Genomic DNA, 72,089 nt, shown 5'->3' with positions numbered 1-72,089 from the left:
CATGGCCTCCTCAGACCCCGTGTCTCCAGGCAGGCCTCCCTTGAGGCAGGCCGCCCCCCTGCAATAAACATAATACCACGACATACACACGTCATTCATTCACAAACACACCCCTGTTTCTAATACTTTATAAACCACTTGATATGTCTCATGATATCAACAATGTCTGACGCTGTGGGTGTATCAGCAGGGTTGTCCGTGATGTGGTCCACCCCACTCAAACCCTGAGAGTCTTTTACTTTCCCTTCCTCCTCACCTGATGAAGACGAGAAGTCCAACTTCTTTCCACGAGGTCGACGAGTGAAAGTCCTTCTCTCCTTGTGTAGATAGGGTCGGCCTCGGGAGGAAGCCACCGCGACCCTTTGGGAATTAATTCGCGGGGACTCCCCCCGCGACAAACAAGTGCGGCAAGAGGAAAAGCCAAACGGCACAAAAACCCCTTTGGAGTGTAGGTATCCGACGGTGCGGAACGAGAGGAATATCCAAGCCAGCAGGAATGCAGATACCGGGCAAACTGACGGTATGGAGAGGCAATCAAGGTAGAGCAGGGGGGGGGGAGGCCAGAGAGGGCAACTACAACAAGTAGGGAAAGATGGAAGAAGGGAGGAGTGCAACCGTGCCCGAGTCCAAGAAGGAGCACCGGTAAGAGATAGAAAGGACAACAAGAGGAATATAGGATAGGAGCGGAACTCCGCTAAGCGAGTGTACTGTGGAGCGCAAGCAACGAAGAAGAATTCAGAAGTTGCAACGCGCCGAACCGCCAAGCTCGAACAGAGAAATACACACAGCGGCGGCCATGTTGGAAAGGACTAGAACGTAAACAGCGCTAGTGAGCACAACGTGGCGGCACAGTCTGACGACCGCCATGTTTCCACCTCTTCCATAACCGCCAGAACCCAGCGGTTGTGACAGTATGCCCCCCTCGAAGTCGGGTTCCCCCCGGCTTGCCAGGATGTAATCTGTGAAACTTACGTAGCAGGAGGGGAGCATGTACATGAATCCTAGGTTCCCAGGTATCTTCCGAGGAAGGATACCCCTTCCAATGAATAAGATATTCAAGGCGTCCTCTGCGATAACGTGAATCCCGGATATGGGAGACCTCGTATTCTTCAGCGGTGGGAGCAGGTAAATTTGGGAGACCGGGGGTATTCTGTTTCCTGTTCCCTGATTTGAAGGGACGTAATTGAGAGGCATGAAAGGTCAGATGTATGCGACTAAGATTGTTAGGCAGTTTGAGGCGATAGGCCACTGGATTGATCCTGGATAGAACATTGAAGGGACCAATAAATCGGGGGGATAGTTTAGAAGGGCGTACCCAGCGGGGTAAAAACTTAGTGGATAGCATGACTTTAGATCCTCTTTTCCACTCCGGTACAGGTCTCCGGTGTTTATCCGCTTGTAGTTTGTTACGGGTATTGGCCTTTAGAAGACTTTGATTGGCGGTGTTATGGGCTTCCTTTAATCCAGATAAAGAGTTTTCCAAGGATGGTATGGGAGTCTCAGACCAGAAAGTAGGTACTATGGATTTAGGATGGTACCCATACGTACAAAAGAAAGGGCTGATTCCCAGTGCGCTGTGTACTGAATTGTTATAAGAAAACTCAGCTGTTGGTAAGAGGGAGACCCAGTTGTCCTGTTGTTGGTTGATGAAACACCTCAAATACTGCTCAAGAGTACCGTTTAGCCTTTCTGTCTGCCCGTTGGTCTGTGGGTGAAACCCAGAAGATAGAGCCCTTTCGATACCTAGTAGTCTGCACAAGGCTGTCCAGAACTTTGAGGTGTATTGGCTCCCACGGTCAGACACGATCTTATTGGGAAGACCATGTAATCTGAAGACATCTCTCATGAAGATTTCCGCCATAAGGGAGGCCGAAGGTATTCTGGGTAGGGGGGAAAAATGAGCCAACTTCGAGAAGGAGTCCACAGTTACCATAATACAGGTACAGCCCTGGGAATTAGGTAGGTCTACGATGAAATCTGTAGATATGTGCTTCCAGGGTCCTGGAGGAATCGGGTCTTGTTAAAGCAGGCCAAGGGGACTTTGTGTGGAATGCTTGTTTTGCATACAGATAAGACAGGTCTGGATGTATGCCTGAGTGTCGGCTCGCATACCGGGCCAGTAAAAAGATCTCTGCAGTAATTCCAGGGTCCCTCGTAATCCTCTATGCCCGGCTACCCTTGAGTCGTGGCACCACTGGAGAGCTTGTATTCTGAGGTCCTGTGAAGGAAGGATAAGCCTTCCTCGTGAGAAGTATAGACCGTCCTTCAGATCCACCGGAGTCCCCCCCACTTGCATGAGTGTTTCTTCAGGGGAAAGGGAACTTTCTCTCACTTTTTCCAGGAAAGACGATACGGCGGAAATGATCTTGATATGGGGAAACATGAGTTATTTCTCGTATCCCAGAGAGGCCTCATCTCTGCGAGATAATGCGTCAGCAACTTGATTTTGGGTTCCGGGTATGTATGTTATGAGAAAATGGAATTGTGCAAAGAAATGTGCCCATCGGGCTTGTCTGGTTTTATAGCACTCTTGTTGGCGTAGGATCTGTAGGTTCTTGTGATCAGTCCGTATCAGGAACGGGTGTACGCTTCCTTGGAGAAGATGTCTCCATTCAAGACAAGCCAGTTTCATGGCTAAAAGTTCTTTTTCTATTACGGAGTAGTTCTGTTGGCTAGGGTTGAGGGTTTTAGAGTAATAGGTGATGGGATGTTCTCGACCTTGTCTCGTTTGTAGAAGAACGGCGCCAACTGCACCCGCCGAGGCGTCAGTCTCCAGAATAAAGGGGAGCAGTTGGTCCGGCTGTCTCAGTATAGGGGCTGAACAGAACCTTTTTTTTAGGCAGATGAAACTCTCTTCGGCTTCCCTGGACCATTGAAATGGTCTGGAGGCTTTCTTCAGTAAGGAGGTGATGGGCAGGGTGAGTCGGGAGAATTCGGGACTAAACTTCCGGTAAAAGTTGGCCAGACCCAAAAATCTTTGGATCTCTTTAACCGATGAAGGGGAGGGCCAGTCTAGTATAGCTTCGACCTTCTTGGGATCCATGGCGATTCCCTCGCTGGACAAGATGAAGCCCAAATAGGAGACAGAGGACTTAGCGAAAGCACACTTTTCCGGCTTGACTAGTAGATGGTGATGTTGCAGCCTGCGTAATACTTCTTTCACATGACGGGTATGTTCTTCGGGTTGACGGGAGTAAACCAGAATATCGTCTAAATAGACAACGGTGTTTTGACCCAAGAGATCTGAAAATATACGATCCATAAACCTTTGAAAGATTGAGGGAGCGTTAACCAAACCGAACGGCATTACTTGATATTCGAACAGTCCATAGGGAGTGCGGAAAGCCGTCTTCCATTCGTCACCAGTTCTTATGCGGAGCAAATGATAGGCATTCCGTAGGTCGAGTTTGGAAAACACTACCGAACCTTGGACTGCCTCCAGGATCTCAGCGATGATGGGCATAGGGTACCGGTCCTTGATGGTAAGTTTGTTGAGCCCTCGGTAATCGATACAAGGTCTTAGGTCTTTGGAGTCCCTCTTTGGAATGAAGAATAAAGATGCTCCTGCTGGTGATCTGGACGGTCGGATAAGCCCATTGGCTAAGTTGTCATCTAAGTAACGTCTAAGGTCTAAGGACTTCTTTTTCCGACATTGAAAGGGGATACATCCTACAAAACGGAACCAGAGCCTGAGGGACTAAGTCTATCCTACAGTCCTCCGGTCTGTGAGGAGGAAGTTCCATAGGTTGTTGGTCTTGGAACACTGTGGCGTACTCCTGGAAACTGTTAGGGATACAGTGGATCGTGCTCCTCTCTGGGGCACACCCCGTCTTGACACTTTCGAACAAGGGTCCTGGAAGACACTTCTCCTGGCAGAAGGCCGAATGAAAACTTAGGAGATTTGCCGACCAATCGATGGTAGGGTTGTGTCGTCGGAGCCATCCAATCCCCAAGATGACTGGGAAATGAGCTGCTCGGATTATGTCGAAGTACAGTACTTCAGTGTGTTGTTGAATGGATACTCGTACTTCCTCTGTGGTATGGGTGATGAGGCCGGAGCACAGAGGGGTACCGTCTACACCCTCTACCTTCTGGTCTACCTTCTTGGCTATTCTACGAAGGCCTATCTTGTCGGCCCATAGGGTGTCCAGGAAGTTACCGGCTGCTCCACAATCCAGCAGGGCCAGGGTCTCTATTTCCTTTCCTCTGAACTGAAGCTGGACGGATAACACCATAAGACGTTGGTCCTCCGAGGGTTGAGCAGAAGTAATGGAAAGTGTTACATAGGAAATGAGAAAAGCCCCTCGGTAGTCCGTCCTACCAACTACCGAGGGCGTTCGTTTCCCGAACGTCTGGGAGGTACATCTGGGCAGTCTCTCAAGAGATGAGTGGAGGAGCCACAGTATAGACACAGGTTGCCTTCTCTTCTCCTTTTCTTTTCTTCAGCAGTCAAGGGCGATCTGGTTGTTCCTATCTGCATAGGTTCTTCCCGGGTGGATGGACGAGCAGCAGGTGAGGAGGTCGATGGGTGAGTCTCGGGGTAGGAACTGACGTTACGGTTCTTTCTCTTTTCGTTTCTCCTTTCAGACAAGCGGAAGTCTATTCGTACCACTGCTTTTATGAGATCTGAGAAAGAATCAGGGCGAGGGATTCTAGCGAGCTCGTCCTTTAGCTCTTCGCGCAAACCTCTCCTGAAGATGGTATATTGAGCCTCTTCTTGCCAGCCGGCTTCAGCAGCTAGTCTTTTGAAGGATGAAATGTAAGTGAGTAGGTCAGAGCCACCCTGACGTACATCCAACAGGTCTTCACTAGCCTGGTGAGCGCTTTCAGTGCGAAGAAATGCCTGCTTGAGAAGATCTTTGAATGCTACGTAGTCCTGTAATACTGGGTCGGACCGGGACACCAGAGGGGTAGCCCAAGCTAGGGCATTTCCAGTCATGTGAGTGATCATAAACCCCACTTTGGCATGATCAGAGGAAAAAGTGTTCGGTCTGAATGTAAAATGAATATTGCAAGCCTCCAAGAATTCTTTGACTTTTTTCTCAGATCCGTCAAATTTTCCCGACACCAAAGGCAAAGGCGGTAAATCAGGGACTTGCTGTTCTCTGGCGGTGACTCTCTGTTGGAGAGCGGTATTTGCCGTTTGAAGGGCTTGAACTTCCAGGTTTAAGTTTTGTACTGCCGCGACCAATTCTTGAAGTTGCTGGGGAGTTGCCATGTCTGTATTTGGGCGTTGCAAGCTATCAACAATGTCTGACGCTGTGGGTGTATCAGCAGGGTTGTCCGTGATGTGGTCCACCCCACTCAAACCCTGAGAGTCTTTTACTTTCCCTTCCTCCTCACCTGATGAAGACGAGAAGTCCAACTTCTTTCCACGAGGTCGACGAGTGAAAGTCCTTCTCTCCTTGTGTAGATAGGGTCGGCCTCGGGAGGAAGCCACCGCGACCCTTTGGGAATGAATTCGCGGGGACACCCCCCCGCGACAAACAAGTGCGGCAAGGGGAAAAGCCAAACGGCACAAAAACCCCTTTGGAGTGTAGGTATCCGACGGTGCGGAACGAGAGGAATATCCAAGCCAGCAGGAATGCAGATACCGGGCAAACTGACGGTATGGAGAGGCAATCAAGGTAGAGCAGGGGGGGGGGGGGCAGAGAGGGCAACTACAACAAGTAGGGAAAGATGGAAGAAGGGAGGAGTGCAACCGTGCCCGAGTCCAAGAAGGAGCACCGGTAAGAGATAGAAAGGACAACAAGAGGAATATAGGATAGGAGCGGAACTCCACTAAGCGAGTGTACTGTGGAGCGCAAGCAACGAAGAAGAATTCAGAAGTTGCAACGCGCCGAACCGCCGAGCTCGAACAGAGAAATACACACAGCGGCGGCCATGTTGGAAAGGACTAGAACGTAAACAGCGCTAGTGAGCACAACGTGGCGGCACAGTCTGACGACCGCCATGTTTCCACCTCTTCCATAACCGCCAGAACCCAGCGGTTGTGACACATGAGAACATCTTTCTGCTTTGCAAGTGAACTCCTGAACCTTCTACCTGAGAGGCACTGAGATCTATGCTAATCTGCTCGTCGCTGTGCTATCTGTGACCGCTTCGAGCAAACTCGTCAGTGTGCTACCTGTGGCCATCTACCTGTTCTCCTGCAACATACTGCTCGGCCTGCTGAATCCAACTGTTTGTTGGTCAAGGTAAGGCCATGTATCCTAGTCATATTTCGGTCATTTTTACATTTCAATCTATTTGCTATTACAGTACCCAATTGAGCTATGGTCATTGGTCTCATTGCTATTGACTTGAGTTTCAATTGTTAGGCTATCAATAGATCTATTTATTTTCATCTGTGTCAATTGTCATCGAATTGCATCCTTCGGGGGTCCAGTCTATAATGTAAGCATGGTTCCTTTTCGTGCAAGACAAAACAGAAATTTCTGTAATTTATGCAAATACTAAGCCGCACATGATGAACTGGTATAGTTCCGGCGACCAAAACAAACCTTGCATTGAGCATGGTATGGTTCATTTACTTTTTTAGGACATTTTTATTCATCAAGGTTTTATAATAATCTTCATATTTACTTTTCAGAATTTTCAACAATGCCTGCCTGTTCGATTAGCGGTTGCCCTTCGACGACCCATGCTAAATCTGAAGGTACTACAATGCATGTATTCCCGAAAACTGTTGCTCGAATAAGAGAATGGGTCAGCTGACATTGCGGATATCCACTGGATGAGTCCAACAAGTCTTTGAGGACAAGAGGGGTGATAGATACCGCATCTGCAGCCGGCACTTTCCCTCGAACATGTACACCACATCTTGGGTAACAAAGAAGAACAAACGGCGATCGACACGAAATTTGCTTGCAAACGCTATTCCCACTCTATTCATCCACAATCCGCCACTGGTGAGTCAAGTGTCCATTTTTAGCTTTAGGCCTTGCGGTAGTATGTAGGTAGCCGAATGGATTCATTGATATTTTAGGTGTTGTTTCCAATTTGTAATACTTTCGATATTGATATGAGTGTATAGCTTTTTGAATAATGATATTTATCAATATATTATTTTTAGATTTCATAACCCACAAACGAAATCTATATCGAAATCTATATATGGGCACAGGGAACTGTACTATATTGCGCATTACTCAAGTATTCTGTCTCCTTACATGGCAAATTTAAATATTATGTCATTTCATTACCAAACAATAATTTACCTTTACAACTTCTTGACTATCCCTTGAATCTGAAGCAAGAACATTCTACTTCCATCACATGCTCGCAGTTATCAACCACTTCTAGCGCGTATCAGGTAATCATACTTGGCTATTCCGCTACAGACTTGTTTTATGCATGTCAAGTATTAGTTTGTATGTATCGTGTGATTATTTTACTAATTGTTTGGTTAGTGCTTTCCAATTGATATACACCTTAATTGTCGTCCCCTGGTGTTCGTTTTCAGTTATAATTAGTGTTATCCATACTAATGCAAGTACTGCCTTTCAGGGAGATGCTGAAGCGTCCACCACATTGACAACAGCCCTAGATGTTCTTCAGCAGCCTGAGGTATGGATACTGACAGCTCAACTGACCGTGATCATCAGGACTGGAACACTTGTCGTTTGATTGTTCTACACCATGTTTCATTTGTGGTTAGCCATTGATATGTACCTGTGCGGTCGACCCCAAGCGTGTGTTGTGTTTTCAATATTGTAATCCTTACTAATGCAAATACTATGTTTCAGGCAGTTGTTGAATCGTCAACCCACACACTTGATGCGGAGCCTGACATTCAAGTAATTCCGGTGGAAGCGGGACCATGCGGATACAAATCGGCGCAACAGCTTTCGGAAGTGCGCACCACATTGACAACTTCCCTAGATATTCTTCAGCAGCATGAGGTATGGATACTGACAGCTCCATCGAGCGTGATCATATAACGTGATTCCATTTGCTATACTTTCTTCCCTATTAACGCAAGTACTGTGTTTCAGGGAGATGATGGAGCTTCCACTACAATCACAAAATCCCATTTAGATGATGCAGATGTAAAGAAATTGGAGAAATAAGTCGATTAAATCTGATCATTTTTCAATATTCCTTGATTCTTTTAGACAATGCAACATTTGTGGTTATCTCTTTATATGTACCTGTGCCATCAACCCCGTGTGTGTTATGTTTACGATATTGAAAACCATACTAACGCAAGTACTGTGTTTCAGGGAGTTGCTGATGCCTCCTCTTCAATACAATCATTCGTGGCAGTCCATGTAGAGCCAGAGGTATGGATACTGACATCTCCATCGAACTAGGTTATCAGAGCTCGAATACTTGTCGTTTGATTGTTCCACACAATGTTTAAATCGTGTTTGGCTATTGAGATGTACATGTGTGTTCATCCTCACGTGCGTTTTACGCTAACAATACTTTGATACACAGTAATGAAAATACTATGTTTCAGGGAGTCGATGGAGCCTCATTCCGTGCTGTCTATGCGGATACAGAAAATATAGTTGTTGCAGCGCAAGAGGAAGGGGAGACATGCGGATACGTATCGGAGCAACAGCGTGCAGATGTTGAAGGTCGAGTCAAAAAAGTTGCAAAGAAAAGAAAGCAAAATAAGGTTAGTTACAAACAGTTCATAACTTTAGAAATGTTTTTGTGCTGGGGACTATTTTATGTCTTTTTCCAGTCAATTGTACTATACTTTATCTTGTGTTTAAACTGAACATCCCTTTTCCAATCTGTTCTCTAGTTACCCGTGGGTCTACGAACTATACATACACAGACAGTGAAGCGAATGAGAGATGTTGCTTGCCAGACAATTTACACTATGGAGGAACTATTAATTCAGACGCGGCATGTTGAGACTCGGGATGCTCATGTCCAATGGCCAGAACATGAAATGAATGTGTCCGGAGAATCCAGCAAAGTTTTATTGGACCATTGCTACAGTACGACCGCACCGCCGCAACAACATGATACTGGATGTATTGAAGATAGCTCTGAAGTAGTCGCAGATCAATTCACACAATCTACACCTGCCAAAAAATTGCCACCAAAAAAGCTGTCGACATTGTTGTGTTCTCCCATCAATGTTGAGGTAGCAGATGTTGAAATGACAGAGAATGAACAAGCAGCAGCATTCACCGACGTATCAGAACTTGATAGCAGCAATATTTCTTTCAAATGTGGTGATATGTCCTCAACGTCACAGGCCGAAACAACTTTGACGCAGGATGACAGTCTAATGAATGAGGGCAAATACATAGTATTCGATAGTTGTTTGATGGATATTATAAGTATGCTGAAATGTGGGCCTTCCGTCAGAGGGACAGTATGTGGGAAGCCATTGATTCATGTGACTCGTCAAAAACAAGACAGTACCGTCACAACACATGCCGCCTGTAGATTACATCATACGTTCTCATGGTCTGCACAACCGATGCTGGGGAAACTGCCAGCAGGCAATCTACTGTGTGCAGCTGCATCACTTTTTAGTGGCTGTAGTTTTAGAAAGTTAGAGTCTTTCTTTCAGTTTGTGAGTCTCCATTTCATTTAAAAAACGCAGTACTACAAATGCCAACATGATTATCTGTTTCCGGCCATTAGTGATGCTTGGAAAATTGAACAATTGTCTCTAGCAAGTACATTCGAAGGCAGACGATTCAGGCTAGCTGGCGAAGGACAGTGCGACAGCCCTGGATTTTCTGCCAAGTACTGCACCTACCACTTTCAGGACATGGATAGTAAGAAGATTGTGAGTTTGGTGGTCGTGCAGGTAACACAATGTACATCCTCAGTGGCCATCAAGAAACTAGGATTTATAAAATCAGTGGAATATCTACAATCGAGGGGAATGCACATCGACCTCTTAGCCACGGACAGACATGTTTCAATTGCCAAGACAATGAGAGAGCAGTTCCCACATATTAAACATCAATTTGATGTATGGCATCTTGCTAAATCAATCAATAAGAATATCTCGGCTGCAGGGAAAAAAAAAAGGTTCGGAAAGTATTTCAGAGTGGTCCCAGTCTATCAGCAACCATCTTTGGTGGAGCTCCAAAACTTGTGAAGGGTCAGTGGAAATACTACGTGAAAAATGGTGGTCACTGATGCACCACTGTACCAACGTGCACCGCTGGTCAGAAAACCTATATTTCCACCAATGTGAACATGGCCCTTTATCCCCAGTGGAGGCACGGAAGAAGAAGTGGTTGAATCCATCTTCACCGACACACAAAGCCATTGAGAAGATTGTTTTCGATAAAACTCTATCTAGAGATTTGAGAGGACTGACAGAATTCTGTCACACAGGAGGTTTGGAGGTGTTCCACAATATGTGCCTAAAGTACAGGCCAAAGCGCTTGCATTTCAGCATACAGGGCATGAGACATAGGACTCTACTTGCCGTCTTGGCCCATAACGAGAATCTCGGCCGTGAAAAATCTAGGACTAAGGGTAATGTAAGGATGCCTCGCTACACTAAGGCCTTTTCAAAAAGAAGTAAGCAATGGGTGATCAAACCAGTCTATGAGGAAATGGAGTTCGACTTTGTCAAAAGCCTTATTGTTACTGTATTAGAGAAGCACAGATATGGAATTTTGAATGTTTCTGTGCAGAGCACTGATCCATTGCCACCCAACATTGCCACTGTGCCATGTCCATCCAAAGGAGAGCTGGTTGTGAAGTACAAATCCCGGTTTAAATAATTGTAATACGATTGTCTTTTTGTAAATACATTTTATTGTACAGTGTGCATACAAAGTACGCTAACCCTAACCCCTACCTTCACCATCCTGGGTGCCAAACTACCTGGGTGTCATCTTTGAATTCTCTCTCTATTCACCTCATATTGCTGACCTTGTCTATATGTGTATGTATATATTTTTGTTGATGTAACTAATTTTTGCAATCTCTTATAAATGCTGGGCACTGTTAACCGAGGGGAGGCTTGCGTATTGCAAATAATAAAACAAACAAACAATAAATCTCACTTTCAACTCAACTCCTCGGGTACTTTATACTTTCCCTGACCTTCCCCAAAAAATTAAAAGTCTCAATAGTTATGGTTCTTTGGGGCTTCAAAGCTCGCAGACAACGAGGACAAAATTGGGGCCTTAGAACGCGCCAAGCGAGCCGTTGCAGATGGGAGAGAAGCCAGTTCGCATTTGCACATTGAGGCGCACTACATAGATGGATTTGAAACTTCAAGTTCTCACAGATGGCTTTACTAAGGGATGTTGCAAAGAAAGAATGTATGCTAATTTCTAGTGAAGGAAAGCGGCTTTGAATTTCAGCTCGCACCCTGAAGAGGCCCACAACTCGCACTGGCAGTATAAGGTTCTATTGTATTTTGACCTTGAGAGAGAGGGACCATGCAGAAAGAACTTCATTTGAAGGGGGGGTTGCGGGGTGCAATAACGTTTGAGACGATAAGGCAGAAAATTCTTAAACTTGACCGAGTTTCATGTTAGTTCAGTATACGAAAAATCGTTGTCAAGAGCACAGTGGGATTTACGGACTGCATTACGCAGAGACACAATGGAAATTGCAAATATAATGTAAGTAACTCTTTAGACGCTTTTATACCGGAATGAAGAATTAATGAATGGATGCATGAATAAATGAATGAATGAAGAGCTTTGAAAAGGTTTGTGGGATCGTCCTTGTAGCGGGCACATGGGCATGCAGGTCCACATTCCACACGCATGTAGACAAAAAGTCGTTTCTCATTGTGTACCAACCTCGATTTATTTTGTTAGTTTTCGCATTGATTTTAGAGCCGAACATACTCCATTGCACTATCCTTGAAAGCAAATAGTTTCAGCTCGGCCGTTATAAATAAAATGAATAATATTAATAAAGGTCGGCTGGTGAGACTAATTATAAATGTTATGTTTTCAAAATAGGTACATCCTTCCCTTTTGCCCTTGCCACCAGTTTCAGACACCGGCAGACGGTTTCTTCAGCCACCAGCTGCAGCTTAATGTAAACAACTGCACCATTCTGATGATCTTATGGGACGATCGCCAAGGGCCCATATGCCCTTATGCGGTAGTAGCGGCTAGAAGCAACATATCAACCTTTACGCTGGCCTAGTGCCTACTTGATGGAACAGCCTTGCGGTTCAACGTATGACAAAAGTGCTTCTTTGAACGAAAACCAACTCCCCGTGTACCATAAAGGAGCAGCGCGTGACTCACGATAAAATTTTACGGATTTGCAGATAGGGATAAAAGAAAATAAATTACTTTCAGAGTTCATATGGCAATTGCAGAATATTCTATAAACATTTAATGTCAAATAAATGTACTTTACCAAATTTACCGTGTTGCTGTTTGATTTTAAAGTACAGTTTCATATTCCGAATTGTGGCGCGCCGTGTTGTGAGCTGATCTGTGTTGGTTTCCGGGTTCTGTGTGAAGTCGCGTAGAAGACGACTGGGCGCGTTTGCCTACGCAGCACAGTAATGTCACAGAGAGAGGCGGGGAATATGAATGTTTTGATAATGTCAGGCTCAGGGGCGGGGGATATGATTTAGTGCCGCAAAAGTAGGTCAGCCATGGCGATGTGGGAAATGATTGGATTATCACAAAATGGCAGCTCCCTGGTGCCTGTTTTCGCATGCGTTTAATGGACAAAAACTCGGGTAAGGTCCACAGGAAATGTTTCTAAAATCGAGCGACTTAGGCTTAAAAACATTTGGCGCTACTAAAAACTTATTTGTGATGTCATCTTTGATGTCATGGGTGTTATTCTTAGCAGCAAACGGTGGTGGCGCGAGTTATGGTTGCTTAGCTTACCATAACTGGTGAATTTCAAGGTTTTTTCGGTTTTACTTGTAACCATAACGTCCCTTTTACAAAGTTTTTTACTGAATTTGATAGGTTTTTAGTAGCGCAACTTAACCATAACGTCCCTTTAAGAACGTTTTTTTATAGAATTTTATAGGTTTTTATTAGTGCAACTTAACCATAACGTCCCCTTAACAAAGTTTTTTCATTGAATTTCATAGGTTTTATTAGTGCAATTTAACCATAACGTCCCCTTAACAAAGTTTTTTCATTGAATTTCATAGGTTTTTTTTTAGTGCAACTTAACCATAACGTCTACGAACATCTGACTTCATTGCGAAACTTCCGGAAAGTGCCACATGACCATATGCTGGCGCGCAGCATGATGACCTGGTGTCCGAAAACCCGTTCGCACTTCACTATAAGATCCGTGCTTCACGGACAGTTCGGAACTGCATTTTCTACTGATCTAGGAACTTTCAACTTCAAAGTTTCCCTTGCACAGCTCCAACACCTATTCCTATTTATCCACTAACAATCTAGTACACAGTACATACTTTTAGCAAAACTGGTATTTATCTTAAAATGCAATCAGCTAATGCCATCCCTCCTCCCCAAGAGACACAACCACTGCTGTAATTAAGGAGCATAAGAAACACTGCCCCCTACCTTAGAAATAACACATGCGCAACATTTTCCCCTGTCCACCTGACCCTCCATATTAGTGTTTGGTGCCTCTTCCGTCATTTCCCTCCCCACGTTTCGTTCTAAGCTCTCCTGCCAAAATAAAAATGCATCCAAAATCAATAAAAGGAATGTTCCTTTAGGAACCACCTTTCACAGTTAAAAAATAGAACTAAAAAAAAAACTTATAGACTCCATCTTCTTTATATTTCTCAGTAAAGTACATAGACTCAATAAGATTTTCCAACATTTCCATTTGCATTTTGTGTTATGCTAATGGCAATATTGTGGCGTTTATCCTCCGTTCCAGGGATGAAACGGTGGATACCGGCCTGGCAGCCCAAGTTATCAGCCCAAGCGAAGTGATGTTGGATAGAGAGGTCTTTGGACCATTATCCCCCCATTCCAGCCCCCCTGTAATGAGGGATGAAGGCCTTTTGCATCCTAGGTTCCCAAAACGGTTACCCAGGGTGCTGGATTTTTATTCCTACATCGGGACCCCTCTGGCATCCTGGTGTAGGAAGGAAAATCCTTTTCCAAGATGTCCACCATGGAAAGGGAAGGTGGGGTTCCATAGAGGGCCCTTCTTTGCTTTCCATGGCAGCCTGCAGAAGGCAAAAAGAGAACTCTATAACCATATTACCACAAGCACATTTTTCTTCCTTTTAAAATCTATCCCAATTTCGAATAACTTTACCACAAAGCCAGTCCCAGGTGGACATGGCCACTTTAACCCCATGTGTTGTCCCTCGTGGTCATCGCCAGTAGCCAGATTGTCCGGATCATGACCTTATTCCATGACCCGGACAATCTGGCCACTGCCCATGGCCACAGGCTACACCTCAGTCACCAAAGGTATATCGCTATTTTTTGTACCTACATCATGACACTTGTCAAAAAATAAAACACGGGCACATTTGCAAAACCATGCTTTCATGTCCTTCTCAATGCTCCTTACACAAGTTTGCTGGAAATCCACCCATGTTTTATTTTTTCAAAAGTGTCAAATGATGCACATTCAATCGTCATATAACCTGGACCCCACTTGACAAAATCCATTCAAACTTTACGAAAATATTTATATCTAGATCCATAATCTTGTTCCAAACCTTTGTGTAGATTTGTCAACTGGCACCTCATTTATAAGCCTTAACATTATTTTGGGACCCCACCTCTAATTTTGCCCCCTCATGACAGAATCCCACCAAACTTTACATACTCGCTCAGAATCAGTTCAGAAATGTACATGCAAAATGTCATGTAGTTCAATTAAGTGGCGCCAATGTTATAAGCCATCCAAGAACTGCATTTCACCAACCTTGTAATGCTGAGGTGTCTGCAAACTTTTCACGGCTGTTCGCAAACTTTCGCGGCCATATTCCATCCCATCCTCATCACCGCTCACCTCCCCAGAGATTATTTGATAAGTTTGACAACTGTAATGTTGTGTTTTTTAATATGTTTTTACCGCGATGTCCGCAGACACCGGCCGATGTCCCAAGATGGTGGACGTTCCCAAAAATCTGACGGACCTCACGCTTCACGCCAACCAATCAGCGAACACGTTGGGTGTCCACGGACATGACACAAATCAATTAGCCAATCGGTGTCCTGTCCACGGAGCGAAAAGTGTAAGTGTGTCCGCGAAGCGGACATAGATATCACTAATTTGTCATTTAAAAAAAAACTACTGGGCGGATTTACACCAAATTAACAAAAGCACGCTTTCGGTACCAAGCCACCGCTGCTGCCGCACATTTGGTGCAAATCCGTCCAGCGGTTTGGGCTGTAGGCGTGAGCAAAGTTTTTTCCCATTATGTCTATGGGAGAAAAAAAAAATTGGGACCCCCCTATAACTTTGCCCCCCTGGACCAAACCTCACCAAACTGCACTTTCTATGGAATTAGCGACTTAACCGTAACTACATGGCCACTACCATGGCCGTGTAATTTATATGTGCTCGCTTTGGAATTAGCGTCTTAACCATAACTACATGGCCACTACCATGGCCGTGTAATATATATGTGCTCGCTTTGGAAGCAAGACAAGACGGAGCAACACAGGTTCGACCCCCGGGTCCACGCTTAACCAATCATATATCATATATATCATATATTGCGGTCATCCTCCCCCTTTCTTTAATACCGTGAATTGTATAAATGCTGTTCCACAATCGTATCCACCCAGGCTTCTTGTCTTCCAGTTAGGGCTAGTTTCGCCTGCTCAGCTTTTTCCTGGCAATGACCTTAACCTACTTACATAAGGCAGTGATATTTCTCCTATACCATGTGACAGTCCTTGTGGTCATTCAGGATATGGGTTCTGGTGTTTTTCCTTTCAGTTCTCCTAAATCTGACCATTTTACTCCTCTTTCTATGTTTGGATCTGTTGAAGTACCACATGTGCCCTCTCCTCACCTTTTCCATTGTTCTGCCCTTTCTTGATCTGACATCATTATACCCCAACTGATATGGCTGTTATCCCTTTCCACATCATCAACATCTAGTCTGAGTTGGGTACAGTGTTCTGTGCTTGTCCATCATTACGTCATCTGATCTGCCTCTTGTTTCTCTCAGTGGAGATCATTCGATACTCCTTCTGGTCCCATGGCCATATTTTTCCTGCATCTGCCTATATAGGTTCTCAATCCTTCTTCCTATACATTATGCCTCATGCTCATCAGCCCATGTCGGTACTCGAGTTATCTCTTGCAGCTTCTACTGGGCTATTTTGACCTTCTCCCTTTCTCCCATCATTTTCGTTCTTCAACTGGTATTATACATCTATTAACAAGGTGATCTATTTCTCATCCCTTTGTCCTCTACTCCTTCCCTTTCCCTTCTGTTCCTCTTCTTCCTGTGTTCTCATCTACCTCTTTTCTTCCTCTTCCCTTCTTATCTGCTACTTTCTTTCCTTCAACCTTTGCGTTTCTATTTCTTCTCGCTTCTTCTCCCCATCTAGGGCCAGAAACAGGGGGCGTGTCTACCTGTCAAAACTTTGTAGGAGACAAAATGGGGATCCTTCTACTGCTATCCCCTATTCAGCCTAAACACTTATCCATGTTTGCTAATGTTCCTAACCCTTAACACTATCATGTGACATTTAGTCAACTCCTACATCACAGCCTGTTTAATACCAATCTGAGTGAACATAGGGCAGGGACTGTGACAACGAGGACTAGAGCTAGGTGAAGTGTAGATTACCAATACATAATAATGCCATTACCCCTTGTCCGTTTTCCTCATTACAGTTCCAACTTACGCAAGGACCTACCAACCAGTATCCTAGTTATTAAAGAACACGCCACACAAAGTCGTAATTCCATACCACTATTCCAAATTCAGAAAACAAAGGACTCCCACCCAAAAGTTGAAATAGTGAATGAATGTAGCTTTACACAGAGAACGAGTGGCTATACATCAAGTTCAATTGACTCAAAGTTTAAAGACTGGGGTTAGGGTTCCTTTTTGCTGTATCAAAAGTAATACACCAGGATTCTTCATATCTAAAAGGATTTGGCACACCATTATTGAATGGCACAGGCCTTGCCCATTTCCAACGTGTGAGGTTCTATCAGTGCTCTTTTGAGGTGAGAGCACAAATAGCTCCACTTCTTGATAGCAATAATAAAAGGCTCTCCTAATCTTCAGTTAGAAGTTAGGGTGAAGTCTTAAGTGCAGTCTTAAAATCACTTTATCCACCATTAGCTGGAGGATAACAGGGCTCCTAAGAGAGAAAAGCACCAATCCCCCCCCCTTTAATACAACTTCGTTATTTCAACAACAATGGCCTCTTTTGCCGAAGGTACATTCAGAGTGAACTCTGCTAAGGGCTCTGACAAATCACCTGCCTGATACTGGAACCTCTAGTTGGGGGACCAAGTAGGACTTGTGCCTTCCAAAGCTAGCAGATAATAGGCCCAGGGGGAAGATCCCCTTGTCACCTCCGCTTAGTCCCTATCTCAGGGTAGGGGTCATAATGCTGACAGATAAATCCCCACCCCTTTAAGAGAACCAAGGAATGGCAGTGCCACATAACCAGCAGGCCTGCCTGCCCATCAACCCATGAACAGGTGCATAAATCACATGTAATTATGTAGCGTGAAAGAGTGGGACTTGAATTAGGGGAGGAAATACCCACTCAAGATGCACAGACTAACCCATCTTTAGGGGAGAGGACACACAAGATAATCCATGCACGAGCTGCCTCAAATACACATCTGTGTTCCTTTAACCCAGGGAGAGACTGGACGTCAGGGACATGGTGTGGCAGTCCGAGAGGACCACTCAAGGGGAGGGAAAATAAAATCTGAGGTCCCACATCAAGACATGCAAACCATCCCCATGGACAGAGCCCAACATCCAATCCTCACCACAGCTAACAAACCTGAGACACTTTTCTACAGGGAGAGCTAGAAGGCAAAGCGAGCACCCTATACAATCCCACAACCGAGTCTGTCTGTGTCAGTGTTTGGAGTAGGGGCTGGAGAACAGAGAGTGGAGTCCAAAGCTCATTTGGAGAAGGTTGAAGGAGAGAGCAAGAGATTGAACAGGCTTATGGGGGAGTCCAGGCAATGGAGGCATATTAAGGCCCATGAGTCTGTGAGGCCGCGGGAAGACTTGCTGGACTTATGTAATTACACAGGAAGGTGGACACCTAGATGGCTGGGTGACACCATGCCAGGAGGGACCCACTCTGTATGAATACCGGGGAGGTTGGAGAAGAAGCCATGAAGCTGGACACGAGTGTAGCCTGAGGTCTGAAGGGGGAACCCAGGAACCACCAAGAGAGCTACCCAACAAAGATGGAGCAGCTGCTATGGAGTGAGTGAGTGATGACCAAACAGAATGAAAGTAACCAGAAAGAAGGTATCCAGACATGCGGGATGGTGGGAGAACTATAGAGGTGCTTGATAAAGTAAAAAGAACGAGGTTGGCGCCCAGGGTCAGCGTAGGTTCACAGAGGGGCAAACCAACTGATAAAGGCTTAGAAATGGTACTAAGTGACTTTCCCAATTTAATTTACCCAACCACGTATATGATCGATTGAGAAAGACCAATTAAAATCGGTCATTTAGTTTTTCTAAATCGATCATGCACAACATATTCGCCCATCTCCCTAGCCCATAACCAAACCCCCGCCTCCATCCAGGGACGTTATTTCACCAAAATGCCAGGGGTAGCGGAAGTGAAATCACACGACCCTTGATCCGTGAGGATATCACAGGAAGTTATGTCATTTGACCGCACCCCAAAGTGAGATCGCGGGAAGCGATGGAAGACGACCTTTCCCCCGCTGACAAAACAGGAAGTGGCATCACATTGCATTGTACACTACGAAAAATATGGTTACGATATCACTATAATGTGAAGTACATTTCATACAAGAATGAATCGCCATATGTATCATTAAGATCAGTGTGTATAGGCCCATATTACCAAATTACTGTGAATGCAAGCAGACGTCCATGACCAAATGATAATGATGTGTTATTATATAAAAAAAATATACACCCAATATCACCCAACCTGTGTTGGTGCTCATTTATCGACCTCAGAAGGATGAAAGGCTGAGTTGAGGCGTTTAAGAACAGACTAAGGGCCTCATTACACGGACGGCGGTGGACCAAGGTGTTATTAGCACCTTGGTCCATGCCGGTAAAATACCAGCACCGCCTTGGTGGAAAGGGGAATTACCACCCTATTCCAAGGTTGGTGGGGCGGTAATTCCCCCTTCCCCCATTGCCGTTCCCCATTCCCATTTTTGCCCCATAGGGCATAATGGGAATGGGGAAGGTGCTAATTACGGCACCGCAAATTGCGGTACCGTAATTAGCTCCCCGGTCCCTTTGCGGGTTGGTTTTTAACACCTGCAAAAAGCAGCCGTTAAATTCCCCAACCCGCAAAGGGACCTCGTAGTAAGGCGGTAAGGTTTTACCGGTACGGGTAAAATACCGGTAGCGGTAAACCCTTACCGCCGTCCGTGTAATGAGGCCCTAAATCAGTGACTCACCCCCTGAAGTGTGCCTGAAATAAACCTTTAATGAGTCTAGCAATTATTGTATAGAATTCCAGAAAGACACATTATTTGGTATTCCTATTCTTTTTTATTTAAGGTCAGTGCTGAAATTGTTAGACTTGTGGCACTCCTGTTCTTATTTTTCTTCTTTTTTTTAAAGGGTCCTGAACAAGAAAGCCAGCCACTCCAGAAGTAAAAAGCCACATTGTGCTGATCACAGCCCAGGACCTTGTGACCTCTTTTTTACATAGGTTGCAAGGGAGACCTCAGAGGTCGCAGTTGCGACCTCTGGCGACCCTTAAATGTGCCTGACTCCATCCCAGCAACCTCACTTATCTTTCCCTCTGTGATGCTCCGTTTCACTGTGTGTGATGACAGCTGATCCCTGCAACTCACACAAGTGCGCGGTGGGGCTGACAGGTGAGGCAAGGTATGGCGCAAGAATCAGGTGTGTATTTTGAATGTATTTGTGTGTGTCTGTGTGGGAGAGGAGGGGGAGTGTTTGTAGTGGAGAAGGGAGGGTAGAGGTGTGGATTGTGGAGGATGTTAAAGAATGTATTGTGCTGTGACGGGCGGGCCACCGGTGGAGTAAATGGGAGGGTCATTTGGTTAAACTGTCCGTTTGATTAGAAAATTAGAAATCTCTCCAGCTCAGGAGAGGGTGTGAGGACAGATAGTGTATTTCGGCATTTTGAAGGCCACCCATAAAGAGCCAATATAAATTGGTGGAGTGGAAATGTGGCACCCAGTGAAGTGAATAATGTACAGGTGGTACAACACACAAGGTGGGGGTCTCTTTGGAAGCTTTGATGAGGAACCGAAAACTCAACAAGGAAGCCCAGGCCCCGCTACTGATTCCTGGGCTGTCCTGGACCACCATGCATGTGCACATTAAATAATCTTCATGCTGACGCAGGGGTACACTGCACTAGCTGCACGTTGTAAGAACATGTTGTAATTTGAACATATATCCTTCAGCAACCTGTAGAGAGACGTTGGGGCTCCTGAAAACACAAATGTATTAGCCACCACTCTGAGTGGCCAGTAACATTTTAATGAGCATTCCAATGGCATAGGCATTGTTTGGTTCCATAGAGGTGGGTTGCCCCTGAGGGGGCACAGCTGGTGTAAGAAATTCATGGTAATTCACATCATGCGGATATTTTTAATGGAGGACTATTAACATTAGCCACAAATTGGTGTAATTCAGTGGAATCTATTCTGGAATAATTATATTATCATTTATCAATAGTGTCATAGATTCCAGTGGAGGATCCATTCCGATGTCCTATTCGCTATCCCTAGAGTTGGAACTTGGGGGTGAGTAGGCCTTTATGTGTCTATAGATTAGAAAAACACATGTGACATTATTAGTCACCGACTTAAATAAATAGGGATGACACTATGTTGATGGTTTTTATGTATGTTTTTTAGATTGAAAATTGGCCTATACGTTTCCGAAAAAGGGCGGATTTACTATTCTGTGCCCGACGTCCTGAAGAAGGTCTATTGTGACCGAAAAAGGTGTCAACGATTTTGTGAGCCATCTGGAGAAACAAAAAAAACATATAAAATACGACACCTGATACTATGGATTTAGTCATTAACAAATGTTATAACTGAAGGAAACTGTGTGTAACATTATCAGTACACATTGATCTAGAAGCCAAATCGGTTTTATATAGGAATGTATGAATGAATTAGTATGGGACTGTGAATGAATGTTTATGATATGAAAGGTAAAATGATGGAATGAACTAATTGTTTTACATTATACATACAATGACTATGTTAGATGTTTATTGATTACTATGTATACTGTATTGAATAATGTATGTGTCATCCCGTTCCACTGGTTCAACCTTTGCTTTATTGTCATGTACTTTACCTGAAGGACCAGGGACCAAATTTCAGGTATACCCCTTTGAAAAAGGTTCCACTGGGTCAACCTTTGCTTTATTGTCATGCCAGCAACAGTACATAGAAGCATTTTACAACATATTCATGAGGCCTGTGTCCACAACACATGTCAACATTGCCACTGTAAGGCACTTTCATGCGGCTGTGGCAATAATATATGTCAGCAGTGCCACTGTAAATCACTTCATGTAGCTGCAGACATGATATATGAACAGTGTTCCCAGTGCAAATCACTTTGATGTTACACTGGTAATCCATGCCAGTATGGCCACTTTAAATTATTTTAATTAAGCTGCAGCCAATGTATCTGATGATATGGTCAGGATAAAACACTTTCATGAAGCTGTGGCCCCAATGAATGCTGTGTAGATCACTGTAAATCACACAATAAGCTGTGACCAAAATATATGCCAGTGTAGCACCTGTAAACCACTTTCACAAAGCTGTGTCTACAATCAATGCCAGTATGACCACTCACTGTTAATTACTTTCATGAAGCTGTGTCTACAATCAATGCCAGTATGGTGTCTCGGAGTGGGATCTTTGAAACAGTATTTACTTGCTGTATAAGTGCCTAAAAAGAGATAAATAAATACATAAATAAAATAAGTGTGGTCATGATCTATGCTGGCCGTTGGTCACTTTAAATCACTCACAATGTTGCAACCATTGTCTTTAAGATTGTTGTTTTTGTTCTCCCCTGTTCCCCTCCCTTTGGCTGATCGCGCTCTGAAACACTTGTGTACGAGCGCGATAGAAATAAAATATTATTTCATTTAATTTCATTTCAATCACAATACATGCCAGTATGGTCACTGCAAATCTCATCCTTGAATCAGTATCTAAAATCTATGCCAACATAGTCACTCTAAATTAATGTAATAAATGTGGCCACAATGTATGCATGTATGGTTACTATAAATGACTCATTAAGCTGCACACACAATTTATGTCAGTTACAGGCACTGTAAATAACTTTCAGGAAACTGCATCAGCATTCTTTGTTGATATGGACACAATAAATCACTTCAATGAAGCTGCAGGCAAAATTGATAATACACCCCTTTGAAGATGTAGCCCATACAAAATAAGTCTCAATTTTGCACGCTAAATGTGATGCAGAGAAGAGCCTCCAAATCTTTCGAATAAGGCTCAAGAGGCTTTTAATAATAATAATTTGTATTTATATAGCGCTATAAACCCTCAGGCATCTGAGTGCTGTTTATTATTACCCACAGTGTGTGGTGCCCATTTATCAACCTCGGAAGGATGAAAGGATGAGTTTGCCCATGCCGGGATTCAAACCTGCATCGGGGTGTAAAAGCGAGCGCTCTACTCGCTGTGCTATCTGACCAGATTTATTCTGATAGTAGCTCTGTTTGCTAACAATGACTATCTATTGCGCAGTAACCGCACGATTCTCCAGCCTCATCCCTTATATGTCTGTCATTATCGTTAGTGGTTTGTCTTTATGGTACATGGGCGCCCTGATGCCTGCGGGCTACGCCGCGTTATAAGCACAAAACATAAACACAACGCTCTACCCCAGCCAGCACCTCATTCCAGCATGCCCACCACTCACCACTAGAACACTTCCAAGCACACCTCGCATACCGCCTCATTCTGCATTCCATGCACATAGCCACGTGACAGCACCACTCAGAAGCAGCCATAGTGGCATTCATTACGGGCCACATCGAGGCTGGATGTAAGAATACAATTATTATTATTATTATTATTATTATTACCATTGCAGGCTTCCCAGTGCAGCCCGCATCAGTAATGGCGCAGTATGCTGCTTGCCATTTCAGGAGAAGCCAGCGACAGAATTCACTTGCTGTCTTCCAAGCTTTAGTATGAAGAAGCTTTCCCGCCAGCTCCTTCCCAGGAGAAGTCTAAATCAAACGCAACAATCGCTTTCTGTCTGGTCAAGGGATTGTGACGACAATAAATAAAATGACCCTATGTAAAGGGATATATTTAGGCAATAAAATATGACAAAGTCTGTTAAATTGGGCCATTTAAAGCATTGTTGCGGCCTTTGTGTGATGTGCAGCCGGGGGCTGAGTAACTTCGCCCGCTCAGGGAGTCTTCAAATGGGCTGTTAAAGCTGGGTCCTGGAGCTCTGCGATTCCACCTCGGCAGCTCGGAGCTCTGCAGCGGCCAATGTTCTGCTACAGCGGATGTCTTCTGTAGAACGCGCTCATTTTCTGTAACACTACCGCTGCTGAACAAATTAGAACACCATTTTCCCTGATGAAACCAGCAGTTTTTTGTCACAGCCAATGGCGACTGGTCCATTTTAATGGGGGTTTAATAATTCCCTGAATCTGCGCACTGCGCTCTGAGCCATACCATGTCCATCGTTCTCGTCACAGTCTTTAGTTAGTTATATTGGGCAAACATTCACCAAGGCAGACTCTACCTACTACGCTTTCTAAATAGTTTAGGGAGAAAAAAAAAATCACTGCCTCTGTTTAAGTCCTTCCTCTATGTTATTTTTCAACCATGATTGTCACCATGTGACATTACGGAGTATCACACTACCTGACAAAATACTTTCCAGCTTCGACTGATAAATAAGTATACAATGGGCCTCATTACGAGTCCGGCGGTAACCTTGCCTGAAATTCCGGGAGGTAACCACCGGACTCGTATTACCATTCCTCGTCCGTGACTCTCGGAATTACTGGGGCATTATGACCCCCGTGACCCGGGAATTCCGGAGGCGGGACATTGGTAAATCCCCATTCCCATTGAGTTCCATGGGACTCAATGGGAATGGGGAAGTGGAAACACTGGCACCATCTCCTGATGGTGCTGGTGTTTCTATGTCCGCCTGCAGGCGGGCGGTGTTAAACCCGCCAGGTCAGACCTGGCCGAAATGACACCTCCCGCCTGCAGAACTCCAGATCACCCGGTCTGGAAACAACAGTGGCAGCGGGTTTACCGCCACCGTTATTTCCAGACCGGGTGACTCGTAATGAGGCCCAATGTCTCCACTGCCCAAGCTCCACTTGGTGTCATGGAGAGGATCCACCTGCAACAGCGAGGTTGTTCAAACAGGGTTGCACTTTGCATCCAAGCAGTCAGAAACCTGCAACTTTACAAGTTCACCAGTGCCACAGGTGCAATTTGTACAGATGGTTTGGTGAAAAGGTTCCTCGCTTTCCATTCGCCTGGGTGTTTCCATTTCCTCTCTGAGATTTCAGAAGTGGATGAATAAGCATCCAGTCTATCCCACCACTTTCAACTACAAGGAACTGTAATCCGCTCGATTCTCATTGTGTGGAATCTAATGCTATATCTGATGACATTATAGGATCCTATTTTTGAGCCCTGGCTCTTATGTAACCGGAATCAACTGTCCAGACACACTCAGAAGCATATTTTTATTAGGGAATCTGTGCAGTGTGAGGGCACCATTATGAACAGGGTAGAAATATAACTCATCCAAGGCATAAGAAGGTATTGAATTGATAGGTCTAACCAAAGGTCCAGCAAACACTGAATGTCCATTTGGGTTCTCTAGGCTTGATTTCATTGCTTTCCTGGCTTGAGCAAAAGTATTTCACAAAAGTCTTTGGCTTCCAGTAAACTCTAAGTCATCTGCTCGCTTATTTCGTGTTGGTTTCAGGGGTTCCAGAACGCTTCCTATGTTCTGTGTTATAGGTTTTAGATGTTCTTCAACCCATCTTTGGTATTCCAGCTTGGCAGTCGTGATAGGAGAGAGGGGAGGCTGGCTGGAGGAGACAGTGGTGTGGTACTTCCACTGCTGATCTGCACCCTACACTTTGGCACTATGTCCTATCTTGCCCTCCCCACACTTCTGTTTGCTAGTTTTCCTTTACTTGTCTTCTGTTCCTGCTGCATCTCCTGCATTTCTCAAGCCTTTCCTATTAACAATTCCTCTTTCCCCTCCAGGCATGTTTCACATTCATGGTACTGGAGTTCCTTTCCGTCTCCTTCTCTGGACCACCCTCCCCCTTACCTCCTGACTGAAAGTTCAAACATGATCATCAGAATATCCTGTTGTGGCTTTATACCCATCCTCCTCTCTCTAAAGCCAGTCAGTTTTCCACCATACACTTATATTTTATTCTTAACCACCCTTGGTCAATTGCTTCACACGCCTATTGTCTCTATCAAATACCGTATCACTTTCTGTTCTTCTCTTGTGCCCGCTAGTACTTTCAAACTCTCTTTTGTTTTCTCCATCTTTTTCCACCATTTGGACACGTCCCTGCTCAATGAGTTAACAGCTGACTCCTTTTTCCAGCTTCCCTAGCTGTCTCTTTTCCACGTCTCCTTCTTTGGGAACCTTCCTCCTCATAAATAATTCCTTCTGATACGCTCCTATCTGCTCAGTATCTGCTCCCTCTTCTTCACCCCTGTGCACTCCTCTGAGTTCCTCAATAATGGATTCTAATGGCCACCTCTGTACTCACCATTCTTCGATTCATGGGTACCTTCCATTGGTGCAGCTGAGCCTTGAAGTTTTGCTGTTCATTGTTTGCATGTTTTGTGGGTCTATTTCTAAGGAAATGTGGACATGCTTCCATGAAAAGGAGGAAACAAAGCCGAAATAGAAAGAAAACCAAAACACTTTGAAAACCACAATGTTGGTGAGAGGGTGCCCATTCGGAATTCGGGAACAGGGATAAGATCACCAAAAGCACAGTATTTTAACTTGAAGGTAAGTATAAAAAAAGAAAAATGTGTTTCTATGCGCCTATGTTTGAATGTATTCTAAAATGTTTGTGTTCATGGGTGTGTGTGTGTACGATTTTGAAAGTGTGTGCTGTCACCATTGGCATCAAGAACACACCAACTCTCTAGTGAAGGTGTTCTTTAACCCCCAGATGTGTCACTAGTGATCGGTAACCCCTCCTATCAGACCTACTAAGAGCTGACTAACTGAATGTGACAGCCTCCCTCCCTCTAGAAATAGTCTAGGTGGTCACCTCTCCCCAATGTGATGTAATGCAGTGGTTTGTGTGCCTTACGGGTACTCAGGCCTGAATGTGTCCTATCTTTCTGTGCTCTGATGTTTTTCTCCATCGTTCTCCCTTAATATGCTCCTATTCACCTCCTTCCTACTCAAATCACAGTTTCTCCTCTCTCTCCCTGACACTTCCTCTTCCATCCCATGGATGATTTATCTCCACCCTCTGATCTCACTCCCTACTGCTCCCTCTGTTCCACATTACTATGACTCACCCCTGTTCAGCACTACTATTGCTCTCCCTTCTCCACGCTACTTCTCTCCCTCCCAACCCTATCACTACTCTTCCCTTGCCACCCTACTACGCTAACTCCACCCACACCCTACCTCACAGTCACTCCCTTTCACTTCCCCAGTGAACGTTTCCTTCATGCTATACTCTCTCACTGTTAATCTCACTCACTCACTCACTCACTCACTCACTCACTCACTCACTTGGCCCACACACAAACTCAAGCACCACTTTCCCCAACCAACCACGGCATCACTTTGCACCCTCCTTCAATACATCTCTTCCATGCTCCACTGATCAATCCTTCCTAAATCAGAGAATGTAGGGGATCAGAACCAGGGAAGCAACACCAGTGGTGTTTACAGAGGAGGGTATGTGGTAGAGAGAGGGAGAGAGTGTGGTAGAGTAACGGTGTGTGTTGGAGGGGAAGAATGTTAAAGAGAGGTGAGTGAGGTTTAGAGATTGTTAGTGTGGTAGGGAGAGGGGAGTGTGATATCGAGATGGAGAGTGTGATAGAGAGAAAGGGTTGGCGTGGTAGACAGAAAAGGTGGCATAGTGAGCAGAGTGTGGCATTGAGAGGGTCGGGTGGTAAAGAGAGGAGAGTGTGGTAGAGAAAGGTAGAATGTTTAGAGAAGAAGAGTTGTGTAGATAGAAATGGTTGTGATGTCAAGATGGGAAGAGTGGTGTAGGGATGGAGGGAGAGAGGGAGAGTTGTGCAGCGAGAGGGGTGGCAGAGGGTGTTATTTAGAGAGGCGGGACTGGAGGGTGTGATGTAGTGGAAAGGGGAGAGTGGTGTAAGGAGAGGGAGGGGGCGTGCAGTAGCTACCTGAATGGGGCCTGTGACCAAACTATTTGGCAATCTTTGGGATCTTTAAGAAGCAATCTTAATGTTCGCCATCGTACGTAAAATGCTTCTGTGAATCAGGCCCTACGTTTTTCCCTCGGATTAGGGCTTGGTTTCTTCGTCTGCGCGTGTGTCCGTGCGCGTGTGTTTGTGTGCGAATTCCTGTGTGCAGCATTGTTAACTTTGCAATGTCAATAAACTTGGCGATCATCACAGTGGGACACATTTCTATTAACAATACAATCACCTGCAGAAATGCACTTTCTCAAGGTGCTCTTCTTTTCCAGGTCGGATTGGGACACTAGCCTTCCTTTCCCTGTAAGGCTGTGTGAGAGACCAAAGCCAAATGGACCGAGCAATCTTACGTCTACTACAGACAACCTTTCTATTGACCTGTCTCTTGTTGCATCAACAAGGCTCATCAACAAGGCAGACACGCTGGAGGCAGAGTCACCAGTAAAGCTTCCCTTTGTTGGGCCAGATTCCTCAATCCCTAATTGGAAGGGCTCTGTGTATACCCAGCACCCCACCATACAGGCACAGGTTATGCCACCTGCTTCGCATGAAAGGGAACCACAAAATGGACAACAAAATCGCTGAAGTGCTATCAATACAATACATAAAGGCTTCTGTCCAGACAATACAAACCCAGCAAACGCCCTGAAGAAAAGCCGCTCAGTCTAAAAAGACTTGTAAAAGCATGTGATGCTGTGACGTAAGAATAAAGTTCATGATCTGATTCGCCAGGGCCTCGGTGGAAAGAACACACATATTCAAGCCACTACATTACCCAGCCGTAAAGCGCGACATGTTCCATCATAGATCATTGGTGCACATATATATATATATTTTTTTTTAAACTTTATTTTAACATTTTCCGCAAAACCATACACAAACGCACTGAACTGTGTGCGTTCGAAACCGAAACATCCCGGTATCAGCCTCCCACACAACCCACCCCCCACCCCTAAAGGTCGCCTGGCCCGGTACACAACCACTGTGACAGTTCCAAAGTCATTGTAAGTTCCAGAATGCTGCCACCACACCCGGAGCCCACCATCTCCATGGTTAGGAGTCAGAGTTATTAAGCAAATATAGCACGTAGGGTCCCCACATATCTGGGGGTCGAGCATGGAGAGGTAGAGTCTTAATAAACTCACTGTCCACATCCTGACAATACAGTACATCTTTTTGCCAAACCTCTACTGTGGGCAGTGGGCCTCGCCCCCAAGACATAGCGACTCTTCTGCGAGCCAGTACTATCAGGAGAGACGCCAACCTACGAGACGCTGGTTGTAAGTATCTAGTCAGCCCAATAAGGGCCGCTAAGGGCAGTGGTGTCACAGTCTCACCGATTATATCAGCTATTATTTGAAGGACCTTGGTCCAAAAGTGAAAAACCCCCGGGCAGTGGTGCACACGTTGTGAACCAACTCATTATTGGTCTATATGGCCGAAGATATTTGAAATTAACCAATTGTATTTCTGCAGATTCATACCAGAGGATTACCAGTTGTCATGACAACCACATTTTCTCTTGACAAACACCCTTCATTTCTCTCTTACCTGTAGTAACGTTTTTTTTTTTTAATGTATTTATGTATTGGACATTTGTAGGGCGCCTATACACAGGTGTTTCTAGGCGCCACAAGACAAGATGGGGAGGAGTGGACATGGGAATCAAAAAGTAGAACAGAAACGGTTATATTGGCCTTGTGACAATCCTACCGTGCAAGTGCATGACAAGGTGTTAAGTGCAAGAGGGTGGGCGTAGAGGGAGAAGCAAGGGAGTGGGGTACCCCCAAGGGTGGGGGCGGGCAAGTGATGGCCATGCCAAAGGTAGCCAATAGCATCGGGTCCTCCATCCTGATCATGCCTCTTCCTGTATGTAGGATAATTCCCAGGATAATTCTTCAGAATCACTACACAGGGGAACAGTGGAGCAGAGGTAGTGGACATGGAGCTAGTAGAAAGTATGTAAGTAGTAGGGGAGACCAGGTAACTCCCAAAAACAAATTAGAACAATGACTTACTTAATCCAGGAGCAGTGGCAGCCGCTTACATAGGGCGCGGGGATGCCACCCCCATGCCCACCACCGAGAGATGAAGAATAAACAACGTTTTTTCTTTTTGAGTCGGCAAAATGAAATCAATGTTTTATTGCAGAGCTGAAGATTATTTATTTATTTATTAATCTGCAGCTCTGCAGTATGCTGGGCTGCCAGGCATGCTCTGCCCAACCTCTAGAGCAGTGGGGCGCGTCTGGATCTACGTTAATTTTCACCATGTAGAGTGTGTGGAGGTCTTAGCGTATCCCATCCTCCCATTTGGGAGGCTGTCGGGGCGCTGGACGGGTGGCCCTCACTGTTGGTGTTCTGCGCAAACAGCGCAATAGAGGAGACCTCCTGTAGTCCTGTGCTAGCACTGCAGGCCATGCAGCATAGCAACGCGTTGTTTGAATTGTCATTGGCTGTTTAGCAGCCAATGACAATCCGTGTGGGTGGTGTCGGGTCATGGGCAGACGGTGTGCCTTACCTTTTTCTCATTCTTTCCGGTTGCTGGTTTGGTGGTGGACTTAGTAGTCATAGTCCTCGCACTGCAGTTAGCCAGGCCTAGCTGTCCAGAACCAGGCCCATCATGGACGTGTGCTGCTGCAGCCCCAGGTAAGTGAGCGAGTCAGCGACTAAGTTGTGTTTGTTTGGCTTACTTAAGTAAACTCTTAGTCTTCCATGCCCCATTGGCGAAGCAGACTAAGAGTTTCCTTAACTAAAGCTTAATGGTGGTCGCGGGACACTTGGCCTACATCTCTCACTGTGTGAGATGCAGCTCACACAGTGATATAGGCTGAGTGTCCCGCGGCCAGATGCAGTGCAGTTTCATGGTAGATCATGGCCGACACCGACCATAACCAGGGGGCTTGTCACCCAAAGGCTGATCGGGGAGGACCTCGGCATGTAATAGATGGGACAGAGGGAGGTCGGGACAGCAGGAGATGATGTACACCACAGGCAGAGATTTTATATTGTCCAGCTTCTTGTACTGTTTTTTGTTTTGTTCTGATAAATATATGCTTGTGCATTCTCATGACCACATGCTGTGCCTGTGGCCCGCCGCCCGGCCTTCACCATCACCGGATTGCCACTGAAGGCCGGGCGGTGGGCCACGGGCAAGACAGGGAGTCTGTTAGACAGCCCTTGAGGAAGGGGGTGGGAGCCCGGTGTTGAGAGACATCCTGTGAGGAACTTCTCCGGCAGCAAGCTGGGAGAAGCATAGATTAGAGAGGGTGTGGGGGGAACAAAACGACTTCTCTAATGTTTCCGAAATCTTTGCGAGACTTACTGCAATGTTGCATTCAGATTCTCCACGCAATGGGCCGTCTCTGCCCCCCTCTCCCGCTCATCTCCCCCTTACAGTCCCTCTTCATCCACCTCTCTAGTTGTACGGCTAACAGAGTCTCTCTCCCATCTCTTTTCCAATCACAATTGTTCTCCCCTCCCAATAAAGGGTGGGCTCCACACACAGGTGACACACACACAGACAGGTTGGTGGAGCTGAAAGAAGCAGACAGGGGAGGGGACGGAGAGAGTTGAAAGCTGTGGAGAAACTCAGGTGCAGAGAGGGTGGTTGGAAGAGGGGATATGAAGAGGTAGACTCAGGGGAGATGGGCTGACGATCAACAGACCTGTGACAGAAAATCAGGATGGGATATCCTGAGGACGAGCCACACTAAGAGGGGACGGTGCGGTGCCCAGTGACCGGAGAGAGGGGCAGAGGGAGACGTCATAAGAATGTGGTACAGCTCAACAGCTCATTTTGGTAGATAAAGAGGCGGGATCCTGTCACCTCTCCCGATGCTCCAGGGACATACACTATTTTGACAAACTACTGGTTTTTCTCCCATTTTGTTCAATACACTTCGCCAGCATTTCCAGCACATCCCTCCTATTCCCACGTAGCGAAACATTGCTTTGAGGAGGGAGGCGACGCAGATTGGGCATATTGGGTGGAGGGTATACAGTGCCGTGGAGCTGGCAGCCGCTCGCCATCGCCAAAGTCCCCTCTCTGGATCTACCATATGCCGCAGCCTACCGTGCTGGTTCAAAATACATTTGTATGCACATTGGAGGAGCACTGACTGTGCAGTCAGTCAGCCCAGGAGGACACTGTCTCCAGGGGCCAGTCCTGTCCTGACTCGGACTGGGCTGGCCGCTGCCAACTGGGACCCTCAAACAACTCTGCTTCTGCGCCTGCGTTCTGACCTCCAGCACTCCTGATATGCTATTCCATTACTAGCACTGCCTATACACCTCAGTTTGCTGTTCCACACTATGCCACACATCCCTCTCCTGACCTGCAGCACTCCCATACTGGAACCCACATGCAGCCTCGCCAGGACACCACGTACTGCCTACAAGACTCACTGATATGCCAGTACTGTGCCCCACACACAGCCTTGCCAAAATAGTTCAATAATGACCTTCAGCACCCCATGCTCTTCCAATAGTGGGGCGTGTTTAGCTCTGCCAGAGTACCACAAACCAGACACCTAGCATTCTTTAACGTACTCTCAATGTTGCAATGCACCCCATTCCTGACAATAAGCAGCGTCTGCTATTCCATAGAGAGCTCTGCCAATGCACGTCAATACTAAGACACAGGGTCCTCCTGCTGCTGCTGCATCGGGCTCGGCCAGCGGGCCTCAATCCCAGCATATTAGGGTAGACCCAGACCTACTCCTATAGGTCATGCCAATGAGCCTTGCCTCAAACATCCCAGACACAGGGCCGCCAACTCAGCCTTTCATCCTTCCCAGGGCAGTGAATTACAATGATACCCTAATGTAACATTTTGAGAAGTGTGATGATTCAACACGAGGCACTATATAAAATGCGAATCAACACATTGGGCCTCATTCCGAGTTTTGCGGTAAGTATGGGTTTTTACCGGCATGGCGGAAAGACCGAGCCCGGTCTGGTATGACGCCGAAATTTACAGGCCATTCCGACTTCGCGGGCACGAGCTTTCCGCCATGCCGGTAAATCCCCTAGCAGCATACCGCTAAAGGGCCCGTAAAACCCCTTAGCGGCATGAAGCGAGACGGTCATTACAACACCGCCACCGAAGCTCCGCTGTCCGTTATTAGCGGTGACCGTAATTTACGGTATCCGTAAATTACGGTCACCGCTAATTAACGGATACGGAAATTACGTCATCGCACAGGAACGGGAATGAGCGCGGTGGCCATCTTTAAAAACACAATCCACTGCCATCCTCTTAATACAGTACCCGGAGGTATATTTCGACCCTCAAAAAAGCCATCAGTGACCAGTATCATGCCGAAAGTACTGAAGAAAGGTGCCGCCCGCATCAGGAAGGAGTGTTTCACGCAGGACGAGCTCCAGGTCCTGGTGGACACCCTGCACGCAAATGCTGAGACAGTATTCAGCAGCGACATGCGTAGGCCGACCATTGCCACGAAGAAGGAGATCTGGGACTTGGTGGCACAGAGGGTGAGCGCCGTAGGGAACACCCCCCGTACGACGAGGGACTGCAGGAAACGGTGGGATGACCTCCGTCTCAGGGTGCGGGCCATCCTATCGGCCAACCGAACACAGGCCCTGGAGACAGGAGGAGGCCCAGCTTCTCCAATCAAGATGATGCCCTGGGAGCAAACGTGTGCAGACATGATGGGCACTGAAGCCATAGAGGGGGTCGGCGAGATGGAGTGCGGTGCCCCGTCATCCGCAGATGGAGGTGAGTGTCATGAGTGAAGATAGTAAATGCATTCCCAATGTAAGGCACCGCCAAGGGCTGGCCAAGCAGTCACATCACGTATGGGAACCCCCCCCCCATCAAATCATGCCGTCACAAGTAAGACCCAGGCTGATGCCAGGTGCAAGGCTCCAACGCATATTGGCCAGAGCACAGAAAGAGGCAGTCAATGTGAGTGAGCACAGTACTCCACCAACATGAGTGACCCAGACACCTGCATGCATTTACCGTCCAAGCCCAGATCACTGTCCCACTCCCAACCCAAATGTCAACAAAACGCTGCAATCCCATTGTCATACCATAGGCTTGAAGAAATGCTGACCCCCAAATCATAGCTCATGCCATCTCTCTCTTCCCCCCCACAGGCAGCGGCCATGAAAGTGAGGACCAGGAAGCCACATAGCCCTGTACCTCCAGGGGCACAGCCAGGGGACAGCGTAAACCTGCAGGAAGGAAGAAGGCACAGGCAACACCACCTGCACCAGCAACCCCCATGGAGGCTGCACAACCCACACCCACACCCCTACCCATGCCTGCACTGCCGACGGAGACATGCCCCATGGTGCACTCAGAGGAGTCCAGTGTGGCAGGGGAGAATGCTGCCATGTGCCTCCCCGAGGAGCCAGATAGCCCAACATCAGTTCCCGTATCCGACGTGGAGGAGCCCCATGACATCGTGCACAGCCCAGACACCCCATCCTACAGTCAAGTTGCACACAGTGACTCCGGGGAGAGTGACATCCCAGGCCTCACAGACCAAGGAGCACCACCTGCCAGTCCTGGATCCACCTCCCCTGCAGAAAGCCCCGAAAGGGCTGCAGGCTCAACACCACGGCTGCCTAGCACATCTGCCACACCAGCCATGGATGGATTGCACTCCCAGCGCCTCACGGGCCTGATTCAGGACTTCATCCGGGACAACCGTGAATCCAGGTCGGAGTGGCACAATGACCTGCAGGCCCTGGGCGAAGTCATCACTGCCAACACAAACCGGCTCTGTGAGGTGCTGGGCCGGATCGCTGATGCCCTGGAGGCAGCACCCCCAGACCACAGCCCCAGTGGGAGTGCCCACCCTCACAGTGCTCCTCCACGCAGACCAGCCCTGTCCGTCGATCAATGCGCACACTCCGCCGCCAGAACATGGATACCCCTGGCTCTGGAAGCACACAATGACCATACTGCCACACACAAGTGGCCTATGTTGCACTGATGGGACTATTGTGGGGTTGTTGTGCGGGGAGGGGGAGGGGGTGAGGGTGTGTGTGGGAGTTGGGGGGGAGTGGGTGGGGGGTGAGAGTGTGTGTGGGAGTTGGGGGGGAGGGGAAGGGGGGTGAGGGTGTGTGTGAGAGTTGGGGGGAGGGGGAGGAGGGTGAGGGTGGTGGTTTTGTTGTACACGTTCCTACATAAATGTCGAATACACTGGTTGTTCATTCCCAAAAAACAGAGTGGACATTGCTCATTTTGCTTGTGTCTTTTGATGTCGCACATTGCATGGTGTACATGTATCCCCACACCCAGTGCCCAATGTCCTCTCACCCTCACACCCTCAGCTGACTTGTGAGTCAGAAATATTGTCCAATCAATAATTGACGCACTGAACGTCCCTCCTGTGCATCGGCACCGTGCTGCTGTCCTGCCATTCCTTCCTCCTCCCCCTCATCATCATCTGGTGGTAGCAGTTCCACGTCAGGGGGCAGTGGCACATTCCGACGGATGCACATGTTGTGTAGCATTACACATGCCATGGTGATCTTGGACACCTTCTCATGGCTGTAGATGAGTGCCCCACCAGACCGGCTGAGGCAACGAAATCGTGCCTTCAACAGGCCGAAGGTCTGCTCTATCACCACCCGTGTACGGGTATGGGATCTATTGTAGTCCTCCTCGTGCCTGTTCTGTGGGTTGCGGACCGGGGTCATGAGCCACGGCTTTAGAGGGTAGCCAGCATCACCTGCATGGAAGTGGAAAGGAGGTAATTGTGTGTGCATTCATGGTGGAGAATTGTACTAGTCTTACATGGCCGCAGATGATTACTGGGATGAGTGTGCATCCCCCCCCCTTTCCCACCCAGGAGGGGTATGCATCCCCCCCTTTCCCACCCAGGTGGGGTATGCATCCCCCCCTTTCCCACCCAGTGGGGTATGCATCCCCCCCTTTCCCACCCAGGAGGGGTATTCATCCCCCCCTTTCCCACCCAGGTGGGGAATGCATCCCCCCCTTTCTCACCCAGGTGGGGTATGCATCCCCCCCCTTTCCCACCCAGGTGGAGTATGCAGGCGACCTACACCCAATGCACTGCCATGGCCCATTCAGGTTACTCACCAAGCAGCCAGGCACGTCGTCCGGCATGTCACTCCATGTAGCGTGGTAGTGTTGAGTTCCGCAGGACCAAGGAGTCATGAGTTGATCCGGGGTATCGGGCATTGCAATGTGTGATGGCTGTACTGGCTTTACACACCATCTGGACTTTGAGGGAGTGGTATTGCTTGCGGTTGCGATACGGCACCTCCATGGCATGCGGGACCACTAATTCCACGTGGGTGCAGTCGATGGCACCTATGCAATTTGGCATGCCTTCCAGTGCATGGAAGGCAGCTTTTGTGTCATATATCTCCTGGGGAGTACGGGGTAGGGATATGTATTCCCTTGTGTGGGTGAGGAGGGCATCCAGCACTTGTTTGAGTATCCGTGAAAATATGGGCTGTGAAATGCCATGCATGTGCCCCACTGTATGCTGGTAGCTGCCTGTGGCGAGGAAGTGGAGCACAGACACTACCTTCAGTAGAGGGGGGATGGCAGTGCGGATTTCTATGCGGCTCACTGTATCATCATGTATCATGTCCACTATGCTGGTAATGGTGTCCCAGTGAAGCCCGTACAGGGTGTGGATCTGCTCTGGTGTGAGGAGGAAGGCGGTGGCTCTGATGCAGGGGATTGGGGGCTGCCGGCGTGGTAATGGTGGCTGCAGTGGTAGGGCATGCTGGGCCTGTCTCACCCTCCTTCTCCTCCTGTGTATCCTCTGTGGTGGGGGTTGTGGTTGTTGTAGTTGCTGTTGTTGTAGTTGCTGCCTTGTAAGCAGGGCTTCCAGCTCCAGGAATGCTGCTACAATTGGTATCATCTTGGTGTGGGAGGGGGTGTGGTGTGTGGGTGTGCTCCTTTTGTGCTGTGCCAGACTCCATTGCCTCCACCTGTGCTGATTGAGGGCACCTGTTCCTCTTGGAAACACTGCTCAGGGTCCTTAACACCTTCTCAGCGATGCCGGTATTTACTACATGGCAGTAAGGTACTTTGCGGTCTTGTGGAGGCCGTTTTTTCCATGTCCGCTTTACTTGGGATCAGCTCCGGTTGACGCCATGCCGCTAATTACGGCATGGCGTGTCGGGAGCGCGCCACTAAACCGGTATTTACGGCATCGTACTTTACGACACCGTAAATAACGGTCTGGTGGGTCAGAATGGGCTGTAACAGGAAACGATGCCGGTATTCCTTTACCGGCATCATTTTTCCCTTACCACCCAACTCGGAATGAGGCCCATAGTTTTGAGGAGTTTAGTTACGGGTGAACGGCCACTGCAAATGTTTCAAGAGTAGCACGTCACCCAATTCCAGTCACCTAGAAAAACAGCACGCTTTGTGAGTGATGGGATCATGGGAAGATTGTTGGAAGGGTATGCCAGTGATCCCTAAATTCGATTCTAGTTAAAAATAACCAAATTACTGCAGTGCCAAACATATATAATTAATTATAATATATTTGTTTTTCTATAACACGCTTAATACAGAAGAGGTTTCTAAGCTGTGATTTGAACCTGTGTGGCTCCGTGTCGTTTTGCTTCAAGACAAGCAAGTTGCCACTAAGCTAGGAGACCCTTGTCTTCCCTGGCCAAAGGAAAAATGAAGTTTATAGATAGTGGTGTGGTGTCAATTGGGGGATCTTCTGTGGAGTTTGGATTTGATATGATATGGCATTTATAACGCACCTATACACAAGTGTTTGAAGGTGTGATTCTCTGTATTTGGTGTACACCGTACTTTTCTGTTCCTGGGCTGTAGCACATGAGAGAAAGGGGCACCATCACACTTGCACACGTAAGAAAAATCTATCACCGTTAGTATGTAAAACCTAATGCATTTTATGTCAAATTTCCGTGGGTTTGGACAGTGAATTGCACATTTTGGAGGCCATTATCCCATATTTTTTGCAGGGGAGAACCCCACCAGAATCCCCTTTTGGGCGGCGTTGGTGCACTTGCTCTCAATTACCCCAGGAGAAAGGCACAGAACACACAATGTCCATGACTTCATGGGTGGCTGAAGGAGAATGCAGACTGCATATTGGGAAGTTCTGAGGCCCCTTATGAAGACTTCTTGTACACCTCCAAGCCCGCCAAGGGAGTAAATGGGAGGATTAGCTCGTTTTTTATTTGCCTTCTGGGATATGGAGTCCGGTTTTGATAGTGGTAAAATCTTTAACCTGGTTAGAGGGTGTAAAAAGGCACCCCTACGTGTTGGCAGGGTTGACATAAATGATTTGGCTTGGTACACTGCAGTAATTCTATGTTTCTATTATGCTCTAGGCTTTGTCACGCCTGGTAGACTTTACTGGGGAAGTCAAAAAAGACTGACTCTCATGTTCCTAACCCGCTTCCCATTTCTCTGGATCGTCTTTGGATCTCATCTTTTCTTCATTTTCTACAGATGCTACAGTTATGTTCATCTCCTTTATCTTTCAGATCATTTTCTACTTACTTTTTCTACTTGTCTTCCTGCTCCTCTCCTACCAGTCCATACTCATACTACCTCCATGCACTGTGATCTTCTTTGTACTCCTCTACCTTTCTATCTGCTCTTAATTCTTCTCTCCTACCTATTGACTCTTTTCCCTTCTTTCCATTGACCAAGCTGCAACCACTTTTTGGGCTTCTTCTGTCTACTCCTGATGCTTGCGATCCTACTTGTTCTATAAACCAACTTTTCCACCCTCCAACCTTTTATTCTCTCCCTTTGATCATCATTTCGTAAGACCGTAAGACTCTGGAAAAATCTCATTCTGTCACTCTTCTTGTCTCTCTCTCCTCTTTCCATTTTTTTCCTATGACTCTCTACTGCTGGAGGTGAAGAAATATCAGCTATTGTCTTCTTTAACATCAGATATTGTCCCTTCTTGCTTAAAGCACGCCACAATTATTCCAATTCTGAAAAAGCTATTGTTTGATCCATCGCTATTTTAAAAATATTGACCCTATTCTCTTCTTCATTTCTGTTCAAAGGTCCTAAAGTGACTCTAGTCTACACCCTGGTCTCCTATCTTTACTTACACTCTCTTCTCCCTGCTCTGCAGTCTGGTTAACATCCTGCCCACTCCACTGAAACCGCACTTCTCCATATAACCAACAATCTTTCCTGTGTTTGTCAACATATCCTCCTTGGCCTTTCGACAGCTGTTGACACTCTGGACCGCTCTACTCTTCTGTCCTTTCTTGGCCTTTCTGGCTCAGTCCTGCATTGTTTTACTTCATACCTATCCACTCGCTCATTCTCAGTTACATGGGCTGGCTCTACCTCTGATTCATGCCCACTTCAATTTGGTGTCCAGCAGGGCTCCGTTCTTATCTTACATCTCTTTTTTTGTTCCTACCCCCACACGTTCACTGCGCTCCCAACATCTCTGCCTTCTGGCTTACGCTAAACCCCCCTGTGCGCTGTCATGCTTTTTCTTTACTTGCTCTTAAATTCTGGAATTTCCATCATCTTCTGCTTCTTCTTTTCACATATTTCATACTGCATTGAAACCCCGTTTATTTACATTATAATAGTTCACTCTGTCCATTGATTATTTTGTTTTCATTACTTATTTGATTGCACCGTATTTTTTTCAATGTTCAGTGCTTTGGTGAAAGCACTATACAAATTCAATAAAATACAAAAAGAAATATTTGATAGGGGTTTGTTCTCAGTTTATTGTCTAAAGGACCAGCAAATAGGCACATTCATATTTAGAGTTAACTGCCCTGTGCAAGTCAATTACAGACTTTGGGATTTACAATACCGCCTACTACACTTTTTGCGTCTGTTTTGCGTTGGTTGCATCTATGAGTGTTCGGGCTATACAGAAATTCTCCTGAATATATTAGTAGCTGCGTTCCTCTGGCTGAAACACTCTGACCCTCATGAGAACACCAGTCTCAAATGTGAGTTGAGTGAAGTGTGCAGGGTTTAGTCATACCTGAACTCCTGGACATATTGTAAAGTCAATTTACCAGTGTTTGAAGAAGCTTCTTTTACCCTAGGCCTCAAATACACTTATGTTGTTTTTGTACCTCCCTCTCCCAATTTCTCTCTCCCTTGATGCTGATAATTGTTTCCTCTTATCTTAACACTCTCGTATTTCTCAGGGGCAGGTCTTAGGTGTTTCATTCTCCTGTCTATTCAGGCCTTCAGCGATGGGTGAAATAGTTTGAATCTGTTTTGCCAGGCTTGGAAGTGAAATCTGTATGATTTCGATCTGCTTCCCCCCAATCTTGCATTCTGCCATCATCGCATATCGAAAAGAGTGGCACAAAGTTTCATGTGCTGCTGTGTGAACCAAAAATATCCTCCCAAGGTTTCTCGCACCGCTGCTTGAACCTAGAATAAATCAAAACAAAAACTTTGCCAAGATACTCGTGACGCTGCCAAACCGGGGGCAGATAAAGCAAATGTAGAGCAGCAGCTGTATACATCCACAGGAGATCCCGCCCCCTTCCTCCAGTGTATTGGAGACATGAGACTGTGACTTGTCTGACACCAGCTATCGTACCAATACCGCAGCAAGTATTTGGAAGGAGATATCTATTGAGACAACCCTATCGAATGTATCCTCGAATTGATGACAACCGACAGGAGGAACTCCCTGAAGAAATATGAAAAATAGCAAAAAAGATTAACTGATGACATAATAAGAAAAAGTGTGCACGACGAACGAGATACTGAATGAAGATGATGTATGGATCCTAGAGGAGAGAGAGGAAGTAAAAGAATCACATGAACCTTAAAGTGTAAAAGAAAAAGTTTGCATGTTAACAAAGTGCTGAAGAAAACAGAAGTTAAATGAGTGTACAGATGCTGAAACGCAAGGTAGATCAATTCATCGTATAGGCTAGCTATAAGTAGTGAATTGAATGCAGGTAAAGCCACCGCTGTATAGAAACTGGACATTGTTATCATGAAATAAATAAGCCAGAAACCATGAAAGGGGAATGAAAAGCTGTGTTCCAGCACAATAACAGGTTGCTGAATCTGCATGGCAAGGCTGCCTGGTCTGAAGGAAATATCCTTGAAATCAAGGTCAGCTATCTACTCTGAAGAATAATGAGTGTGCAGAAGATGAGTCCTCTCACATTAAGGTGGAAGAAAGAACACAAAGGATGCCAAGTGTTAATTCATTTAAAGCATTTAAAAGCTGCAGAATGGACCAAATTGTGGTCTCTTGTCACGTGAGCCAAGGATGGAAATAGAGTTCGTACTTGGAGGTACAGACACGATAGCGAGGGTCCTCACTCCTGTGCATTCCCAGGAGAGAATACTCTGCAAGGCCAATTGCAAAGACAGTTTCATGGCAGAAGGCATGGGTGATGAGAAATGTTGGGCTAATTGGGTGGTGAAGTAGCTTCATGTCCTATTTCCCTGCACTTGGGTCTTGGCTTACGTGCTTTTTAAATAAACCAAAAGTTCAAGAAATGGCAGTGGGCCAACCATTTGTTTTGGTCCATACAATGAAGGATTTTATAGCTTAGAAGTCCAATGAAACACAGTGTTTTCTTAAATGACATGTTTGAAGAGGTAGGCATAAATTGTCCCCCTGATGAAGGATAGCCAATACGAATCCTAGCTCCTATATAACTGTATATCTAGATGTTTCTCTTAACCAATCTGGACAATTGATAGGTTTTTCACTATTGCCATGTAGCATGACATCACTCTGATGCATAATGAGTACATAATTATGTTTTTTGCGGAAATCATTGAGAGACTGAGCATACATCCGTTGATGTTAGTTGTAACCTCCGTGTTTTTAGATAATTGTTAATAAAACAGTAACTTTCAACCTTCTTGAGTTCATCTGGTTATTTGGACTCATAATTATTCTGGTGTAATCCCATCCATGAACAGATATACATTCCAAGGGCCTTAAGCTCACAAACATGCACATTTTTAATGCCACTGCGCAAAACTATCATGGATCGAAAAAAGGCTCAGGCAAAATTTCTCATGTGGCTGCATGATACTATCACGGATCGAAAAGAACTGCACACATTTTCTCGTGTTGCTGCTTGAAACTAGCACCAAATGAAAAAGACCCACAAAATGTTTTTCGTGTCACTGGGCCAACCTAGAAAACTTGATACTGCGAAAAACTAATACAGTTCATAACAAATGTACAAAGTGTCACATGTCGCTGCATGAAAGTAGCACTGATTAACAAAAAGACCTGTGCGCATTTTTTCGCCACACTACACAAAAACAACATGGAAATGAAACACCACACTGCTTGAGATACTGTACAAAACCAGGCAAAACGTCAGTGGTGGTGGAACTGTAATGCCGATTTTGCAAAACAGGCGCAAGCGGGTTCCAGTGCGGATTCTGAACTTTGTTTCGCTTCACCGTTGGAAGTTCTGCCCACCCCTACAAGCCATCTTTCTCTTTCGGAGTTCTCTAACGTATTCTCGGTGAATCAGTTGTCTCTTTTGGCCCTTCCTCTGAAATTCTCAGTTTTTTTCCTTTTCTCCTTCCCCTCTCATCCCTCCCTCCCTTCCTTCTGTGTCCCCTCCTATATTCTCACACTCTCGATATCTTTTTTTTCACCACTCTCTTCCCCTGTGAACTCTTTTATCAAACCCCTTTTCAGTTACTAATCTCTCCCCCTTTCTCTCTGCAATGCATCTTCTTTCCTGCTCCTTTTGCCTTGCTTTCTCCATATATCCTCCACTTCATTCTTTGCAACCCTGCTCTCTCTTCTTTGCCCTGTAACATCCTATCTGCACTCCAAATACTTTCCACTCTCAATGTCCCATTCCTACACACTCTCGTGCATATCCTCATATTCTTCACTCTCTCATGTCCTTTTTGGGAGGCAGATGAATATCTCATCTGTAGCTTCTGCCCCTCCCTCTACTCAATGCCTCACAGGTGAGAAACATTACTCAAAAAGAAAAACAACTGCCCTTATCCCAGGCAGATACAGCAGGATATGGAAACAATCTGAGCTGAAGCAGTCAAACTAACATTGTAATAATACATGTGCATGCATTAGACAGAAAACAAACGTGCACTGACCATGAAGAACACGCGCAATAGGTAATATGTGCCTTTATATATGAGGAATACTAACATAGCATCCACTAGATATGAAGAACACTAACATAACCAACATATAAGCTGAATGCAGCATAAAAAACAAAGGAATACTTCTCACTAACAAAGAAAATCCAATATAATGGTGCAGCCATCTTCTTCACAATGGAAGCCACAACATGATGTTAAATAAACAAAGGACTCAGGACTTCTAGAGAACTCAAAATGCTAAATCTACAGGAATACAGACCTGTGCAGAGTTCTGACAGGAGCCAATAATTAGTGCCAGGGCTAAATTGAAATAAGGGAGGACTTCAACGCTGGAGAGCAGGCATGAGGTAGAAATTCCCAGGATGCAGGGAGTGTACTCCCAGATTAATTAAAGTTAATAAAAAGCACATCCAACCTTTGTTATTCTAGTGTAATCAAAATATAAGCCACACGACTCCATGAAGAATAACTCAAGAGTGTCTCCTGTGGTAAAAGAAAACATAACACTTGCATCAATATTATATATTATGATGCAATATTATATTGCATCATAATAAATTCTCAATGAATACAGGATACATCTTTTCCAAACACAGTCTCATCACACGTGACCCATAATTGGAAGACACTGTCCATTTGTTTTAAGCAAACACAGATAGGACACCTTCCCTGCTCTCTGCACCTACACATAGACATGAGCCGCCACACAAACCTAAGTACAAAGAGGTCAACCTGGCCATTTGCCTAGGAATAAGGGGTGGCAACTGTTTTAATTGAAAGGAAAGCAGTCCATGGGCCTCTCTCTCCCTAGTGCCTGTCTGGCTCATGTCTTGACAACCTGTCAATTGTCCAAGGGTGGTGAGCAGAAAGCCAACCAAACAGCTTCCCTGGTGATATGCCGCCCAGCATGTTATGAGCCAACCAGCCGCTTGTCTTAGAGATGACATTGTTTCACTTTTACAAATATGGGGTTGTTTTCAGGAGGAGCCATCAGACAAGTGTATCCCAATTAGATGTCTGGACCCTATAGGGTGTAAATGTAGCCAGCCCCTCTAACCAATCTCCTTTCACCATAGGTTGTGTAACCTAATATCATGTTATAACGTCATTGAAGACAAATGTATACTACTTAAACCAATGTTTTGTGTAATCATTTAGAGACAAGATTTTCATGTTGGTACCCTGTTCCCGATTTATTTGACTGATAATAAAGCTAGATTGTGTCTCGTACTTTGTCTACTTTGTGTTTGAGGCTGGTTTGGATTGACTACATTTTTTCTTGGTTTTTAGGGTCTTTTTTTTATACCCTCGTAACATCCTCCTACTTTATGCAGCATATCTTGTACTCCACTTACTCGCCACTCTATTTTTCTCTATGTCTCTATTCACTGAGGCACCCTGTAAAACCAGCCACGGCCTCCCATGTACTTGGCATGTAACATTCACCTTTCGCCTCCTTTTAGTACCCCTACCCTTCTGTTACCTTACATGTAACTGGGATGACATGTGTTTGGCTTTCATTCAGGCCCAGGACTAGCCATATGCCACCAGCAATTCCCACCTCCACACTGAAGAGACCTGTGATTCTCACAGCTCTGTGTACCCCAAACTCCTCACCAGGTTTGACCTTCATATGCAATTACTGTAGGGCTGACGCTGGGCTTCCTTGCTGTCATAGGTGTCAGATCAGGGCCCACAATAGCTTAGCAGTAAGGAAGGATAACTGCTATCCTTGTATAGCTACAGGCTCCTTCACTTGTCCTCAGTTGCTCCTGATTCATGAGCAACCATGCCCTCATTGCAACCCCGAAAGAGCAAGGACAAATTAAGACTGGATTGAGCCTCTGACGTTCCAGATCTGATATCTTTCATAGGCGCCCTTCCCCTTTTTCGATAGGAGTGACATTCTGTTGTCAGACCTGTGATTACTTACCTTACTTGGAGTTGGAGCCCACCTTCTCACCAGGGCACCTGGAATGTTAACTCCCTTTTGGGGTGGGCTACCCTGGGTCTCTGGATTCCATTCCCTTAGAATGTGGCCTGTGACTTTTCATAGATAGCAACAATCAGCCAGGCCGTTACAAGCACAATCTGGTGGTGCATGCCAAGTAGCCTATGAGACAGGTGGGAACTTCAACAACATGTTGATATAAATGCATACATAAATTGCTTCTAGGAAACTCTGCTTAATATTGGTGCTGATGTTCCTAGGGCTGGTAACCAAGGCATTGCCAGTTCTGGCATACGCAGATGACACGGTGCATACATAATGGGTGAAAAAGGGCATCATTATAAGTATGGTGGTGCAGTAAACAGTGGTTGTAAAATGGAGATAACTCTGTTACTGCATCCTTACCGCACTGACATACTGTAGGTTTGGCAGTGAGGTGAAGGAATCACCTCCATCAAAATTCTGGAGGTAATTCTACCACCTTACTGCCATAAATGGTCAAAATTGGCAGATTTACCGCCAGTGGTAATTCTACATAGATCTGACTAATACTGCCATACTACCACTTGTAGTGCAGCGGTAAATCCACCGGACCATGGTGCCGTAAAGTTAAGTCTGTTTGGCAGTATTTATCTCCAAACCTGTATTGAGGCCCAAAGTGTACATTCTTTGTGGAAGTTAGATTTGTGGTGCGCTGTGTACTCACTCCTTGTTAGCCAGTGGTAGTCCCTGCTGAATGGGTGATGCCTGGAACCCAGGAGCTCATTTTAGCTCCTGATCATCATATCCAAATTTCAATCACTACTCCCCATGGGAATTTTAACCCACTAATATATTATGTGTAAGATGGGGTGCTTTAATGATCCCATGGTTTTGTCATGTTAGCCAGTTTTCACTGAAAATGAACACAGTCATATTTCTTCTCTCTGTCTATTTTAAATCAAATCGTACTCAAGGATTTTAAATCGCACTTGAAGTGCCTTGTTTTAGATAGGCGAGACTATTGAATGGTAGATATATCTTATAATTATATTTGGTTATCTATAACACGCTTAACACGTTTCTAAGCGTGGACCCGGGGATCGGGATCGAACCTGTGTTGCTCCACATGGTCTTGCTTCCAAGGCGAGTGTATTACCCCTGAGCTACCCTCGTGAGAGAATCTTATTTGCAAAAGAAACTTCAGGACTATCTTTTGTGGAGTGGCAAGCTGCATGACAGATATTTAATCATGAGGATATGTGGATATGGAAAAGGCTGCTGTTATACTCTAAATTCTAGCCCTCCCCCCCCACCATTTTCTTTATATGTTGTATTTTGAGAGGTAGCATGGAGTGAGAAGAATCCATATGTTAAACTTTGCGAATCTGCTTTGTCATTGAGGGGAATTCCACTAGCAGAAGGTATTGATGACATGAGAACTCTTGGAAGAAAATTGTACCATTATGACTGCTGTAATACTTGGACGCTACTTTCCATGTATAAACGAGTCAGTGACGTATTATTAGTTCATAAATGGTTAGGGGAACTTCAACATATCTGCAGCACTTCCCTCTCCTTCAGCTAGAATAACCTAAATGAGTTTTTGCCTTAATTTGCTAAAAAGCAAAGACAGCATCATTATTTGGAAAAAAGATGTAGAGATTTCTTCAAGTTGTTCATATTGTTTTAAAGAATGCACAACTTTAAAACATTTAGTTTTAAGATTGGAGATCCTAAATATTAAAAGTATACTTTACTTTGGGCGTTTTTTACATTCTACAGATTTTATATTAACTGATGTATTATGGGAATAATTTTTTTAATTCAAAATATGTTGCTCGTATTTATGCACTACTGCACTTTTTAGAAAGTATTGGGGTAGTTAAATAATTGTTATAGGCCAGAAAATAATTGTAATGCAATTTGATATGAAATGTTCTGATTGATTTAGTATGTTTGGATATTGTATAGAATTTGCGTTAGGTTTCACTTTGTAAACTATAAGCACAATAAATAAAAAAATAAAAAATAAAAAATAGAGAGACAGGATTTCAGGTTGTTTTTAGGCTCTGTCTATTTCACCAGATTTAAATCCAATTGAAATGGTGTGGGCATAACTTTAGGGATATCTAAAGCAGGTTTATAAACCTGTGGCAAGGCAGAGATAATTGATAGCTTCTACACAAGACATATGCTGCAGGACAATCAGAGGCATGAAGTGACAATATTTCATGTGTGTACATTGTTTGTGTATTTGAACATATATTCCTTTAATGTTTTTCTTGCCTGTAACATTGTTGAAATAAAACAATTGTGAGACCGAGTATAATTCTAAATTTGGACTTTGTTTTACTGGGATTACAAGTCAGTGGGCCTCATTACGATTTGGGCACAAAGGGATACAGGGCACCGGTAAGGACCCTGGTGCGGTAATCCCTTTGCGCCCTATTCCGAGTTCCCTTAGCGGGTCCCTTCCCTTATAGAGGGGATCCATTAAGGGGATTCAGAGCCAATAACGGTACCGCAATTAGCAGTACCGTTATTAGCGCCTTCCCCCTTCCCATTGAGCCCTATGGGGGCTCAAATGGGAATGGGGAATGGCTTTTCCATACTTGGAAAAAGGCCCAGTAAGTTTGTTGACATTTACATTTGGTGTATGGGCAACTGTATGGGCAACTGGGCCATTCTGCAGGTTCCAGAACCTTGACGGATGGTCTGAATGGTGCTGCATATGTAGGGACTGGGGGCAGGTGGAGCTTAGGTTTTGCTTCTAGCTGGACACTACGTCCAGCGTGAATGGGTAGTGGGTGGAAGGATAGCTCAACCGTATTATTGAAGGAGCTTGTCTTGTGTAAGTGTGATTCATCAAATGGTTCAAAAGTCATCTGTGTGCATTATGGGATGCCTTTCCAAACACCTTTTGCTGGATACCGTAAAAACTGCAGGAATAAATCAAAACAAAATGGGCCTCATTACGAGTTTGGAGGCAGCCATGGTGCTATTAGCACCATGGCTGCCTCCAAACCGGGCTCCATTACCGGGTTCCTTCAATGAGGAATAAACGGGTCATTCCAACATTGGAGGAACGGTAATTCCTCCTTGAAGGAACCATTCCCCATTCCCATTTGAGCCCCCATAGGGCTCAATGGGAATGGGGAGGGAGGTAATAATGGGCACACTATAAATGGCCCGTTATTACCCCCCTCTTCCCCTTGCGGGACCCGGAATGGACGTCTGGTTTTACCAGACATCTGGTCTGGGTCCCGCAAAGGGAACCTCGTAATCGGCGCTCACGTAATGAAGAGTGCCGGTCCCGTACTGGCACCCCTCATTACGTGAGCGACAGGGTCGTAATGAGGCCCAATAACTTATAAGTAACAAGAGTTATTGAAATTATTCACCAGTGTCGTAGCTTTATTCAACTGCACCACAAACACTGGGATCATTGTATAATAAATATTATGTAAACAAATAGCACATATAAGTATGCTTGGATCATGTGCTTAATGTACTTATTACTGAAAACATTCTCTCTACAAACAAGCAGCGGATACATTAAAAAGAGAAATTATAAATATATAGTACTATAAACGTATGCATCACAATTAAATTGGAGAAGTGAATCACAATCCATGGCCCAGTTGATTGAGGGTTCACCCAGTTATTGTCAATTGATGTGGAATTCATAGGCTTGAACCACTGTCCACAGTGTATTAAGAGTAGACCAGGCAGACAGTCTTCTTTACAGTGTGTTTGTGGCAAAGGCAGGTATGAGTGTTTCAACCAATGTTGATTGACAAGGAGCCACCTAGTCATAAAATGATGATCACCATCTTGGAAGGTTGTGTCTAGAGAGTATACAATATAAATTGAGAGCAAACTAGTACTGTGATATGTTAGTGTGATGATCTATTTGGACAATGTATTAGAGCAATAATTACAAATGTTGCTCTCAAGTATAGTAGAACCAGGTGATGATGGCAGACATTTTCTGCATTTGCTTTTTGTTTCTTTCAGGGCATATTTTAGTTACACATAACTTTTTTGCTTGTAATTATTGTCATCCAATCAAGAGAAGCAAATACGGCTGCAGTCATACTTATTTGCTGATCAATTCTCCTTATCCTCAGTCCAGTGAGCATCCTATTACATTATATTCCTTTGAAGGGTCCTCTAGTCCAGTCAGGTCGCTGGCCCATATATAGGGTGTTTTAAGGGCATGTTTCCTTCTCAGGGAATCTTTGTGGGACCTAAGGCTGAGGCTCATTTAACCGTGGTGCACTTAATCTTCTGTAGTTTACAGAGTATTTGCGAAGGCTGAAACCCTAGCAAATGAGGTTACTGGCTGAGTAGTTGGGCCATCAGCACTTCTTGATTTTTCATCAATATACTGCACATTCTAATTTACAGCATGTGTTGTGCCCATTATTTCACCTTTGGCTAGCCCAGGGGTTTGCAACCTTTGGCTCTCCAGATGTTTCCAACTACCATGCCTATGATATCTGACTATTGACTATGCTAGTTAAGGACGATGAGAGTTGTGGTGCAAATCATCTGTAGATCCACTGGATGCAGACCCTTGGGCTAGCCTGGGGCCAGGGATACTCTTGGGGTAGTCTGACTTGTGAGTCTGGTACAGGAAATGTCAGGCATCTGATGACGTGTGCTGTCAAAGTGCCAAGTGCCATGGGTCGTACCCACTGCTGCTACTGCCTTTCTAGCTTCCCTAAAAATCTCTGCTGTGATCAGTAACTGAGATGTAGTATTGGTCTGGGAACGCTGTGTCCAGAGCAGGAGTAGGCTGATGACTCGTGCCTGGAGTGTGGTGGAGAGCGGCAGCTTGGGAGAGAGTACACAAGCTGCCGCGACGGTTGGAAGCGTAGAAGAGAAGAAAGCTGCGGAGAGTGAGGCTCGATCCATATATCTTCCTGCATATACTTATTGTACACGTAACAGCAATAAAGCTTCCTTCTAGGTACCTCCTCTGCCGTTTATCATTACATGAGACAAGTATATGTGTACATTAGTGTCCAAGGCCATGAATCGCGTGCCTCCTTTTGAGGTAGAAGAAGGAAAGTGGGGTGGGTCACCTCCAATAATGGTTGGATCGTAGTGGTGTTTGGAAGGGTGAGGAACGGGCCAGAAGTGCCCTCGTGCTTATACCTGCAAAAAGGCATCCCTTTCTTGGAATAAACAAGGAAAAGTCACTTTTTTCTTTCTTTTTTTATGCTAAAATGTGATCTTTCAAACAAAATTACATGTATACATTCAATAAGTAAAAGATAAAAATGAATACAATTACCACATTAATTATCATATTTTGGTAAAAAAGAGAAACATTAATACAATCACTACATTCATTGTTACAATTGTTGCTTTTTAAAATCACATCAATGTCATTAAGGACAGGTATTACGATCGACCGAAAAAAAGGTCCATCTGTACAAAAAAGTCAGAGAAATGCTACCACCAAAGGTTCGAACACCAAAAGTTCGAACCTTTGGTGGTAGCATTGTAGGTAAGTATAGAAAAAAGATTGTGAGGACTGCGGGGGTGTCTCCTGCAACACCCCGCTCACTATACTGTGTGGTATAGTGAGCAGGGTGTTGCAAGGGACACCCCTGCAGCACACTCAAAAAAAAAAAAAAAACGAGGGCTGCGGGGTTGTCTCCTGAAACACTCCGTTCACTATACTGTGTGGTTTAGTGAGAGTGGTGTTGCAGGGGACACCCTAGCAGCACACCCCAAAAAAAAAGAAAAGAAGAAAAGGACCCTGCAGCGCCGGTTCCGATCACGGGAACTGGCGCCAGGGACTCAGCTTGCAAAAAAGGTAAGAAGGGTTTGTTTATGTTGGGGTGTGGGTGGGGGTGTGTGGAGGGTGTGGGTGGGGGAGTGTTGTGGGTATGTTGTGGGTATGTTGTGGGTATGGGTTGGGGTGGGGGTATGTAGGTGTTTTGAATGCGCGTCCTCATGGGAGATGTGCAGACCTTGTGGTTCGCACATTTCTCATACAAACTTTTCCGTCGCAGACTTTTCGACGATGAAAACATCGTGCAGATCCGGTATGACATACAATTGCAACATCCCACAGGTAATAATCCAGTTAAGCCTAACTCGTTCAACATTTGCATTATATTGTGTGCTAAGAACAGTTCGGATCTCGCTGACATACGATGCCATACGTCCACTAAATTTACAAATTCATTAGCCATATGAAAGAAAGGGCACAAAAACATAGTGCTGACTAATGCCCATGTTGCTTGTCTCAGCGTTTCAGTTGTTCCCACCACATTACAGAGGGGGCATACATTTTCACCCTCGATTTTATGTTGTGTAGTGGCATATTTTAGTTCCCCAGTCGGTAGTTATATTTAAGCGCAATCAAAGGAGGGGTTGGGGGAACACAGGTTTTTAATACGTAAACCAACTAGTCGGCTTTTACCTTGTATATGTTGTAGAGTACATTGCATTCCCAACGGGCTACAGTTAACACTGTTGTCTCGGAAGCCATTCTGAATATCCCCATTCACGCTGCAGGCACGACCACCCAGTGGAAAACAAGAACAGCGTTTTAAGACAGTCCTTCCTAACTCATGGAAACGCCTCTGTGAATGCTATTAACAATACAAAGGAATGAAGCAAAAACGGATTATAAAACACTCCGTGAAATATACATTGTTGTACATCAGCACGTGTACATGTCACTGTGTTATGTCCTTCAAAAATTGTTTATGCAACTTCAAAGTAAAATACCTCTACTCAATACACAGATTTACCCAATACGCGTCTTAAATACACAGGTGCACGTTTTAAATAAAAACGTGGATAGAATTCCATCACATTTTAAAATGGCTCTATTTTACTCTTATGGGTCCCACGTTAGAAAGAAATATACCAGTCTGACCCAGTCAAGAGTGGATGGGGATGTCACTCAACCATGGTCAGGGTGCCTACCAGGGTACTTGGCAGATCCAGTCCTGCCCCAGAGAAGGGTTTGAGGGATTTGGAAAGGCCCCAGTCTCTGACCCATCTACATGTGCCTGGGTGAAACAGCAAAATACAATTTTTACTGGCCACACTCCTGACTTAAAAATTCGCCCAGCGTTCTTTTTCTTGCCCCATAGGACCACTGATATCAGGACTCATTGTGTCAGAGAACCGATCACTCGGTTCGCCAGGGTGAATGGTTGCAAAGAGCAGCCCAGCAAAGGAGCATTGCACAGATGAAACTGGCAAAACCAGATGTTCCATCAAATCCCGATCGGAACTCTGAAATTGATTGCAATTGCCACGGGCCCCCATTGCAAAAAGCTTGTGGACCTACATATAAAATGGTTGGGGCTTATGGCACTTTTCATATTCTCTGATACCGGGCTATAACCTGACCCATGGTGAGAAGGAAGTTGGCAATTTGCCCGGGGATCCAGCTGACTCTTAGAGCCAGTAGATAGGGAAGGAGGAGGATAAAAGATGGAGGAAGCGTCAGGGTAATTTGGGTTGTTTGGGTCGGTTCAAGGGAAGAGAAGGCAGATCAACAGACCAGAAGAGAGGAAAGGTGGTGTCGCAGAGTGTGGAGGACTGCAAAAAGCATGTGCAAGATGAGGTATTGGATGGTTATGAAAAATGGAACTTGGGTGTGAGAGTGTGGGGTAACTGAATGGGACTGTGTGAGAGAGCAGGGGTGTGAGTGAGATTTCTTGGGATGCATGTCCAAATTACCACCCCTCCCAAACGATTTAGCCTGTGGATAATATATTAACACATGGGGAACGTGTAAAGGGTGGTGTAGGAGGGAGAGTGGAATATTATGGGTGGAAGCAACTGGTGTGAGACATATGTAATATGGATGTTTATACAGGGGAAACTATCCATTTGTTTTGCGATAGTGCTTTGTAGAATACATTGCATGCACATGACATCTATAATATTAACTAACGCTGCACTTGAGAGTAACTCTGAATCCTCAATGGCCATGTTGGAAACACAGAACAACGAGGCTCCTTCCTTAGCCTGATTATTACATTCCAATTCTCAGGCACGGTAGGTAACACACACGCACACCCACATATAAATGTGTCTAGTTAGACTTTTGAACAATTAGGTAGGAATGCGAGCAGCCACAAGGGAGATGGGCTGTGGCTCAGTATGAAGGCCATACCCATGTGAGCCGGGGCAGAAGTTTTGAGCTACCAAAACACGAGCTGAGATTTAGGACACTAGCGCCCCCCAGAATAATGGTCAGTCTATTTGAACTACCAGATGTGCAGGAATAAGTCTCTTAAAACCTTTATGAATTGGATGGATTAGTGGGACACCCGGCCTACCTCTTGGGATGGGTAGCTGATACCGAGGGGAGCAGAGAACAACGAGGTCTGTGATTTGTACCAGAGAGAGCAAAGGGTGATGGCAATTTTTATAAGATGTCAGCGGGGACGCATGATATAGGTGCCTGTGTGTTTGGGTGTCTGGAATGAGAAAAGAGTTTGAGAAAAGAGTTACTTTGTTTGCAAGGACCAGACTGACCTCAAAGTTATCTGCCGAATACTTGTTGATGACCAGGTACACATCACATGGTTAGGATTAGGACAGGGTGGGGCGGTTTAAGGTTTAACCAATTACTTTGCAGTACCGTGAGGTGAAGAGACCTTTATTCACCTCCGAAGAAGATGGAAGACAAGATGATACAGCCAATCGCAGAGGGGTCCACACGTGAATATTAGCATGTAAATAAGCAGTGTGGTGTGACCACTTTAAGACAGATGCAATGGTGTGATGTAGCTCTGTCACGTCAATAAATGGGGTGTCACCACTGTTGCACGGCAGTCCACCCATGGTGCCTGGATGACCAACAAGTGTCTCTATATACTCTGTGGGGGTGTTTGTGGCTACCACTGCAACAGGCATTGTGGACCTGATAACAATGGCGATGACGAAATTGCTGTGATAAACCATGTGCTTGGACCATGGGGCGGTGATTTCGATTGTTCACACTAAGACAGCACGTCATCTTGAGACTCTCGCCGGCAGCAGAGCCGATGAAAGCACAGCGGTGAGGCATACTCTGGTCACCATAACAAATTGACTTGGCGTCTTCCCTAGGGAGTGCATGTGCGCCTATTCTTTACAATTGTTGGTGCATCCATGGGGGCGTTGATTTTCAGAAAAAAAATATATATTTTTTCTATCAGTTTCTCTGTAGAGTGCATATTGAGAAAAGTGAGTTTTTCTCTCCTAGTTGGTCATCACTATGTCCATTTGCCACAACATGTAACATTGATTGGTTATTTCCAATATTGTGGCCCGTTGTAGTCTGCAGCAACGGGGTGGCTCAATACATAGCAGCGTGCCCTCCATCCTGTTACCATAAGTGGAAGGGAAGATTTTCTGCCAACTAATTCAATATCATGAATGGAGGTCAGCATAATGCACCCGCAACTGCTATGGCTTCACCTGTTGGCATACAGTTGCCCTGTCAACATGGGTCCCTCGAACCAATCCTGAATAAATAGTATGTTTTTTGTTTCTAGGACTTATGCAACAGCTAGTTAATGCCTAGTCCTCTTTCTATCACCTTTGTGCTTGAAGGTAATGCCCAGTCCTCTTCCTATCACCTTCGTGTTTGAAGGAGCGGCCGCGCGATTGGCTACCTTAAGTGCAACCACCATTTAAAAGCCAGCAGGAAGTAAACCTAGTGCTGAGCTCGGTGTAGCAGACCTCCGTGCTGCTGTCCCTCGTGTTGTTTGGAGCAGGCGAGGCCTTTTGATCTTGAAGCAAGCATTAAGGTAAGCTAGTTTAGGACCTCATCCCAGATGTGATCTGTTAAGTAAAAGGAAAAGCCCACTGATTATGTTTTCCTTTTCACTCTCCCCCAATACCCCCGCCCCCCTTTTTAGCTAACTACAGCTGAATTGGGCAGCGGGGAAGCACGGAAATCTAGGTTAGCTAGATGCCTAGTAAAGGTAAAAATGCCTTCTTTTGTCCAAATTCGACTCGCCTTTACAACTGTTAGCACTTTAAAGACTTAAAGCTTAATGCTTTTCTTTCTACTTTCTCTTCTCCTCCCCCCTTCCCCCTTTAGTCAATTACATCTGAATTGTGCAGCGGGGAAGCACGGGTGTTTTGTTCCGCAAGAAGCTTAGTGAAGGTAAAATGCCTTCTTTTGTGCAAAATTCGACACGCCTTTACATTGATTAGCACTCTACAGATCTAAAGCATAATGACTTCACATCGCTATTGCAAATCAGAAACATACTATGCTTTAGGCATAAGTTTGAATCTATTGATTACATTTTTTCAATGTCTATAGGAAGCATACTTAGCTGAATACTTCGCCTCTGAAGTGGAAATAGAAAATTTGTATTCACTTAGCGAACGCTAGTCAGAAGATACAGTGCGAAACCACTAGAATCTGACCTTTTTTTGCAAAGTTGCAAAAATAGGTATAGATGAAATCACCTTCTTTCTTGGAAATTTTTAGCGTTCCTCTATTTCGGACTCTTGGGGGATATGTTTGTCAGAGCTAACATTTGAGCTACAGCAGGAATGTACAGCAAGGGTGCTTTCCAGGTTTCTATTTGAAGACAGTTGGGGATTAATTGGCCCACGTTTATAATGGTAATTTATTACCTCTTTTGCATAGGGAGGTTAACTAACCCGTAGCATTTTGGGTTTGAGTATATACTAAATTTGAGTTTGCTCCCCACCCATGAAATAACGGAAGCATACTGAGGTTGTTCAGAGATTGTGTTTTTTAATGTTTAATGTTGTCTATGTTATTAAGCAATTTTAAATGTTCTAAATTGTGTTGTTGTTGTTTCATATGTTGTAGCATTGATAAAGCCTTTGAATAAGTCTACTAATACTGAAGAAGACGTTGACCAATGATGAGAGGAATACTACTAGAATAATCTTGGATACTTGTAGTTGATGTACAATGGTGGACTGTCACAGTAGGAATATTACGGTGTCCAGTCATAATATCGAATACAAAAGTTCGAATGTCAAAAAAGTCGAATCAAAAATGTCGAAAAAAAAATGTCGAATTATTTTTTTTTTCGATATTTTTTTTGGGCTCTAGTTTATATAAAAAAATAGGTAAAAAGAAAAAAAAAAGAAAAAACGGGGGTTGGAGGGACCCCCCATTTAAAAAAAAAAACGTCACAAAAAATAAATTCGACATTATTTTTTTTCAACTTTTTTTTTCGACTTTTTGACTTTCGAAATTTTTGATTTCGAAATTATGTCTATAAACCGAATATTACTACTGCAAAAATTATTTAGAAAGTCTTTAACTAAACCAGATTTTGGCTGTGAAAATGAATGGTTGAATTGTGTATTAGCAATTTATGCATTGGAGAAATGTTTACACAAAAATGCCTTATTTGGTCAAAAAAATTGTCGTTTACAAAAAATATGTTTTTTTATGAATTTGTAACAGACTAATATGATATATTTTTAATAATGACCACACTCTCTGGTCCTCAGCATGAAATTTTCAGAAACACTCTTATTGAGTCTTTCAGTGCATAGGGCATCCTCTCTGTTTAGCACATCCCTTGAACCAATGCCAGAGTTTGATGTATCGGGTGCACCGTCAAGCTTAGTCCCGAAATGGAAACTGTGGCCGGAACGTCTGGAGATGTATTTCAGAGCCACGGGGGAGATGAATGACCAGGCAAAGATGTTGACTCTCATTTATGCGGCAGGACAAGCAGTTTGTAAAATATTCAAGACTTTGCAACCAGTTGATGACTCGATGATTAGCTAAGGGTCACATCTAGAAATACAATCATATAGGAGCTACATTTCTTATTTGTTGCTCAACATCAGGTGGACAACTCATGATTACGTCTTCAAATGTGTCATTTAAGACAAATCAGTTACACAGTGTTTCATTGGTTTCTCAAACTATAAGCTCCTTCGTTATATGGACTAATATAATTGGTTGGCATGCTTGTGCCATGTCTGGAACATTCGTTCAATTAACAGCACGTAAGCCAAGATCCAGGTGCAAGTAGATCAGGCATGAGGCTTCCCTACCACCCAGTTAGCCCAACATCTCTCATCACCCATGCATTCTGCCATGAAATTCTCTTTGTAGTTGGCCTTGAAGAGTATTCTTATCCTTGGAATGCAATGGGAGTGAGGGCACTCACTATCATGTCTGGAACTTACAGTTCAAGCCCTATTTCCAGCCTCAACTTGCGTGATGAGAGACTATGATTCTGTCCATTCTGCATGGTTTAAATGAATACAAAATTGGCATCCTTTGTGTTCTTCCTTGCACCTTAACATGAGAAGACTCATACTCTGCACACATGTTCCTCTTCATTGTAGATAGCTGACCTTCACTTCTCAGTTACTAACTTCAGGCCAGACAGCCTCCCAAAGCAGCTCCAGCATTCTATTGCAACACAACCTTTCATTCTTTCTTCATGATTTCCTTGATTACTTATTTCATGATACAAATGTCCAGTCTCTGTACGATGGTGTTTCCGCCAGCATTCTATTTGCTACTTGTAGATAGCCTATAAAATAGCTTGATCTACCTTGCGTTTCAGCCTCTGTACATACATTAAACTGATTTCTGCAGCACTTGTTAAAGTGGAATCTTCTTCTTTTACTCAATTCTTTACTTCATCTTTTCTCCTCTAGGGTCCATACATCATCTTCGTTCAGTATTTCAGGACATTGTACACACTTTCTTATGACATCATCAGTTTGTTTTCTTTGCCCTTAAAGGAAGTCTTATTCCTTAAAGGAATTATGCCTGCAAACTGTCATCAACTCTAGGGTACAATTGATATGGTCATCTCAATGTATACCATCTTCCATATGCTTGCTGCGGCATAGGTAAAGCAGCTGATGTTAGACAGGGCATGGTCTCATGGCTCCAATACAGGGTAGGCAGGGAGGTATTATCTCCTGCGGATATATACGTGTGCTCCCCTACAACATCATGTCACTCGTCTATCTGGACTATGAGAATTTTGTCATGTGCTATGCCAAACAGAGGATGATGAGGTATTTACTAATTTTATGGCAGATTGATGCAGCTTGTACCAAAATGTGCATGGGACAATGAAAAGAGAATGATATGCCAATAGCTCATTCAGGGATGCGCCTCTGGAAAAATTCAACACCAAGTGCGGAGTTAGTCAGGGTTAAACATGGCACGTTTCATGGAAATGGGCCGCTCACACGTGTGTCCAAAATGGATGCTGCAAGACGAACATTGAAAATTGAGGATGTATGTGCTGTAGGGTCTCTACAAGGTACTAGAGGGGCACAAGGGAGTATGGCTCAACTGAAAGAAAAAAGTCCAGAACCGCCCGTGCCATGTCTACAGTGTTGATATGATCTTCCACAAACAACTGAGTGTCCAGTCAAGGGCCGGACAGGCAATTTGCGTGGTTACCCCAACCATTTTGCACGCCTGTGTCGTGCACCCGTCCCAGTGTCGGTACAGAGGGGACCAATCAGAATGGGTCCGTTTGTCTAGAGGAGTCCTCTAAATGTGGCTCGGATGGATCAGGAAGAAGACCAGAGTGGCAGAGAAGTGGATGATGACGATGAGGAGGACTTTTTCTTTTTCTCCAATGTGTGCAAACTTAAGGAGAGGAAGAGAAGGCAGCCGAGATGTGTTGTCAGTGTCAATCGGTATGAAGGGCCTTTGCTGGTGGACACTTCTGTGAATGTTTTGGCCAGTGGAAATTGATAATTAGAGGTTCTCTTGAGAAAGGCGAGTCAGACATGAGAATTAAAACCTGTTCAGGGGTCTACAATTACATCGTTTGGCACCCAGAGACCAAGTACTGGTGAGGAACAGCCTTTGCAAGGAAAATTCTCATTGACCTATGAACCTCGACACATGGACGTAGTGAAACTGAAATGGTCCAATAGTGATGAGGAACTCAAGCTTCTTTAAAAAAAGTTGGTGAAGGTGGTCAGGAGGGACTACACCATGGAATGGAAACGGCAAAGAACCAGAGGAAATAGCGATGACAGCATTCACCAAGAACCGGGTGATCAAGGTGTGGCAGGCGGTGTGTAGGAATAACTAGGGGCTGCGAGTTACATTTTATTCATGCACGGGTATTGTATTGTTAGTATGGACTTTGCACATAAACATAGAAATACAAACATCATAAATGGCAATTGCAGCCATCGTGCACCAGATGGAAATGTGCACATTCTTGCAGTGAGCACATGTTTAAAAATGTTCTATTTCAGAGTAACATTTTATTTGACTGGCGTGCATTAAATCTAAATACGAACATAAACTAACAGGATATCCATTCCCAATAATCTATAACATCTCCTTAACATAAATATGTGCAAATTGGTCCAGATGAAATAACCTGAAAACGATTTTGAAATGCTCTTCTGCAATGAGGTTTCGCCATGTGACTTCATTCAATGAGATCTTCTTAAACGTGCAGCCGAGCAGCAGTTTGTGTGGCAAGCTGCGAAATATGAAATATGCACTATTGTGTTTGAGCAGGAAGGAAATGTGCTGTGTTCAATTGGAAAAATACTGGGCAGGACAGATGAGAGACCATGATCTAGTCAAAGGGAAGTATTCTTTTTGAGTGGCAGTGGGAGGTTTTAATTGGAATTGGGAGAGGGTGTGCAGGTCCGATTTGCAGGAACCACTTGGGAGGCAGACATTCACTGGCATCCAGGTTGTCACATTCTTGAGGGCTTCTCGAGAGCTTGGCAGATATAGTGCTGGCAAGCTTGCTGTGGTCGTGACTTTCCTTATCAGTGGCGAACGTAGTGAGAAGGTTTTCCACGAATAGCTGTGTCAGGACTCTCGCCGTTTTCTAGGTAAATATCAGTCATAAGTGAGGACTTGCCACATGAATGCGTGGCAGGTATCCAGACAGGATTAGCAGACTGTTTACATGTATAATGTTTACAGTTTCAAATATTTATTTAAAAAATTGCTTTGCTCTTGTGATTTTCTCTCTCTCTCTCTCTCTCTCTCTCTCTCTCTCTCTGTCTCTCTCTCTATATCTCAAACTGCATTTCCTGCCAATTTCTTCATGTACGAGGACATTGGGTAAGATAATGCTCAGGGGAGCCTTTTGATGGGTGCGAACTTTGTAATGTAAAATATATATAATCTCCTATTGTTTTGTACACATGGCTTATATCACAAACTGTATTTTATCTGAACAATTCTAAACATCATTAGTATATAAAAATGGAAACATAAAACATATGGACTTGGGTTTTCTTTCCTATGACTGCACTCAATTGCACAGAGACTGAAAGTTCACAAGAAATAGGCTTATTTTTACCATATGTAGTAATTAATTTGACCACAGGTGGTAAAATCTGAAGTAGGTTTTTGGTTTTCCCAGTAAGTGAGTTTGGGAGTCTATGGTGTGTGTGTGTATACAGTTACCTATTTATAATATGATATGTTTTACACTTTGGCTTCTAGAGCATACATCAGCATCGCAGATAAGTTGCTGAGAGGATGTGCTATTGTCACATACTAAGTGTAATAAGCCCAGTAGCTGGCACTGTAAAAACCCTGGGATGAAGGACAGTTGTTAGATTATATTCTGAGGAGAGTGTTAGAACCATAAAGGGAATCCACCAATATATTACTACAATAATAATATATCACAATAAGATACCACTATTTACCACAATAATAAAACATCCCAAGATTAGGTGTAACTCCTTCAGAAAATATATGCAACAGATGGAAGTTCAAGTAGGGGAGGGTGAAGGTGTTACTATACAAAGTAGGCCCTCCCGTCTGAATGAGTATCTTCTGGACACATAAAAAAAAGGGCTATGTCAAGATGCTCACCAATGATAAGTATGTTAGTTGTATTCTTTTTCAGATGGGTTGAATAAGAAAGAAATGTTTAACTGTATTCCACATTACTCTTTGTTGATGTTATTAAAAAGGAGGAGTGGGGTGTGACCGCTTTAATATGGACACGGCGGAGTGGTGTAACTCTGTTGCATCAATAAACGGGGCAACACCAGGGTTGCACAGCAGTGCATGCATTGAGCCCAGATGAGCAACAAGTGTCTCTGAGTCCTCTGTGGGGGTGTTCAAGGCTACTGCTGCGACAGACCTTGTGGCTCTAATAACAGGCAGTAGCCAATGAGGGTGGGGGAAGGACACTTTATACTGAATGCATCATGAATGACGATTGTCATGCTTATAAGGTGAAGTTCACTTTGATGAAGGCAGAGAGCTTCTAATACCCTATCACAAGTTTCAGTTTTTGTACAAAATAAAGCTCTTGTTCTACCTGAAAAAGGGTGCAGATGGCCTTTTTCCTTAGCGGGCTGTTTTTTGTAAATCTGGTTCTTGTTGAGGTACCCTACAGATTGACAGGGAAATGTGACTGTGAGAGTGAAAGGAGTGTGACTGTGGGAGAAGGAGATTTTTTTTGAAAGATTGATTGGACTTGTGCCGAATAGGCATTTATGAGTTATACTAAGAATTCAGAAAGAGATCCTAGCTTCAACTTCCGGGCAGTGTAATGCTCATATGGCTTCAGAAACATGCTCTCTTTTACCTTGGCCTACAGTCACGCGAACTGCGCTATATTGAATTACATGCAGCTTTGATATATCTTCCTTGCTAATTCCATGTAGCACGCTGCTGCAGTAATTCAACTTGGCTCAAATAATAGCTCTTGCCACAACCGTACAGCTATTCCTCCATAAAAATGGTTGCAAATGGCTCAACAGATTGAGGTGGTAAGCAAAGGTGGGTGCAATAATGTTCACCTGCGCCTTCATACTCATCTCCGAGTCTAAATAGATGCCCAGGGTCTTTACCTTCTTCAACATGGAAATAGTGCAACCGGCTATAACATATTTTATATATTCAGAAAGTAATTTATTTATTCTGCTTGCTGTACCAATTAGCATCAGCTATGTTTTAGCATCATTCAAGGCCATACCATTGAGTACCATCCATTGATGAATGGAGGAGTAACCTTCATTGACATATTCAATGTCTGTTACACAGTTTCCTGAGATTGGAATCAAGCACTGCATGATGTTTACACAATTGGTGTAAGTTATCCCCATCTTGTCCAATAGCTAAAATAGCAGTTTAGTAACATTTAAATAGAGGGTTAGTGACAAACAGGATCCCTGAGGTACCAGACGTGGCAAGTTAAACTCTTCAGCTACTGCACTGCCACTGAATACTCCTGCTGATCGATCAGGCAAGAATTTTTCACCCAATTTGCTGCAGATGGAGCATAGAATGCAGACTGTACCAATCTCTCAACCAATATGGAATGGTCCACTAAAACAAAAGCAACTGACAGGTCCAATAACATTGGCAGCATGATACTGCCCTTATCCTTGTCTTGCAAGATATTAGCCTTCAGGTCTGGCATAGCCGTCTCAGTGCCATGCGCCTGTCTAAAGCCGGATTGACGCGAGAGTAGGATTTTCTTTTTGATTAGATGTACTTGAATCTTAGGTATGCAGCCCGGCAAAGAATCTTGAACAAGAAGAGTACATTAGTATTAGTATTGTGGGACTCCAGGCTAGGATACATCTAGAAGACCAGGAGAAAGTAAGCTAGAGAAGGTGATTGTCTTTAGGGCCTCACACATTGCCAATCAGAACCTACGGGCTACCATCTCTAGTGAGCACCGTGGGGTTTAGGTATGCCTAGGCAGGGGTGGGGAGACCACGAAGATGAGAGGGACGGCATTTAGTTAGCCCCATCTTTAACATTTTAATAAAAATCCTTGAACCGTCTTAGAGAGTTGGTGTGTACTTGAGGCTATCTGGACACCGGTACCGATTTACGGAATATAGACATAATTACAAACCTGTTCTTAGACAAAATCAGCAAGATCACACATGATAGTATTTCCATGATAGTGCTGGGTGAAAAGTTCTACAAACAAATCCGAATTTGGCAAAATAAAGTTTCATGTATAAAGTTTGTGGTCGTAAATTGTCCAGGCTACAAAAGGTCTAGCTGTTGATGCCAGTAGTGCAGTGTGGGTAAAGCTAGCAGAGGGAGGTCAGTGGTTGTTGCTGATGGTGCGAGCTACGCTTAATTTCGCACTTACCAGTAATGAAATGGGATTTTTTTCATTAGGATTCCATTAGGCAAGAGCTGCATTCATTTCCTGCAACAAAGATCTTTTTTGGAGGAATCACTCCAAAATAACTTGGAAAAATAGGATTGTACAAGGAATGTGGATGTCAATTTTAGATTAAGTTTGAAAAATAGAGGTTTCTTCAAAAATTGCACAGTATGGAGAGGCACTTGAAATAAACAGTGCAATTTTACTTGTTTTTGGGAGTATTGTTACTCCAAGGAATGGGTTGGTGTTTGAAGCAAATCAACTGTTGTTTTTTTTTTTAGGTCTATCCAGATCATTCGACTTGCAGAAATTACTGTGCAATTGAGAGAAATGCTCAATATGGTAAAGGAACTGATTTTTGAAATGTATTGGGTATTTATAATGCACTGATGCACTAAAGGGTTACAAGGTGCAAAACGACCAGGGAGGAGCTGGGGAGGGGTTGGGGGCTAGGGGTCAGCGATGAAGAAATCAGAAATAAAAATGGTCCTACTAGGCCTTGTGTCATTCGGATCTTGGAAGTGCAGGAACACAAATTACAATGGGAGAGGAGGGGGGACATGCCGGTCAGGACGGAAAGGGCCCATGGTTTATGCAAATGCCAAGGGGGGTGCCAGGTGGACAAGTGCCAAGGGAATGAAGAGAGTGCAAGTGTGCTAAATGTGTTGTAAGGATGAAAAAGCTCAATGGGGTGCAGGGCCAGCCGGACTAGTGCAGAATGGCACGTGCAGGTTTGGGGGAGGACGGTATGGGGAGACCAAGTGCAGAGTTAGACTGGTTGAGGAGGACCTGGTGTGAATTTCACAGTCAAAAGGTGGCAGAGGGGGAAATTAGCAGGAGAGGGCGAAGCACCTTCTGCAGCACTAGTTTTTGTGGTATGCAGCTTCAGCAGAGGTATTAGTTGTGTTATACAGCACAGCTTGAGAGAGTCTTTGTCAAAAACCAATAGAAATTAATTTGTAGAAATTGAAACTTGCACACTTCAGGGATTTGTGCCACACAGGGGCACGTAAAATGCATGTACTGTGGCAAAAACGTATTGGATAATTTAATTGGAACAGAGGTCTTGGTTGTTGCACAGGCAATGGGAGACCTTGGAACGCACCAGGGCAATAAAACTTGAAACATGTGTTCACATGATAAAATGTAAGGAGGGTGACTACACAACAGTCCTTGGTTGGTGCGTGATACACAGGTGGCTAGAGACGTTCCTACTGGCAGGGGAAACTGACATGCAGAAATTGCACGGAGATGTGTATCACTCACAGAAACAATGGCAATAAACTGTATGTAGCATTATATTTTTTGGTCATGGTTAAGGTGCGTGTTGCAGCAAAACTGTTGGGAATATGTGAGAGCAGACAAAGGGAGTCAACCTTGCAGAAAGCTGTACCCTTGATAGGTTTGAACCATATGTGGAACCATATTCTGACGTCGAATCCCATCCCTTCCAAGAGATTCCGTTTGTGGACCTCCATGGGCCAGATTACAGAAACATTGCCCTGGTGCACATGCACATTGACATGATATTGGCACTTGGGCAAACATTGCCCCAGTGCAACATTTTCGTCAATGCTATTTTTACCAGTACAAGCTGTTGTGTCTGTTGTCATGTGGAGTGTTTGTGTCTGAGTGTCGGAATGCCTGAGGGAAGGTTCTATGTTGGGCAGGTAGTCAGCCTGGAGCCTGGGTGATGGCTGGCAGTGTTTCTGTCCTATTAATGTAAATTATTTAAGGACTATGGGCCTCATTACGACCCAGGCGGTAAGTTACCGCCTGGGCCGTGACTTTACCACCATGGCGTTAACTACGTTTACGCCATGGTGGTTGGCGGATTTAACGCCCCATTCCAACCCGGGCGGGGCGGTAAATCCCCATTTACCCATTTACCCTTCCCCATTCCCATTTTGCCCCATAGGGCATAATGGGAGTGGGGAAGGCGTTAATTACGCCACCGTAAATTACGGTGGCGTAATTAACTCCATGGTCCCTTAGCGCCATGGATTTTAACACCTGCTAAAAGCAGGTGTTAAGTCCGCCATGGCGCTAAGGGACCTCGTACTCAGGCGGTAAGGGTCGGCGCTGTTTACGCCGCCGTAAAACCCTTACCGCCTGAGTTGTAATGAGGCCCTATGTAACTGCTTGTGAAGGTGTCCTGAGAAGCTGTAATAAACCTAGCACGTCAACCTAAGAAGGCTTGTAGCTGCTTCGTAACTTTGGCGATGAGTCGGTCTTAAAGAAGAAGAACCCAAGTGCAAGAAAAAGTAGGAAGCTGAAGAAACCTGCTGCGGGGGCTGCAGGAAAGGAAAGGAAAAGAAGAAGGACAACACTGCCCCCAATACAAGTAAGACCCATCACCCAGGGCGCCAAAGGGGGAGGAAAAAGACCCAGTAGACCCCGTAGCATGAGGGACCAGCAGCTCATGATCCAGAGGGAGAGCTGAGTCCCAGGGGCTGGAGAGGGAGCTGGGCTAGAAGATGAAAGGAAGCTGTGTCCCAGTAATGAAATGAGAAGTCATGCTGCATAGGATGTAGAAAGGAGCTGGCCCATAGGGAGAACAGTGCTGCTGTCCCAGTTAAGTGAAGTGGGAAGTAGTTGCTTTCATTGTAAAGTTGGAGGTTTGCCCATAAAGGAAAAGCAGAGCTGTCCCATTAGGTGTAATCATATGTCCCAGCAGGTAAAACAAGGGACAAGGCAAACCATGGGAAAGCTCCCCATGATGAAGAAAATGAAAGTAAATGAAGCCAGGGTGACGGTATGTGTCCTTTGTACTGGTAAAGCGTAAAACGAACATGGCGCATGGAGTCAGTAGATGCCAGAGACAGTGACCATTGGGTGAGCACAGATCTTCACTACCCTGTGTCTGACAAGGGAATGGTGACGTCAGTATGGAAGTGAACAGAGTTGGTGAATGAGCCGAATACTCAGGAGATGCAGGAATCGTTGCTTGTGAGGTTTAAACAAGCCAAACTTTCAGGAGTTGCAAGAAACGAGAGGCTTAAACAATGCGGCTGTATCGCGTCACGGGTGAGAAATGATGGGGATTTCCGAGTAAGGGACCCAAAGGCGTGAGGCTGCATGTTCAGGACGCAGCGTAACGTTCATTGAGGAATAGTATGGCACACAGAAGTCAAGTGTGCCTGTTTGTACTGTGGCGGGACGTTCAGGTAGCGGTCTACCCAGCGAAGGGAAAGCATGCAATGCCCCTTTGGAGTACTACTTATGCATTCTGAGCGGCATGGAGAGGGAATAAGTCTATGGGCCTTATCACGACTTTGGCGGTAACGCTGGCGGTATTACTATACAGGTGGTAGCGCCCCCGGTTTTGGTTGGTTTGGGCATGCCTGTGGTATTAGGCATTGCATGGTCACGTATTACCCCGACTTTGTGGTTTTTTACCACAAATAATATATTGTTCTATTCGTTGTGCACATGCGGCTGTGTTTAGCTGTACTGTGTGCCCTTCTATGACTCTTTTCACCCCATCAAGGTCCGGAGTGTGACAGTGACATTAGTTGTTGGCCCTGGTGTGCCTGGCCAGCGCATTGGGTATGAGGCGTGTGTTTGGTTCTGAAACAAAATAACATCAGATTTTGGTATATAAGTGCTCTGCATGGTTTTAGAATTAGGGTCACGAAAAATAAGCACTGAAAAATACATTTAAAGGTAGGTCAAAACATAATGTAAAAAAAAAAACAATAATTTCTTATGTGCAAAAACATGAATAAATAATCTCTAGATAAAACAGTGACACATAATCCCCAAAAAGTAACTACAAGGAGTGAATTCCACTCACTAATGGACATAAGAATTCAAAAGAAAGGAAATCCTATAAAGGAAAGACAGTTACAAATAACCTGGCGCAGTTTCATGCTTCAGCCCGACCATGTGAGCCAACCCTGCCCATGCACCGGTACCGTTAACGGTAAACAATTACCGCCTTACTACGAGGTCTCTTTGCCGGACCTGACCTCAACGGCTGGTTTTAGCAGCCGTTAAGGAACGGGCCCGCAAAGGGACCTTGGTGCTAATTACGGTACCGTTCACCTTGGAGTAGGGTGGTAATTCCGCCATCCACCAAGGCGGACACAGTAAAATACTGCACCTTGGAGTAGGGTGGTAATTCCACCATCCACCAAGGTGGACACGGTAAAATACCAGCGGCAACCATGACGCTAATAGCGCCATATTACCGCATTCCGTGTAATGAGGCCCAATATATCTTTTTTTTTTAAATATTTCATGCTGAGCTCTGTGGGCCCCCCAGGGATGCACCCGCGGACCCCTAGGGGGTCACACCCCACAGTTTGAATACTGCTGGCCTATGCTCATGTTTGCGATTTCCACATAGTTATACTTTTTAGCTGAGAGCGCTGCATGATCTGACTTAAAATACCCACATGAACACTAAGAATTAGAGTTCAGACTACCAGGTGCTTTTGACTTTAAGGCCAAGACACTTGTTGTTTTTCTTATGGGCAGTGCTTTTATATACAGAGCTTTTTTTTAACCCAAGGCAGGCAGCTCTCAATAATGCAGACATACACATCCTCAATATTAGTCATCCAAGTGGTAGACTATGAAATCCTTTTTAGTTTTAGCTATTAAGTGCGCCACCTGTAAGTCAAAACTATTGCATTAGAGTACAGATATGGGGAAATGGCATATGAGGAGGGGCACAAAGCTTGTAGGTGTTGTCTGGATATCCCCAATCTGCCCCCATTGACTGTCTATGGCCTGCCCCTCCCTGCACAAAACACAGCTTCCTGGGTTTTCTTTGAGCAAGTTTTATCAAGCCTTACCATGAAACTGTGTGAGCCTACCTGTGTATTTTCAAAGCAGTCTTCTGCAAGTTAATGAATATATTGTATCTGTAAACACACTACTGGTGTAATAAAAATGTCTTAAACAGGACTGCCCTCAGTCACTCAATTTTTATAAGCACTATGCATGCCCTTCACTGAAATCCTGTTAAAACAAGCATTGGCAAAGCTAACAGTTTTAGCGTGTGCATACGTATTAGTCATTTGCCATGCACTGCTATTTGATGCTCAGGTTCTCGAACCATTTTGCACCTGCTGCCATCAATGGGCAGTTCATTCCAATAGAGCAGTGCCTTTCCCATGCCTACATGAAAGCCCAAAATGTTGCCATTGAATCCATGTCTGCACCAATTGACAGGCGGACCTCCCGTGTGTTGACAAGCACCTTCTCATTCAGATGCATTGAAGCAGGACACTTTACTGACCCAGGGCAATATGCCTCTGAGAATCACTACGCGTGAGACACCCAATCATTCTAGCCTCGATAAAGACCTTCAAATGGTCGAAGCACGTGTCGGCTCTCTTGATGCCAAATAAAAACCCACTATGATATCACTATTGAAAGTGTGATCTATGCCTATCACGACTTGTTGTGAACGTAGCAAACGTGTATAAGGATTGGAACTGGTAACATCCTTGTAGGAACCCAACACAAACCTACATAAACCTAGACTTGGGTCATCAGAGCATGGACCCATTGGCTCCTACAACCGGCCGCAGGTACAACGTAACCAGATATTCAATAAAGAGTAAGGTGCAGAAATCACCTGTTCCTAGTGCTCTCAACACTTCCTAAACTGCTATTTGATGCTCAGGTTCTCGAACCAATTTGCACCTGCTGCCATCAATAGCCAGTTACAGCAGTGCCTTTCCCATGCCTACACGAAAGCCCAAAATGTTGCCATTGACAATGCTTGTTTTGCTGAACCCTTGATGCACAGAACCATGCATCAAGGGTAGAGCAACCTAAGTGTTAATGCATGGCTAATGTGGATGACATTAATTGTACACAAGTCTAGCCAGTAATAACACTGATGGTACGCAGCCAGCCTGGATATATTTTCTGTGGCATGACATTTTTAGTGGCTGGGAGACCTGAAATGGCAATGCTGGCATATATTGGTGCAGCCTGCATGGACATACATGGGAACAGCCAGTATGAACATATTTGTATACTGGCATATATTGTTGGCAAAGGCAGCATGAAATGCATTTGAAAATATGCCAGTGCATGGTTGACAAATTGCAACTATTGGCTTTTTCCATGTGCTGCCATACAACACCAATTGAAAACTGCCTGGCTTTCAACCCAATTTGTTAAAGAAAGTGATGTAAAATGCACCATTTTAACCCAATGTTTCAAACATTTTCTTAGGAGTGAGAGCCCCTCTCAAGGTCCCCTTATCTGGTTTGGGCCCCCTCACCAGCCTCCACTATACATGTCTCTGTGTACGATGTGTGTTGTAATGCGCATACAGGGGCAGGGCACTCCTTAATGCTGGTGCCTCGCACCACATGCAGTCATGCCATCCTAAATATATTAATGCATCTCATACAAAAGTTAGTCTGGCATAAACCTTTCTTCAGTAGAGAAACCTAACTTTGCTGTAGTTGATTCGTAGTTGTAGGAATACACCATATTTTGATTCCTCCACTCAAAAGCTCAAGGGTATATTTCTTGTGTCTCCTGTTTGCAGGGGTGCCACCGCTGGCCCAGTGCAAACAATCGTAATGGTGCCTCACCAAATATTTTGCCCCGGGCCTCATCACACCTTGTGACAGCCCTGAACAAGATACAGCCCAGACTCGAAAATGAATAGTCACAGGAAACATCTTGACGTATGCAGGGCACTAGGAATCTATATACTAAACAGAAAAATCCCAGGGGAGACTCACTTGGGATATTTACATACGGATCTGATATAGGCAATAGCATGATAGATTATGTGATCACAGAGAGAGCAACAAAAGCACCTTCACATGACTCTCCTCTCCTAAAGCCATGGCCTCTGGTAGTTTCCCAAGAAGAGCCATAGTCTGTTTTTGTCAGGGGTGTCTTTATGTTGTACTCATTTGGGGGAGGGGGGTAGATCTTCACCTTTGGTTAGCATGGAGGAACCCCACAGTGGCAGATTTTGCAGTTGCTGGGGGTTCAATTACCCCTCTCCCAAGGGAGAGTCAGGGCTAAGGCTTATCAGGTCCAGACTAATCACATAATTCAATTGAGATCCAAGATCTTCTCTAACCCATTCATGTATGTTACATCTTTTTGCATGGTTGACCAGGGGATCACGTTTTCAGTTACTTTGACCACATCACAGTCACACAGAATCATCTTCCATTGGTTTTTGTCATACACCGGGTAGAATATCTTCTATATTTTACCCAATTTTCTCTTTCCTGGGTTTCAGTATAGAAATGTAGTGTCCGGTGGCCAGATTACTCCCACTGCATTTCAGAAACACTTGTTGGGTGTTTTTAAGTTTTGTAATAAAAAGATGTTTCTGGAAACGGTTTGGTTCTGGAATGTGGCGGAGCACATAGATCAGTAAGTTATTTAAATGCTCAGTAAGACATTTATAGGGAATTAAGCAACAAAACAGGAGGAGGGGGTAGCTTGTGGTTAAATTGGTTTTGTTTTATATATCTGTCCCTGTTATACTGTTAAACCATATTCATATAACATCTCCTTGTTATGAATATTGGCCTAAGCCCATTTGCGTTGCACGGAAAACCGCGTCTGAAATATTTCAATATTCGATCAACTTCACCAGCATTTTAAGAATCGTCCACCATTTTGATTTCAACTCTTGTTTTTGTGTTCTAAAATGGTGGACTGTGTTTTCAACTTGGAGCCGAACCGAACGACCTTTAAGTTTTGTTAATGTTTAGGCTGACCGAGAGCGTACTGTTTGTTCAATGCAAAGAAACCTTGTGACTCGAATGAACTGCAATCCAAGTGTTGACTTCACTCACAAGCCTCATCCTCATATAAACAATGAGACAATGTAGAACAAACTCAGATTGTGTTCTGTTGCCAAACAGCATTGTAGCGATTCTTGAAACAAGGCTTACTGTGGATCAGAGAACCAACAGCATCATTGTAACTTCATGGACATGCAAACGTGTTAAATCGTTTGTAAAATATTTTAATATTTGACGTGTGAACTGGGCACGAACTCTAGCATGTAACTTATTAGTTTGAAGAGGGGCTGGACAATGTTTGTAAAACTGTATAAAAAGAACCATGTTAAGCTGTCCAGCACTCTCACCCCTCACCGTGTCTGCTGGTACACACTGTGAGGTGTTGGGAACCAGATAGCTAAATGTTTGCTTAGAAACTATACAGAAATAAAAGATACTTGTATCTTGTTAACCCGTGATTGGCGTATTTTATTTTGTGGTACTAAGCCTCGATATTTCTTCGGTCTTTTTGATGGCGCCCGAATAGTGCCCCTCAAGATTGATGTCATCTTGCTGAAAAGAATAGGCGGCTTTCGGACCAGGATCGGTGAGTGAGAAAAAAGGGGCCCCTTTGTATGAGATGTGACACCTCAACAGTACTGCACAATCGGATCCCTGAACGGTGAGCATGCGGTTCGAGAGTGCATCTTGACGCGGGTCCCCCTATCGAGGCAGGCTCTTTGCCGAAATTGTCAACCATGAGGATCCTTTGTAATCCAATCGGACCTCCTTTGTCCTTTGTAATCAGGTGAGTCGTGCCCCGATTCCTAAGTATCCTGATATTAGGGTGTAGATTTGCACTCGCAAGTTCAAACGACGCCAGATAACACCACTGATCTGATATGCCTGGGAAATTGTCTGCCTGTTTCAGGGGTTTATTCCCCAGAGACAGAGAATCTTTGGAATATGGCCAACTGGTGCCACCAGAGGGGTCGCCGGTGTGTACTATGTACTGTAAGTACAGCCTTGGTAGTATAGTATTCAACGATATTTGGCACAGACAAACTAGACATGTTTCCGAATTTCAGTGGCCAGTTCATGGTAGTTTTGAAATAGCCCGTATTGAGTATTTAGAGTCTATCTTGTTAAAGAAAAAGGCTGGGCCTGCAGCATTTGATGGAATTAAGAAATGGAGAAAGGAAGCTATGCAACAACTTAAGAGTAAAGAGAATCACGCACGTTGATATATGTCTAATTCAGAGAAAGCATTATTGTATGATCAACAGAAACAGTCAGAATTTATTAGAAGTATGGATAGAGCTTTTCAACTTGGGGTACAGAAAATATATCCGTCTCAGGACTTTCATGCCTCAGACAAACTAATCAATAAGCTCTTAAATGAGCATCGGACTGTTGCCACCGGACCTCCTACCTATGTGACTCTCCGTGTTGTTTTACCTCTTCCCGCTGTTGCACCTCCTCCTGCTGTTATTTCTGTTCCTCCTGTTGTTCCTCCTCCAGTTATTGCTCCTCTTCCTGTTGTTGTCCCCTCTTCTGCATCTCCGTCCTTACCAATAGTTGCTGTTCCCGTAATTCCATCATTACCTCCAGCGGTAGTGTCTCCACTACCCCTTGTGCAAGATTTATCTGAAGTTTCTTTACCGAGTGGTTCTGCTCCACTTGTAGCGATTGAAGGAGCGACTGCTGATTCAAAAGTAGTGACTCG

The sequence above is a fragment of the Ambystoma mexicanum genome, chromosome 2p (assembly GCF_040938575.1).
Source record: "Ambystoma mexicanum isolate Mex_15411 chromosome 2p, UKY_AmexF1_1, whole genome shotgun sequence".
NCBI classification, from domain to species: Eukaryota; Metazoa; Chordata; class Amphibia; order Caudata; family Ambystomatidae; genus Ambystoma; species Ambystoma mexicanum.
This window is presented reverse-complemented; position numbering follows the sequence as displayed.